Source organism: Lathyrus oleraceus, chromosome 2, assembly GCF_024323335.1.
Source record: "Lathyrus oleraceus cultivar Zhongwan6 chromosome 2, CAAS_Psat_ZW6_1.0, whole genome shotgun sequence".
Lineage (NCBI taxonomy): Eukaryota > Viridiplantae > Streptophyta > Magnoliopsida > Fabales > Fabaceae > Lathyrus > Lathyrus oleraceus.
Genome location: NC_066580.1, coordinates 375,510,419 through 375,582,507, shown reverse-complemented (window position 1 = coordinate 375,582,507; position 72,089 = coordinate 375,510,419). Strand labels below are relative to the sequence as shown.

At 39.3% G+C, this 72,089-nt stretch overlaps 1 protein-coding gene and 2 long non-coding RNA genes across 3 annotated transcripts; 1 reads left to right on the top strand and 2 right to left on the bottom strand.

Annotated features, from left to right (window-relative positions):
• Positions 1 to 37,113: 37,113 nt before the first annotated feature.
• Positions 37,114 to 41,068, bottom strand: LOC127119585 (uncharacterized). The gene is made up of 2 exons (XR_007802894.1): positions 40,922 to 41,068; positions 37,114 to 37,424 (listed from the first exon to the last, which is right to left on the bottom strand). It is a non-coding gene; the product is annotated as an uncharacterized LOC127119585 (long non-coding RNA).
• Positions 41,069 to 41,665: 597 nt separating this feature from the next.
• On the top strand, positions 41,666 to 42,228 carry LOC127119584 (uncharacterized). Its single transcript, XR_007802893.1, has 2 exons — positions 41,666 to 41,806; positions 41,894 to 42,228. It is a non-coding gene; the product is annotated as an uncharacterized LOC127119584 (long non-coding RNA).
• A 17,177-nt stretch (positions 42,229 to 59,405) lies between these two features.
• LOC127119583 (uncharacterized) lies at positions 59,406 to 63,953 on the bottom strand. The gene is made up of 2 exons (XM_051049844.1): positions 63,710 to 63,953; positions 59,406 to 61,315 (listed from the first exon to the last, which is right to left on the bottom strand). The coding sequence occupies exon 2, from the start codon at positions 61,267 to 61,269 to the stop codon at positions 59,566 to 59,568; it is 1,704 nt and encodes a 567-aa protein (XP_050905801.1). The 5' UTR covers positions 61,270 to 61,315; positions 63,710 to 63,953; the 3' UTR covers positions 59,406 to 59,565.
• Between the last annotated feature and the right edge of the window lie 8,136 nt (positions 63,954 to 72,089).

Sequence of the window (72,089 nt, the reverse complement as noted above, 5' to 3'; positions counted from 1 at the left end):
GGAGTGGTCGTCTGTTTGCACCACAGCCTTTGAGGGACAACAATGTTGAGGCTCTCGCCAAAGCAAAGGGTAAGCAAGTTGCGGTTGAGGAAGAACCCGTGCAGAAGGAGGCGCCTGAGGGGTCTTTTGAGAAGGACGTGGAGGAGTTTATGAAGATAATTAAGAAGAGTGACTACAAGATTGTAGATCAGCTGAATCAAACTCCGTCCAAAATTTCTATCCTTTCGATGTTATTGTGCTCTGAGGCACACCGTAACGCCTTGCTGAAAATGTTGAATCTGGCTTACGTGCCTCAGGAGATTTCTGTCAACCAATTGGAGGGGGTCATTGCTAATGTAAGCATGAGGCATGGTTTAGGGTTTACAGACTTGGATCCGACGTCTGAAGGTCGCAACCATAACAAGGCCCTGCATATCACTATGGAGTGTAAGGGTGCAGTGTTGTCTCATGTGCTGGTGGATACGGGATCTTCGTTGAATGTGTTGCCCAAGAAGATTCTGAGTAAGATTGATGTTGAAGGGGTTGTCCTCACTCCAAGCGATCTTATTGTTCGTGCATTTGATGGATCCAAACGGTCTGTTTTTGGTGAAGTCACGTTGCCAGTGAAGATTGGCCCGGAGGTTTTTGATATTATCTTCTATGTGATGGACATTCAGCCAGCATATAGTTGCTTATTGGGGCGTCCTTGGATACATGAGGCTGGGGCAGTTTTGTCAACTCTCCATCAGAAGCTGAAGTATGTCTGGAACGGTCAGATCGTAACCGTGCGCGGCGAGGAGGACATTCTGGTGAGTCACTTATCCTCTTTCAAGTATGTGGAGGTGGATGGCGAGATCCATGAAACTCTTTGCCAGGCGTTTGAGACTGTTGCTCTTGAGAGGGTGGCTTTTGCTGAGCAGAAGAAGCCAAGTGCCTCAATTGCATCTTACAAGTAGGCTATGGAGGTTGTCAACTCGGGAACTGCAGAAGGCTGGGGCAAGATGGTGGACCTGCCCGTCAAAGAAGACAAATTCGGTATTGGTTATCAACCTCTGCAGGCTGAGCAGGGTGAGCAGAAAGGGCCGAGTACCTTCACCAGCGCTGGGCTGATGAATCATGGTGACGTCTTTGCAGCCGGTAGTGAAGACGGAGAGAGTGACTGTGATCTAAACAACTGGGTTCGCCCGTGTGCACTAGGGGAGACGATCAACAACTGGACAACCGAAGAAGTGGTCCAAGTTACTCTTCAAACAGAGTAATTTTCTTTTGTTTTTCATTTTGCACAAAACCCTACGTTCTGCCCAAGGCGTAGTGGTTCATTGTAGGGCCTCATCATGTTTTACAATGATATCATTAATAAAGGACGTTTTGCAAACAATTTTGTGATCCCTGTCTTTCTGTTTTTGTTTTTCATTACAAAAAAATAAATATGGCAATGTTTTTGTTTTTGTGACTTTCTTGAACTCTTTTTTCTAAAAAAAAGCATTAAACATGCAGAATTGATCCTACGGACTCCACTATAAACAGTTCTGTTATGGCTCAGTGTGATTTCAATAATCCCATCTACCAAGCTGAAGAGGAGAGTGAGGAAGACTGTGAACTCCCTAAAGAACTGGTCAGATTATTGAAGCAGGAGGAAAGGGTCATCCAACCTCATCAGGAGGAGTTGGAGATTATTAATCTTGGTACTGAGGATGCCAGAAGAGAGATCAAGACTGGGGCTGCTTTGAAGGAAGATGTCAAGAGAGGGCTGATTGAGATGCTGAGAGAATATGTGGAGATATTCGCCTGGTCGTATCAAGATATGCCTGGGTTGGATACTGATATTGTGGTGCATAGGCTACCTCTCAGGGAAGATTGTCCTTCAGTCAAGCAGAAGCTTCGTAGAACTAGTCCTGATATGGCTGTTAAGATTAAGGAAGAGGTTCAGAAGCAGTTGGATGCGGGTTTTCTGTCAGTTACTACTTATCCCCCGTGGGTGGCCAACATCGTCCCCGTGCCGAAGAAGGATGGAAAAGTCAGGATGTGTGTCGATTACCGGGATTTAAACGGAGCGAGTCCGAAAGACGACTTCCCATTACCTCACATTGATGTATTGGTTGATAATACTGCTCAATCCTCGGTTTTCTCTTTCATGGATGGATTCTCTGGTTATAATCAGATTAAGATGGCGCCAGAGGACATGGAAAAGACGACGTTCATTACACCTTGGGGCACGTTCTGCTATAAGGTGATGCCATTTGGGCTGAAGAATGTCGGTGCTACCTATCAGAGGGCTATGACGACTCTCTTTCATGACATGATGCACAAAGAGATTGAAGTGTACGTGGATGATATGATTGCGAAGTCTCAGACAGAAGAGGAGCACTTGGTAAATTTGCAGAAGTTGTTTGAAAGGCTGAGAAAGTTCAAACTGAGGTTGAATCCAAACAAGTGTACGTTTGGGGTGAGATCCGGGAAGCTGTTGGGTTTCATTGTCAGTGAGAAAGGGATTGAGGTTGATCCAGCAAAAGTAAAAGCTATACAAGAAATGCCTGAACCGAAAACTGAAAAGCAGGTTCGTGGGTTTTTAGGGAGATTGAACTACATTGCACGGTTTGTATCTCACCTAACTGCCACGTGTGAACCGATATTCAAATTGCTAAGGAAAAATTAAGCAATCAGGTGGAATGATGACTGTCAGAAAGCTTTTGACAAGATAAAAGAGTATTTACAGAAACCTCCAATCCTTATACCTCCAGTTCCTGGGAGGCCTCTGATAATGTACCTTTCAGTGACTGAGAACTTGATGGGGTGTGTATTGGGACAGCATGACGAGTCTGGTCGAAAAGAGCATGCCATATACTACCTTAGCAAAAAGTTTACCGACTGTGAAATAAGATATTCGCAGCTCGAGAAAACTTGTTGTGCTTTGGCCTGGGCTGCTCGCCGACTGAGACAGTATATGTTGAACCATACTACCTTATTGATTTCTAAGATGGATCCAGTAAAATACATCTTTGAGAAGCCGGCTCTCACCGGACGTGTTGCCCGTTGGTAGATGATTCTAACTGAGTATGATATCCAGTACACGTCGCAGAAGGCCATCGAAGGTAGTATTCTGTCAGACTACCTTGCCGAACAACCGATTGATGATTATCAGCCAATGATGTTTGAATTCCCTGATGAAGACATCATGTATCTGAAGATGAATGATTGTGAAGAGCCTCTTGTCGAGGAAGGGCCGGATCCTGATGACAAGTGGACATTGATGTTTGATGGGGCTGTGAATGTGAATGGCAACGGTGTTGGGGAAGTGCTTATTAATCCTAAAGGGGCTCATATACCTTTTTCTGCCAGGCTGACTTTTGACGTAACCAACAACGAGGCCGAGTATGAAGCTTGCATCATGGGGATAGAAGAAGCCATCGATCTGAGGATCAAAACTCTGGACATATATGGAGATTCCGCTCTAGTGATTAACCAGGTCAATGGAGATTGGAATACCAATCAGCCGTATTTGATTCCTTACAGAGATTACACCAGAAGGATCCTGACTTTCTTTAAGAAAGTGAAGCTGTATCATGTTCCCCGAGATGAAAATCAGATGGCTGATGCCTTGGCTACTTTGTCGTCTATGATTAAAGTCCATTGGTGGAATCATGTGCCACATGTTGCGGTGAATCGACTCGAGAGGCCTGCGTATGTGTTTGCAGCCGAGTCTGTTGTGGATGAGAAGCCGTGGTATTATGATATCAAGAACTTCCTCAAGAGCCAGGAATATCCTGAAGGAGCGTCGAAGAATGACAAGAAAACCCTGAGAAAGCTAGCTGGAAGTTTTTATTTGAATCAGGATGATGTGTTGTACAAGAGGAACTTTGACATGGTTCTGCTCAGATGCGTGGATAGACACAAAGCAGACATGTTGATGCAAGAAGTGCACGAAGGATCTTTTGGTACCCATGCTGGTGGTCATGCAATGTCCAAGAAATTGTTGAGAGCCGGTTATTACTGGATGACTATGGAATCCGATTGTTTCAAATACGCTCGGAAATGCCATAAATGTCAGATCTATGCTGATAAGGTGCATGTATCACCAAGCCCTCTGAATGTCATGAATTCTCCCTGGCCGTTCGCGATGTGGGGCATTGATATGATTGGGAAGATTGAGCCTACTGCTTCTAATGGACATCGCTTCATCCTGGTTGCGATTGATTACTTTACCAAGTGGGTGGAAGCAGCTTCCTATGCCAATGTTACCAAGCAAGTAGTTGCCCGGTTCATTAAGAAGGAGATTATCTGTCGTTATGGGGTTCCCGAGAGAATCATCACTGACAATGGTTCGAATCTCAATAACAAGATGATGAAAGAGCTTTGTAAAGATTTCAAGATTGAACATCATAATTCTTCTCCTTATAGACCAAATATGAATGGTGTTGTAGAGGCGGCAAACAAGAATATCAAGAAGATTGTGCAGAAGATGGTTGTGACGTACAAGGATTGGCATGAGATGCTGCCTTTCGCTTTGCATGGGTACCGTACTTCAGTACGTACGTCGACCGGGGAAACCCCTTACTCCCTTGTGTATGGTATGGAAGTTGTCTTACCTATTGAAGTGGAGATTCCTTCTCTGAGAGTCTTGCTGGATGTCAAGCTTGACGAAGCTGAGTGGATTCGAACAAGGTTTAATGAGTTAAGCCTTATCGAAGAGAGGCGGTTAGCAGCTGTGTGCCATGGGCAGTTGTATCAGAGAAGGATGAAGAAAGCCTTTGATCAGAAAGTGCATCCTCGAAGCTATCAGACTAGTGATTTGGTTTTGAAGAGGATCCTTCCTCCCGGTACAGATAACAGGAGCAAATGGACTCCGAATTACGAAGGTCCATATGTTGTCAAAAAGGTTTTCTCTGGTGGAGCCTTGATGCTTACAACTATGGATGGTGAAGATTTTCCGTCCCCTGTTAACTCAGATGTAGTCAAAAAATACTTCGCATAAATTGACCCGCTGGACAAAAAGAATAAAAGAGTCCAGGCAAAAAAGGGCATCCCGGTGAACCGAAAAAAAAGAGAAAGGTTCGGGAAAAAGTTAGGGATAAAGAATGAAAAGAATATGTACACCCAGTAAGTCGAAAACCCGCAAGGGCGACTTAGGCAAAAATGGGTATCCCGGTGGATTGAAAACCCGAAAGGGCGATCCAGGCAAAAGAGGGATTAAAGCGAAGACTACAGTCTGAGTTATCTGTACTTCATCGCGCTTCATCGTCTACCATCTCGAAGGATGCGACCAATCCAATCATTCTTCTCAGAAAGCAAGGAATGTGGGAAAGATTGATGACCTGCGAGTCATAACAGAATTGGGAAATAGTGGATGCCGTGTTCACATTGCCATTAGGATAGTTTATTTTTCCTTTTGTGCGTAATTACCTCTTCCTAGGAATTGCTTCCTGATGTATTCGCCTTTTCAGGCCCATTTTCAATCAATAAAAAGTCGTTATTCAGATAAATTGCTCTCTTGTTTTTATCTTACTGTTTTGTTTGCAAAAACGTCCGAATTTTTGATAAACATTGCATATAAAAGCATGAAGGCTAGACAATAATGTGCAGAAAGATAAAACATGTGAAAATCATATTGAATGTTGAGTACACTTGGGTGTATCTTGTCCGTACAATCCCCTGGGGCGTGTATGTCTTGTTGTTTTGTAGGTTATCATCTTTGATTGTTGGCTAGAGCAGGTAAGCCATGGTTTGTTCGGAGATGTTGTCAGCATTGTCCAATAGTGTGAGAGAATGGGGATCTTCCCCAGCAGATAAAGCAAGTTCAGGACTTGTCTCCCCAGCATGGTCAAGATCAGGGATTCCATAGCAGGATTGAGGATGTTTCCCCAGCAGGCTTGGAAGTGAATATTCTCCCCAAGCAAGTCTGAAAGCTTTTGGAATTGTTCTTCCTCAGCAGTCGAGTAGCGGGTCTGAAGTTGGTTTATCCTCAGCTAGTCTGAAGACTGTTAATCCCCACCGAGTCTGAGGGTTGCCCTATTCCTCAGCGGAGGTGTCTGTGGGTAGTCTGTTCCTCAACAGTCAGGTTTGAAGTACTGTAATCCCCAACAGGGTTGAAGTTGCAGTTTCCTCGGCAGGGTTGTGAATGTTTTCCTCTAGCAGGTCTCCCCAGCGGAGTTTGCATTGATGGTTTTCCCCAGCGAGTTCCCCAAGTGGATCAGGTTTAGTGAAAATTATCCCCAGTAGAGTTTATCCTACTCATGGGTTGGTAGTTATCCCCCAGCAGAGGTGAGCATTGGTTGTTTCCCCTAGCGGAGTTCCCAAGTGGATTGAATTCAGTGGAAGTTGTCCCCGGTGGGATTTAATCTTTCTCCAGCAGCAGTGCTAGTCCCCAGCATGAGTGAGAGGTTGGTGCTATTCCCCAGCCAGGGACTCCGCAGTGGAGTTGGTTTCTCTGCCGTCCCTAGAGTATCAGATCAGCAAGGCACCCCCGGCAGTGCGTCTCCCCACAGATTTGGAGAATTTATTCATATTTGTGTACTCAGCGGAGCAATCCGTTTCCTCCCCAGAAGGAGTTTTCATCATTTTGCATCTTGCATGTAGTAATCATTGCATCCTCAAATCGCGTAGCATTTCCATTCAATATGGAGCATTACGCCATAGAAAAATTCAAACATATGCATTCATGTGTTAAACCTAATCAGACCATATCCCCAGCAGAGGAGGATCATTGTTCAACATCTGTACGGCATATTTGCTACAGTTGCTCCTGACAGCATTCAGGATTGATAATTCCCCCAGAGAGGTTTATTTCCTCACCCGCAGTGAAAGGAAAGCTTGATTCTCCCCAGTGAGGTCCCCAGCAAGTGTTTAGCCTTTCCTTGACATATGTATGTATCATCCCTGTGATACCGGTAAGTGTCATGTCTGCACCTAGGTGTATTCTTTCCTTGATGTTGGTAAACATCATCTTTCGATGTCGGTAAACATCGAGTCTCACTCCAGTCATCGGTAAGTGTCTGGTTATCCCTTTTTGATGTCGGTAAATATCATCTTTCGATGTTTGTAACATCTCTCCTTTCCTAGTCATCCGGTGATGTCTGGTCACCTCTCCGTTGGTGTCGATAAACGTTGAGTTTTTCCCATTCGTCCGTTGACGTATGGTTGTATCTCTTTCCCAGTTCATCCATTGATGTCTGGTCACCTCTCCGTTGGTGTCGATAAACGTTGAGTTTTTCCCATTCGTTCGTTGACGTGTGGTTGTATCTCTTTCTCAGTTCATCCGTTGATGTCTGGTCACCTCTCCGTTGGTGTCGATAAACGTTGAGTTTTTCCTATTCGTCCGTTGACGTCTAGTTGTATCTTTTCATTGATAAGAATTAAAATCCCCAGTAGAGTCGTTGGTAAACATCTTGTCTGGTGCCAGTTGTCAATATCTTTTTCCTCCCCAGTTGAAGATGCCATCGGTAAATGGCCTCGTTTTGCTTCGATATCGGTAAATATCGAATGCCCAGCCTAGCTGCCATCGGTAAATGGTCCTGCTGAAGTTGATATTTCGGTAAATATCAAAGGTTGTTTTGAAGCCACCATCGGTAAATGGTCTTGCTTCCTTTTATTATCAAGTTCCCAGTTGAAGCCACCATCGGTAAATGGTCCCGCTTCCTTTGGATGTTGTTTCCCAGTCGCCATAGGTAAATGGCCTCGCTGACGTTGATATCGGTAAATATCAAGTTTCCAGTAAAGCCGCCATCGGTAAATGACCTCGCTTTTCTTTGTATCATCTCCCGCAGAGTGCAAATTTCTACGGTTCTTTGGTATTCAATCCCTGTTTACCTTGAAGGTCTGACAGTCGTTGCTATCATCCATTCAGGTTCCCAGTTGATTGAATAGGGGCAGATGTAGCACCTCAAATTTTCACCTCTCATTGGTACATTCATTTCATTTTTTAGGTCATTAAGATTGCATTAGCATTGCATAGCATGTTACCTTGCATTAGTCAAGACTGGTCAGGAGATTCAACTGTGCAAGGAAGCAAGAGAATTTTTCATGAGATGAAAGCCCTATGGTGTTTCCAATGAGCTTACATGACTCAAGGATCATTTTGAAGCAGTTTGACCAAGTGTTGAAGGCTCAGAATTCATCAGTGCATGTCCAAGTCATCTGAGGCCCATAAAAGTCAACTGCAAAGTCAACTGTGGATTTGGAGGTGGGAAGTGATCAGAGATACTTCATTCATGTTCAAACAAGTCTCATTTGACATTTCAAACACTTACATTGAAGAATTTGAAGTCAAGTCAAAAATTTCCCAAAATAGAAAGTGACCCATAATTTGAAATTTCCAAAAATGGAAAGGTTTTGGACCAACTTCAACTCAATTTTACATCATCAAAGAAGCTTCAAATGATTTTTTGTCCAACATGAAAGTTGAAGATATTTCTCTCCCATTTCCAAAAAGTCCAGGATCATGGATTTATGATGTGTGGTTGAGGAGTTATGATCCAATCATGGCAAAGTGTGCTTAAAAATTCAAATGGCCATATCTTTTGATTCATAGCTCCAAAATGAGTGGTTCTTTTTGCAATATTCTCCTCTTGACCTCTAATTTCCAAATCATGCATCATATTACATAAAATCTCATCACATGATCACTTGCTATTCCATGTCTTTTTTGGAGGGAAATTGCAAAGTTCAAAAATGGTGCATTGTATGGACTTTTTACCATTGCCATTGAGTTTAAAAGATGATTTTAAGTGAGATTGATGAGGCAAAGGGTACTGTTCACGTGTAATTAGCCCATGCACCATGCATTTTGGAAATTTTGCAAAACACCTTATTTCACTTAACCAAATTAATTATAGATTAGCAAGTTGATTAAGAAGGCATATATATACTCTAATCCTAACAGAATTGAGGGTGGTTAATCATTTTTTCACATTCCAAGATCCAAAATTCTCTCTCACTCCAAATTTTTCTCTCATTCATAATTCAAATTTTTTCCAAAGAACCTTGCAATTTTACTTCATATACTTGTTGCCTAGCTTTGATTCTGTGCAAATCAAGTGTTGAATTGGTGAATTCGTGCAAGAATCAAGTGGTGGAAGTTCATGAAGTTGAAAATGGAGTTTCTGTTTTGAGCTAGATCCAGCACCTTTCAAGCTTCAATTGCTTCATCAAACTTCATTTCAAGCATTGTAGAGTAGATTTGGACCAATACAAGCTGTGGATCGTGTGAATTCAAAGGTTCTGTTCTTCAAGAGGTCATAATTCGAACCTTTTAATTTTGAAATCCATGTATATATTATTGTAGATCTCGTGTTGTAGAGAATTCTGGTGGAAAAATCAATTAGATTGGTGCATTATTGAGCTAGTTATGGATGATTCAAGTTTTGTACATAAATCTTCTTTTGCTCGATTCCACTTGATTATGATGATTCATGCTTAGTTATTCATTGATCCATGATCTCCATGAAAAATGCTTTAAAATGATATATGATTTGTGGTGTTCTGGAAAATTTTCTAGAAAAACGCATGAAGATTGTTACTGTTCATCTTCTTCCTCGTGAAGAAGATGAAGTTCATGATTTGGCAACGGTTTCATGCATTGGCCACGATTTCCTGGTTTTGTCCGTGCTGGCTTAGGGTTTCCTCGTGACTGGTCCACGCGTCTGCCTTGCTTGCGTATCCATTGGTCCACATTGTTTGACCAAGACCACATCAGCGCTGACTGGCCACCTGTATTAATGAAACGGTGCGTTTCATTTGGCCTGGCGCGCTTCATTCAAAAATCCACCGAGTTCGATCCTTGGCTGGTGCTTTTCATTCAAATGTTCAGCATTTTTTGGCATTTCCCTCCATTATTCCATGCCTTGTTCATATTTTGACTTCAAATTTTTTCCAAACTTCATAAAATCATATAAAATTGAAAATTCATCCAAATCAATCCCAATTTTTTGCTAATTGCTCCTTATTCTGTCTAGTTTTTTATGATCATGATTTCCAAAATTGTGCATGGCTGGACTTTATTTGGTGCTAGGTTATCTGATCATGTATCCATTTGAGACCTTGCCTTGCTTATCTTGTTGTGAAATGCTTGTTGCTTATCCAATGAACTTGAAATTTTGCATGTTAATTCTAGACACACTAATGGACATTTTAGCTTTGGTTTGACATTTTTCCCATGCTCCAATTCTCTTTTGTGCACATGCTAACATGGTGTGACAATTTGTGTCACACCTTTTGATGTTCAACTTGTACAATGTGATTTCCATGCCAAATGATCTCTAATGCTTCTGATTTTTTGTGTGATAGATGTTGTCGATGTCATGATTGCTCATGAATTTTTCCAAAATTATTTGAATCATTTCTGTTTTGATTGAGAATTTTCATTCATGATGGTCATTTGGATGCCTTGATTTGGTCATTGACTTCACTTGCTTGCTACATGCTCTTGATGATTGATTATGATTTGGTCCTTTTTAGGATTTGTTCTGGAGTGAATAAACATGCTTTGTGTTGAGTTTGAGGTTCTGTTTTGGATTTTTGATCCTCTTTTGACCCTAGGCTTTGACCTAGTGGTTTGGACTTACCATTTGGATTGTGAATTTCAGGTTCAATTGTACATTTCCATGATTGGAGTGGCTCCTTCATTTAAGCTTGGTCATTTGTTGTCATTTGCTAACCTTTGTGTGTTTTGTAGGCTTTGAGGATAATTCATTTGTGTTTGCCTTATGCCTTGCACCATTGTTGCTTGATTGGATTTGTCTGTTTGTGTGATATTGACTGTTGTCTATTGTCTGAGTTTGGTACTGATTGGTTGGCTGTTTACACAGGTACTTTAGTAGCTTTAACTCATTTCTTGAGTTGCTTTGCTTTGCTTGTGGTTGGCATACCACTTAGGTAAATTCCTACTCTTCATGTAGTCTGGAAGACCTACTGTTATTGGTAGGCACCTTCCTGAAGTCCTCCTTAAGAGGCAATGTTTGTGATTGTTTAATGTTGTGCCATGTACATTCAAAGACCTCCTAAGTGAAGAGGCATTGGCAGATACAAGGGATGTACAATCCATCCCCTGCTATTCAGTTGTGCCATTCATCCTGCTCACACCATTGTGTTGATGCACTTTGAATAAGAACCCAAGATCTTGTTGTGTCAGTCATGTGGAGTAGAGTCCCACATTCTGGACTCCCACACTTTCATTGTTTCAAGCTCTCTCAGGCCAGGGATAAGAGCTATGAGGTCTTACCATCATTTCCCATTTCATCTGCTTCACCCTAACTCTCAATGTTAGGGTTAAGAGCTAACAACATCCTTTTCCAGTTGGCTTGTTTGTCGAGGTTGACATGACCCCTTGACTAAAGCCTAGCCTTGTGTGAGCCAATTGTTTGCATATAGTGTGTGATACTTGTGCTTGTGATTGCTTATCTGCTGTTTAGGCTAGCTTGCTTCCTGTGCAAGTTAGGATAGAAACCTCAACATAGGGATCGTATGCATGACAACTTCTAGGCTCGAGTCGTAGTCTCCCTAGTAGTCTGTTATCTCCCTTTGTCTCTGGTTAGGTTAGAAGTTCTTTCCCTGTTTAGGGGAACTACGTAGCCCTGATCCTCATACCAGATGAGGTACGTAGGCAGGAGATTAAGCTGATCTCTCCGGGCAATCTTTTCTTTTTTGTGTGTGTTTGTTCTCCCTTTCTGGTAGGAGTCTGATGTAAGTCCAGTGATTGGCATTCGGTTTCCTGTGTGGGGGTGTTTGGAGTCTGACATAAGTCCAGCGATTGGCAGTTGGTTTCCTGCGTGTGCTTGTTGGTTCGGAGTCTGATGTAAGTCCAGTGATTGGCATTCGGTTTCCATGTTTGCCTGTTTTGTGTGGAGTCTGACGTAAGTCCAGCGATTGGCAGTCGGTTTCCTGTTTGTGTTTTGTTTGGAGTGCGTTAGCCGAGCTACGAGTGCTCTGATTCTTTCTCTGGTCAGAGAAGATACGTATGCATAGGATGCGACATCCTAGCGAGCACGTTTCCCCTATTCCCGAACTACGTCGACTCTGATGTCTGTGCCTGACAGACTACGTAGGCCCAGGATGCGATATCCTGCCGAGTCCCGTTTCTTCCGTCTTTTCTGTGTTTTCTTCCAGCCTTGTGCAGTTTGTGAGCAGTTTCTAGCAACCTTCTTTCTATCCTATCGAGCGTGGATCCCGTCGAGTACGACGGATGCGTAGGGGTGCTAATACCTTCCCTTCGCATAACCGACTCCCGTACCCATCCATCTCTGGTCGTGAGACCATTCCTTTCCAGGTTTACTTCGAGCGTTTCTTTTCCCTCCTTTGGGATAAATAATGCTCGGTGGCGGCTGTTTATTGTAATTTTAAGTGTCGGGTTTTTGTTATCGTATCCACAGGGATTGTGAGGTATCACCGCCTTTCGACAGTTGTTTTAATTCTTAGCTTAAGGTAACAATGGGGTTTTGGTATTTGTCACGGTATCTTGCATAAAAGTGTAATAAAATGCGGTAAAAGTTTTGGTTTGAATATTTGAGAAATATTGCCAAAGTTAGGGTTCGACGATCACTTTGCATGTATATGTTCGATCAACAAAACTTATAAACTCCTTTAGATGATAAACTATTTCACAAAGTCCTCCCAATGTGTTTATCTCTAACACACATTGTGAGTTTTCCCATTTTGATCCATTGTTTATCTCTAACACAATCTATCAAAATGACAACTTTTTGGTTCAACCTTATGGTGAACAAAATCATTCATTACTATCTCTAGCTAACAAACAAGATTGGATGAAAACCTAGGTTAAGAGTTGGTAAACATCTCTCGATCATAAACCAACACAAAGAGTTTTCAATAAGAACAAAGTTTTCACCATATATTCACCATTAAAGAGTTTACAAATGAAGATCCTTACATTTACACACAAAGCTAATGATCATCTACATCTAACCTTGACAAAATGAAGGACTTAGCTACTCATTTTCATGGTAGCTTGGTCAACAAGTTTCGGAAGAAGGTTGATCAACATCCGAGTCGAATAATCGAGATTGGATGGGAATCCACCTTCTTTTTGTGAAAGATGGTTAAGAGATGAAGAGAAATGGTTTCTAGGTCACAAAAGATCTCTAGAGAAAAAGCTGGAAAATATCTAAAAAAGTACAAAAGTATGGAAAAATCAGGTATGGCTCCAAAAAGTAGCCCTTGCTACTTATAGAGCTGCTACTGGGCTGTCATGCTCGCTAGGCAAGCAGAATGGCTCGCCTAGCGAGCCCCTAAATGAGGCACCTGCACCCAAAGAAATAGCCTTTGCCAGACTGACATGTTCGCTAGGCGAACAAAACCTTCGCCTAGCGAAGCCCACGCTTCAACCTTCGCTCCAGCGAGGTTGAGAGGTTTTGCTACTGGAATGCTCGCTGGGAGCTCGCTAATGGCTCGCCTAGCGAGTGAATGCTGGCTGCGCTTTTCACCAAGTCTGGACGTGTTCGCCACACACCTCGCTGGAAGCTCGCCTAGCGAGTGTGGTGATGTTTGCCACTGTAAAATACTGGAGCTTTTCGCTGGGCTCTCGCTGGACGCTCGCCTAGCGAGTCCTTCGCCACAGCCATCGCCTAGCGAGCAAGCTGATGAATGCTTGTTTTATTTGATCCCTTTGCCAAATTTCTTGTGTCTTCATTTTCTATTATTTCATGCCTACTTCCTGCACAATAACACACAAATCAAAGGTACCAAGATAGTTTATCATTGTATTGCATTTCATCTAAAACAAAGGTGGTTTCGAACACTTTAGCAAGGAAATGGAGTGAAAGATACCCATATTTGATAGCTCAAATAAGCACTTTTGGGTATCTAACAGCGGCTCTGTTGTTTCGTTTTCCCGCCGGTTTTTCGCGTAATGCGACAGTGTACAACTCACTAATTTAAACCACAACTCTCTAATTCCTTAGATGAATTCGAAGTAAAACTAGGTGATCTACATGCGTTAATTCTCTAGCCATAACTTATAATTACCTATTCCTAGTTAATAATTAAATGTGAACAATTGCTCTATATCTGATCAGTAGACTTACGGTCAATATCCATACTCATCTAGTTTCACTTTGTATGTGAAATTCGGGTACATAGATATCAGATGTCGTATGCGATGTCACAACACTAATATCAGGACTTCACACAACAATAATAGTAAGCAGATAACGGATGTCGTATACGATATCACGACACCAGGTTCAGGACATGTCACACCATAAATAATTACAGTGTAAAAAACATGAAGAAAATAACACAGGTCAATTGTTAACCCAGTTCGCTGCAACGTCACCTACATCTGGGGGAATCCAATCTAGGAAGTAAATGCACTATAATATTATTAGTTTGAAGTTCTAAACAACCTCTGGTTTTATAAACTTCTCACTTAATCCATACACTTGGAATTTCTATCTAAGACTCTCCTAGATATGAGACCCCTCTCACTTTCCTTCAATCACACACAATGATAATTACTTTAATCAAATAATAGAGGACACTCTTCCAAAACATATAATCCATTTTTGCTTTAAATCTTATGAGTGATTAACAATTACAACTCAAAGACACATCCTAGCTCTAATATCAATAAGATATAAGAGTGGCTCACAAATAACAAAGAACACTAAAACCCTAATTTTCCAATGCTCAAGTGTAGCTCTCTCTTATGTATTTTAGGTTTAGTAACGTCCTCTTTAAATAGTCTTTCGTAAGCATGGGCTTCGAGCTAAAAAAACAGCAGATCAAAACAAACCAAATCAAATTAAATTTGATGTCTCCTGAAATGTTTTGACATCCATTCTGCAAAATATATGATCAAATTAAATATGATGTCTCCTTAAATTTTTTGAGATCCATTCTGCAGAATCCAATCAAATGCTTCCTTAAATGTTTCAACATCCAGTCTACACAATCTTCTGCAAAATCAAATCAAATGTTTCCTTAAATCTTTCGACGTCCATTATGCACAATCTTCTGCAGAATCAAATCAAATTTGATCTAATGTTTCCTTAAAATGTCTCAACATCCCTTTTTTATTAAACAAGTGCCTAGTTGGAAACGAAGCAAGAGTTCCTAAAATAAACCTTCTTGGACAGTCAGATATGATAGTTGAATATTCAGAGAATCTTCAGATATCTCATAATAAAATAAGTCTTCCAATAAGTAAAACAAAACCAGCAAACATGTCTGATCAACATGTAACGACATCTTGCTCAACATATTTATGTGATACATGTTTTAACAAAATTGCTGCCATACAAACCTAACACTCCCCCCTTTGGAAATTTTTGGCTAAAACAACCTTTGCATCATATAGCTGGAAAAAAGATAAAACAACAACAATAATCACAAGCACAAAAACCAAACAACCAAACACTTGGTATAATACCAAGACATATCAGAGGCATAAACAATAGAAATAAGTAGTAGGAACCCAGCCTTACAGAAAACACATAGAGAGAAATAAACTCTCACACTCCATGCCTCCTTCAGAAATAAAATGTCAAGACATTTTGTCTGACATCACAGCAAGTGCACAACAGCCTAAGCACAAACAAAATTCTATGAAACAGAATGTCAAGATATTCTTTCTGAGATCACAACAAGTACACAACAACCTAAGCACAAAGAAAATTCTCTGAAACAAAATGTCAAGACATTATGTCTGACATCACAGCAAGTACACAACACCCTAAGTACAAACATTTCAAACTCCCCCTGAATGTCATGATCAGTAACACAAAAATAACGCCCCTTGTCACACAAGAAACATACTCCCCCTCAAAGAAACATCCTTCACACAGAGATAAAAAAAATCAAGAGTACAACTAGCACAACTAACACAACTCTACACTACCTACTCCCTCTTTTTAGCTAGAATATGACAAACCAAGCAGACATTCATCAATGGTAACAAAACAATAGAGTAAATCAGTAGAAGAACATGTGAGTTAGAGGTATAGACCATGGCACACAGAGGTGCAATATTCAGAGAAAAGGCCCACAAAAAAACATACAAAAACAAACAACTCAGTTGTCAGCAGAAGCATCTGATTCATTCCTTGTTGGCTCAATGTTTGACTCAATGTCTTCCATATTTTCGGAAGCATCAGTCTGCTGAGATGATGTTCCAACATATTCAGCGACATTAATCCCTTTTACAATAATTGAATCATTAACCACAACATTAATGGATTCCATCATGCCATTGGTTCAGGAATTAAATACCATGTAAGCTCTTTTATTTGTAGAGTAACTAAGAGACATCCCTTTGAGATTCAGATGTCCAAGCTTCTGGTGCCACAACTTGACTTCATCTTCCTTGGACATTATGCATGTGGAAGAAAAAGTAGTTTCTTGTGGTATCCATATGTCTTTATGCCTAATTCCTCTCATCAGAACATCATTCTTCTCACTTTTAACCAAACATTCTAACTTAGTGAAATTGACTTTTAAACCTTGATCATATGACTGACTAATGCTGATGAGATTTGCAGTTAGTCCTTTCACAAGCAGAATATCATCTAGTCTAGGAAGACCAGTGCAACATATCTTTCGTATACCCTTGGTTTCACCTTTGGCTCCATCACCAAATGTGACAAAACTAGAGGAATAATAATTAATTTCCAACAAATACTTCTTGACCCCTGTCATGTGTCTTGAACAACCAATGTCAAACTACCAGTCTTGTCTAAATGAAGCTTTAAGAGAATTATGGGTTATAAGACTATATACAACAATCTTAGGTTTCCACTCCTTTCTAGTTTTAATCATTACATGATTAGCCCTAGGGTATGTTGGATGTTTTAGATAACCATACAGTATGTAGCCGAAAGGCTTTATATGTCCATATTTACCACATTAGAGACATTTCCAACGCAAACATTTGAATTTAGTTTGAGTTTCCTGATGTCTGAAAGGATGTTGTAACATTTTTTCGGATATCATGGGCTCATACTTCCTTTATGGAGGAATAGATTTTGTCACAGGGGTTTTTCCTTGTTTATTTTGATATTGGTAATTAAAACCTATCCCTTTTAAGTTTTCAGCCCCTTTTCCAACTTGATGAATTTCATCTAGCATATCATATCCATTGTTCAACATTCTTATGGATTTGGTCATGTTTTCAAGTTTAGAAGACAATAGAGTTACCTCATTTTCAAGATCATTGACAGTAGATAAAGGTTTCTCTTTTTCAGCCTGTAGTTGAGCTATGCTTCTCTTCCGCCCTTCTCCTGTCTTACACACCTCTTCATTTCTAACACAAAGCTCTTTGTAGGAAGCAACCAATTTTTCATAAAGAGACATCCTCATCACAATAATCTTCATCAGTTTCATATCTACCATTGAAAGTTGTAACATGCTTAGCAGTTTCATCATCAGTTTCACCTTCAGAATCATCAAACCAAGAAATAGATAAGCCCTTGTTTTGTTTCTTGAGATACATGAGACATTCTGATCTAACGTGACCAAAACCATCACATTCATGACACTAAATACCTTTTCCTTGATTGGGGTTTTCTTTTGTTCTTGGTTTTCTATGAGGATCATTGTTCTTACTGATGTCGAATGAGATGTTCTTGACATTTGGTCTTGACTTCCTATCCATTCCCTTCGACACCTTGTTGAATTGTCTCCTAAGCAATACAATAGCATTAGACATTCCCTCATCAGTATCCATATCACATTGGGCCTCTTCATTTTTAGTGTTGGATACAAAATCTATGCTCCTGCTCTTCTTTTCATATCCACCACTGATAGCCAATTCAAAATTTTGAAGTAACCCAATAAGCTCATCCACTCTCATGTTGCAAATGTCTTGGACTTCTTCAATAGTCATGACCTTCATGTCAAATTTCTTAGGTAGGGACCTAGAATTTTTCTAACCAACTTTTCTTCTAACATCTTCTCTCCCAAGGCATTAGATGAATTTTCTATTTCAAGAACATTCATGTGAAAATCACGAATACTCTCATCACCTTTCATCTTTAGACTCTCAAATCTTGTAGTGAGAAGCTGAAGTCTAGACATCTTCACTTTAGATGTGCCTTCATGGGTGGTTTTAAGAATTTTCCATGCATCTTTGGCCATAGTACAGGTGTTTATTAACCTGAATATGTTTTTGTCAACTCCATTGAATAGAGCATTCAAAGCTTTGGAGTTTCCAATAGCCAGTTTATCTTCTTCCTTAGACCAGTCATCTTCAGGCTTCAAGTAAGTAGTAGCCTTCCCATCTTTGTCCTTCACAATAGGAAGTTCCCAGCCTTTGATGATGGCTTTCTAAGTCTTATTATCCATAGATTTTAGGAATTCCACCATACGTTCCTGCCAATAGTCATAGTTTGTGTCATCTAAGATGGGTGGTCTGTTAATAAATCCTCCTTCCATGGTACCAGAAAGTATGTCCTTGGAGCTCACCCAAAATAGAATAGGATGCCTACTCTAATGCCAATTGAAATTCTGGTATGTATATACTAGATGTCGAATGTGATGTCATGACACTAGTATCATGACTTCACACAATAATAATAGTAAGCAGATAGCATATGTCGTATACGACGTCACGACACTAAGTTCAGGGCATGTCATACCAAAAATAATTACTGTGTAAAACGTAGGAAGAAAATAACATAGGTCAATTGTTAACCCAGTTCGGTGCAACGTCTCCTGCATCTGGGGGCATCCAAGCCAAGAAGGAAATCCACAATAATAATATTAGTTTTAAGTTCTAAACAACCTCTGGTTTTACAAACTTATCACCTAATCTCTACCCTTGGAATTTTTATCTAAGACTCTCCTAGATATCAGAACCCTTTCACTTCCCTTCAATCATGCACAACAATAATGACTTTAATCAAATAATATAAGACACTATTCCAAAACATGTAATCCACTCTTGCTTAAAAGCTTATGAGTGATTAACAATTACAACTCAAAGATAGAGTTTAACTCTAATATCAACGAGATATAAGAGTGGCTCACAAATAACAAAGAACACAAAAACCCTAATTTTCCAATGCTCAAGTGTATCTCTCTCTTCTGTATTTTAGGTTTAGTAAAGTTCTATTTAAGTAGCCTTTGGTAAGCATGGGCTTCGAGATAAAAAAACAGCAGATCAAAACAAACCAAAGTTGATCAAGTCAAATTTGATGTCTCCTGAAATATTTTGACATCCATTCTGCAGAATATCTGATAAAATCAAATCTGATGTCTACTTAAATGTTTTGACATCCATTCTGTATAATCAAATATGATGTCTCCTGAAATATTTTGACATTCATTCTGTAAAATCAAATTTGATGTCTCCTTAAATGTTTTGACATTCATTCTGCATAATCAAATCAAACGTTTCCTTAAATGTTTCGACATACAGTCTGCACGATCTTCTGCAGAATCAAATAAAATGTTTCCTTAAATGTTTCGACATATATTCTGTATAATATTCTATAGAATCAAATCAAATTTGATCTAATGTTTCCTTAAAATATCTTAACATCCCTTTTTATTAAACAAGTGCACAGTTGGAAAGAAAATAAGAGTTCCTAGAATAAACCTTCTTGGACAGTCAGATATGATAGCTGAATATTAAGAGAATCTTCAGATATCTCATAATAAAATAAGTATTTCAAGAAGTAAAACAAAAACTGCAAAGATGTTTGATCAACATGTCATGACATCTTGCTAAACATCTTGTTGTGATACATGTTTTAACAAAATTATTGTCAATCATAAAAGCACGGACCTAACAGTGTGCTCGTCAACATACAAAGAACATTAAGAACAAAAGCAATTGAATAAAATTTATATAATCAAAGCATTAAAATAACATTAAATAATCATATGATCTAACAGAGTAAAATTAAGTTCATCTCCAAAGACCTAATCAAGAGAAATCTAGCTACTTATAATTAAAGAATGAAATACCATGAATGGATATGAAGAGTACATGAAAATCAATGGAGAAACATGTCTCCAATGGCTCCAAATCTCTCCAAATTAGTGCTTGATAATCACTTGTTGTCACTTTCTCATATCAAAATCAAAACCCTCTCAAAAGTAATGTCTTTTTCTATTCAAACAGCTAAAAACGTGTCTGGCACGCATCTCATCGTGACCATTATTTACCTTATTGTGATCGTGATGCTTAAAACGACTAAAAGTGTTTTTGACACGAATATCATTGTAAGCACAATGAGAAGTATCATGATCATTATACTTTTCCATGACATCCACGATGAAGGCATCACGATCGCATAACTCCAAGGGCTTTCATGCTTTTTCCTTGCTTTTTATTCATAATTTTTCTAAGTCCCCAATATTTCTTCCCTTGGCTATTTTACTCACTTATTCATCCTTTAGCTCATATTTTACTTGGAAGTTCACCGATTTCATGTAAAATACACGTAAATATTATGCAATGATAGAGTGTCATTAGATATGAAGTTGATGGATATTAATACATATGGTGTCAATACGAGCTCTTATCGGCATTTAAAGGACTTATTGGATCAACATGGTCAATGGAATGTATATTTTTAAAGCATTTGTTTCCACAAAACATGGTAACTAAAATTATAACTATTCTCCCTCTTGATGGTAATAGCAGAAAAGATATTTGTTATTGGTCAAGCGATAAAAATGACGAGTATATTGTTTCATCAAGTTATAAATTAATGTGTAATTTTCGTAGGTAAAATGGAGAGGATAGTTGGAGGTTGATATGGAAGCTTAAATTCTCTGAACAAATAAAGTCTTTTATTTGGTTGGTGTATCATGGTAGGATAATGACAAATCAGAGGAAAATAAAATGCAACTAGGAGGACCTTTTTGTAGTCACTATGGAACATAGGTGGAATCCATTATACATGTCTTACGTGAATGTCCTTTGACTTTTTCTATTTAGACTAATGTGGTTAAGTTGGATATGAATGACTCTTTTTTCCACTTGCAATATTAAAGAGTGGGTAGATACTAATTTGCGTGTGGATTTTGGTATTACTGGAGATCCTTCATGGTCAGAACTTTGGGGAACCTCTTTGCATAACCTCTTGACATGCACTTTAGATGTGGAGGAATAAGGAACAACATGATGAGACTTTTTTAGACCTAGATTTCTCTAGCGGCATGTTACTAAAGTTGCTCATGAGTATTTTTTATAGCAGAACTGCATGGTAGTGAGATGGATTTGACTCAAGAGGCTAGCAAATAAGATGGACTCCTCCTCTGGGTTGGGTGAGATTTAACATGGATGAAGCTTATAAGAACATATTTAAAGCTGGATGTAATGGTATTTTAAGAGGTTGTGCGAGCGAGTGGCTCGCGGTCTTCGCAAGATATTTGAATTATTGTAGTGCATATATTGCTAAACTTTAGGGTGTGCTAGAGATTAACAAAAGAGCTTGAGTTTTGAGCTATTGAGATTCATATAGATTTTGAAGTGCTTGTTCAAAATATTTTGGATTCTGAACAGAGTAGTATAATTGAAATGTGATTCGTACAATATATTTAACAGTTGTTCAAACTAGATTGGAAGGTGAGGGTTTGTCATATTTACTGTGAGTCGAATACTTGTGCAAAATGCACTTGTCAACATGAGGTGGGATATAAATTCTAATTTGATGCTTTATGAGTGTGTTCGTATTTAAATTTATCTTCTTTTATTAATTGATTGTATTGAAGTTTCTACTTCTAAATTAATTGTTATGTAATTTTTTTAAACTTCGGCCCTCTTTACTTAAAAAAAAAACTCCTGCAAATATAAAATAATGTATTATGATATAGCTATTCAATTTTTAATAAAAAAAATACTAATAGGCATAATTGATGTAGTGATTTTTGATTTTTTGATTTTTTGTTTTAATAAGAACATGAGATAGTAGTGATTTTATTACGGTTGTTTTGACAGTTACTCATAGGCATAATTGATGTGACGTGGATTTCCATCGCACATATTTCAGTAGAAACTAATTACAGAAAAGCTTCGCATATTGGTTGCTTTCACTTTCACCCACTTTTATTACCAAATGTATTAAAATGATTTTTATTACCCAATCCTTTATTTTAAATTTTTTTCTCTCCTAAAAACAAATCTAAAATTACCAAAAGTGATGGAGTCCAAAATCACTAAATTGATTCCCAATATATGCGCCACTTACCACAACACCATTTTTTCTTACTACATCATTTTTCACGTTCTTCCACATCCTTCTTCTTACCTACTACTTCAACTCAATTGTATTTCTGAATCGTAACAAACGTTTTAAACTTTTCTTTCTTCTACTCAATTGTTATTGTTAAGAGTTTTTAATCAGTTACAAATGTCAAAATAGGTTAAATAAGTCGTAGAAAAGTGCTTATGGAGTTGGGGTAACGATTACACATTTGCAGTAATCGACTACTACGGTTAGTTAACTTCAAATTGTTTCAGTTGTAATCGATTACAGATTTTGTGTATCCAGTTGCAAGCTCGAGCTTTTAATTTTTCTGTTATTTGACTTATGTAAATTATGTCCCATTCATTATTTAATACTTGTATATATGTCTTGGAGGCATCCTCATAAATAGATAATGAAAATATTATCACCCTCAATTATCTCTCTTTGAATTTCTCTCTCCCTCTCTACACTCTAATTTCTACATCATTAAGAAATCTTGTGGTTCCAAGTTCTAATGTTTCGCATCAAGAGCCTAGTTCTGATCCACAAACACCTAGTGTGCAACATGAATTATCTCTTCAACGAAAGAATCCATGCAAACCTACTCATCCTTGATGCGAAGAATTACGACAAATGGTGCAAACAAATGAAAGTGTTGTTTGACTACTAAGATGTTTTGAAGTGATCAAGAACGGGGTGAATCCCCTTGTCCAAGGTGCAACGGATGCACAACAAGCAACACATAAGGAAGAGAAGAAGAAAGATTTCAAGGCGTTGTTTTTGATCCCTCAATGTGTGGATGGTGACAACTTTGAAAAAGTTGGTGATTACGAATCGTCAAAGCAAACATGGGAAATCTTAGATAAGGCATACATAAGGGCTGACAAGGCGAAGGTGGTGAGGTTACAAACTCACAAGCGTCAACTTGAATTGATTAAAATGAAAAAAAGGAGATAATCAACGAATTCAAAACAAGAATCACTTGATTAGTGAATCAAGTGAAGGCATGTGGATAAGCAATCATGGAGTAGTATGTTGTCGCGGAAATCTTGTGTTCCTTAGCACCGAGATTTGACAACATGGTTATAGCAATTGTGGAATTGAAATATCTTGTGACGATGAGCAAAGAGGAGTTGTAAAGCTCTCTTAAGGCTCGTGAGCAAAGGATGGAGGAGAGAAATAATGTTAAGGGAAAGGCGTAGATCGCTTTGCAAGCTCGCTTCAACGAGAAGGACAAGATATCGAAAGGAAAATGGCTCATGAAGAGTAAATAGAATTTTCAGAATTTTTCTTAGTAATGATCATATAAGGCAAATGAAGCAGTAGCAGGCTGCAGGACAACAACATCAATTTTGGGAATGCTGCAAAAACAAGTTGTAACTGGTTACATGAAAGCGTTAACCGGTTCCATGCAGAAGAAAATGTCATGGTGACTATGAGAGAAGGAGTCCAGTGCAATGAAGAATGGTATTTGGACTCAGGTTGTTTTACTCATATGACAGTGAGGAAGAATTGGTTTGTCAAAATCAATTGTGCCATGAAGAACAAAGTGAAGTTCGTGGATGACACCACTCTAGCGGCCGATGGGATCAGTGATGTTTTGATCATGAGAAGGGATGATGGACATCCCTTGATCAAAGATGTATTTTACACTCTTAGAATCAAATGTAACCTTTTAAGTATTGGTCAATAGCTTGAGAAGGGTTACAAGATTCACATGGAAAATAAGGGGTTGAGAATTATGGATGCAAACAAGGTTTTGGTCCTTAAAGCTCATTTGGCTTCCAATAGAACCTTCAAGATTGAGATGAAGATTATGGAGAATAAATGTCTTGCTATAGCAGTAACTCGAGAAGAGTGGATATGGCATTATCGTCTTGGGCATCTCAATTTCCAAGATCTCAAAGAATTGCAAAAGAACGGAATGGTAATAGGGTTGTCATTGATCAATATACCGGCTGAAATTTGTGAAGAATGTGTGCAATCGAAACAATATAAGGGTAAATTCAACAAGGATATATGTTGTACAACCAAGAATCACCTTGAGGTGGTGTATTCATATGTGTGTGGACCGATGCAAGTAGATTCCATTGGTGGCAATAGATAGTTTTTCACATTTATCAACGATCAAAGTAGAAAGCTATGGACATACCTAATCAAGAGAAAGGATGTGGTATTTGAAGTATTTAAGAAGTTCAAGTCCATGGTTGAGAGACATATCATTCACAAGCTCAAAGTGCTCAAAATGGATGGTGGAGGCGAATATGTCTCAAAAGACTTTGAAAGGTTTTGTGTTCAAGAAAGGATAAAACATGAGATTGTGCCACCTTATACACCGCAACAAAATGGTGTTTCCAAAAGGAAGAATTGATCGATCATGAACATGGTGAGAAGTTGTTAAAGGGGAAGAACTTGCCAAAAGAGTTATGTAGTGAGAAGCATGCTAAAAAGGAAGAACTTGCCAAAAAATGTTATGGGGAAAAGAAGTATCCATAACTGCCCATTTGTTGAATAGGTTCCCAACAAATAAGCTTGAAAAGGTAACACTAGAGGAAGCATGGTCGGGACTAAAACTGAATCTGAACCATTTGAAAGTTTTTGGTTTCGTGACGTATCAACATGATCTGGGGTAGCTTAGAAAAAAGTTGGATGATAAGGAAGAGTTGATGATACAAGTTGTTTGATGCATCAAATAAGAGGGTTGTGATTATTCAAGACGTCATTGTTGACGAAATCAAGGAGGAACAGCAACCTGTAACTCATTATGTAAAAGTTGTAACTGATTACAGCTTTGAAAATTCATATTCTACATATACACGAAGTGCATAAACGCCCATTTTTGAAGCCTGAATTGAAGAGAATGTGAGAAGATCAACAAGACAAAAAGGTTTTACTCAAAGAATCTAAGGTTATGAGTTGTTCCAAGATAATGAAGTCAATGATGATGGTGATTTCATTCATTTTGCACTTATGGCGGAATCTGAACCCGTTAAAACAAAAAGGTTTTAAGTGATCCAAAATGGGTTTGTCCTATGAAGGAGGAGCTTGAATCTATTGAGAATAAAAATACTTGAGAGTTGGTTGATCTACAGAATGGAAATAAGCCAATTGGTGTGAGATAGGTGTTCAAAGTGAAGGAAAATCACAAGAGTGAAATAATCAAACATAAGGTTTGATTAGTTGCAAAGGGATTGTTGCAAAGAAAAGGAATAGACTTTGAAGAGGTATTTGCTCCGATTGCTAGGATTGAAACCATTAGGCTAGTTGTTGGTATTGCGAATAACAACAATTGGCTCATCTACCAAATGGACGTCAAATCAGCATTTTTGAACAGACCACTTGAAGAAGAGGTGTATGTAAAATAATCCCCTTGGTTTAGTTGTGAGAAACCAAGAGCTAAAGTTCTACAAGTTTAAGAAAGTGTTATACAGTTTGAAGCAAGTTCCAAGAGCTTAGAACAAGAGAATAAGTGGTTTCCTAAAGAAGGTTGACTTCAAGAAATGTGTATACGAGCATGACGTGTATGTGAAGACAAATATAAGTGAATGGGTTATTATCCTTTGTCTATATGTAGATGATTTGTTGATAACGGATAACAACCAGAAGTGTATTTCTAAGTTCAAGAGTGAACTTATGAAAGAATCTGAGATGACTGACCTTGGCCTCATGACATACTTCCTTGACATTTAGTTCCACAAGTCCAAAAGGGGACTGCTCATATACCAAAGAAGGTATGCACTTGAGATATTAAAGAGGTTTAAAATAGAGCATTGTAATATTTCCATTACTTCGGCTGAATCGGGGCTATTATTGTCGAAGAATGCGGGTAAGAAAGATGTTGATCCAACTCAGTATAGGAGGCTGATTAGATCCTTGTGTTATTTGTATAATACGCGACCAGACTTAGTGTTTATTATCGGTATTATGAGTAGATTCATGGGGAGACTGAAGATGTCTCACTTGGTAGCAGTCAAGAGGATCCCAAAATATGTCAAAGGGTCTATTGGCTACAAAATTCTCTTTCCTGCAGCGGATACAACAAAAAATGAAATTTGCTCGAAAGTATACAGCTGGATACATCTTTATGTTTGGAGGAACATTAATCTCATGGTGTTCGAAGAAGGACCAATAGTTACACTCTCATCTTGTGAGGCCGAGTATATTTCCACTTTGTTATGTGTGTTTCAAGTTGTGTAGCTAGTGAATCTATTAAAGAAGTTGGGCATCAATGAGGGTGAGGTTGTTACGCTCCTGGTTGATAATGTTTCTGCGATTAATCTTGCTAAGAACCAAATTACACATGGGAGGAGCAAGCACATTGAGTTGAAGTTTCACTACTTAAGGGAGCTTGTTAGTGAAGGAAAGTTAAGATTGGAATATTGTAGAAGTGAATACGAAGCGGCTGATTTGTTGACTAAGGGAGTCACAAATGATGTGTTCAAGGGGTTGAAGATCAACATGTGCATGGAAGACTAGGAGCACTTGAATTAAGGTTATGTGTTAAAAGTTTTTTAGTGATTCAAGTGATGTAACTGGTTAACACGAGGGGTGTAACCAGCTACAGGTGTCAAAATAAGTCAAATAAGAAGCAGAAAAATGCTTCTAGAGTTGGTGTAACTGGTTACGCATTCGCAGTAACCGGTTATCACTGTTAGTTAATTTTCAGTTTGTTTCAATGGTAATCGGCTACAGATTTTGTGTAACCGGTTACAAACTCGAATTTTTTATTTTTCTGTTATTTGGCTTATATAAATTGTGTTTCAATCATTGTGTAATACTCGTATATATGCCTTGGAGGCATCCTCATCAATAACTAATAAAAATATTTCCACCCTCAATTATCTCTCTCTCAATTCCTCTCCCTCTCTCCACACTTTAATTTCTCCATCATTCACCAATCTCGTGGTTCCAAATTCTAAACGTTATCACTTTTTTCCTTTCATAGATGTATAATTCAATTCTAGTTCTTCACAATTTTTTTAATAATGATCTTCATAATATTTTATGTCTATACTTTTGATATCTTTTTTAAATTTTTTGGTGATTAGACGTATACTTGGCAAAGTCAGCATTGCAAATTGCTCACATGGCAACCCACATGCCAATTTTGACCATTTTATATTTTTAATATTAGTTAAGTATATAGCAACGGTAAATATGCCGCTAAATTCGTTGCTAAGATGAACATCATACTTAAATACATAAATAGTAGGTAAATCAAACCTTTAATGTTTTTCATCTTAAAGAGATGTTTGTAATGACTTAGATTTAGATTTTTTTTTCAAAATTTTTTACAATCAAGTTTATCACTTTATAAGAATCTCTCCCATAAAAATTATAGTTTTTTTGACGTGAAACGAATTAATATAAAATATTTAACCGAGCTAAGATCAAGAATCATTGTGGAAATTTTCACTGACCGGTATTCAAGGACCAAAAGAAAACTTTTTCTTGAATGGAAAAACTCACGAATCAAATGAAGACTTTTTTTAAATAAGGATCCTCATAATATTTTCGTCCACACTTTTGGTACCTCCCGTTAAATTCCCTTAAAAGAAGCTTATGTGACATGTCATGTAGAAGTTTTTGGTAATTGAGTGTATACTTTGCAAAGTCAGCATGACAAATATGTTGACAAGGCATGCCACATGGAAATTTTGACCATTTTATATTTTTATTAGCTAAGTATATAGTGACAGTAAATATGTCGTTAAGTTTGTCGCAAACATGAAAATCATACTTAATTCCATAAATGATAGATAATTTGTAGTTAATCCGGAACTAAATAGTAGCAAACTCAATCTCTTAAACCTTTAATGGTTTTCATCATAAAGAGATGTTTGTATTAACCTAGACTTAGATTTTTTTTTATAATTTTTTACATTCAATTCTATCACTTTATAAGAAACTTTCCCATTAAAATTAGAGTATTTTTGACGTGAGATGAATTAAATATAGATATTTTAAGCGTCAATTTTTCAAGAAGTAAGACAATTAAAATTTAGGCCTATGGTTGAACTTTGAGCTAATATTTTGTAGGGATTTCCCACATAACACATAGAAAGAATCTACAAAGTTTTGTTGAATTTCTAGCAAGCCTTGACTTAGTTTTATTTTTCAATCAAAACACATATAAATGAATATGTTTCATGTGGCAAAAACAACATAAACATAGACCTATGCATCCCATTTTAATCTTTTTTTAAAATTAACTTATATGACAAAAAATAAAGATGAATTACAAAGTTTTCTAGCATTGCAGTGATGCCTTAAACTATTGTGATTTTTCGAGTGTTAAGTGTTCAAAATGCGGAAACACAACAGAAAAAATAGGCCTACACATCACATTTTTATCTAACTTTTTGCACGAGTTTCTATGGCAAAAATAGAGAGGATATGTGTGGCATTTCGGGAATATCTTAATTTATTTTGATTTATTTCCTCGTAAAAACAATTCATTTATATGTGTTTTAATCAGAAAATAAAAATAAATAAAGGTTTATTAGAAATGTCCAAAAAAAATCACAGATCCTTGCTATGTGTTATGTAGGAAATCCGTGCAAAATATTAACTCAAAATTCAATCGTAGGTCAAAGTTTTCAATGTTTCTATTTTATGGAAAATTGGAGCTTAAAAATCCATATTTTATTCATCCCACATCAAAAAAATTCATTTTTTTTTGGGAGAAATTCTTATAAAGTGATAAAGGGTGGTTGTTTCAACTTTAAAAAAATGAATTTTTTTCTTTATATTTTTAGAAATAAGTTTTATAAAATTGTTTTTCAAAATATTACAAATTTTTTTATATTCGATTTTTTAAATTGAAAGACTAATTTTGACATCCTATAACATAAACATATACGATTGAAGATCAAAACATAGTCGATATCGCAATTTTTTTAAAATGTTGTATCTCAAAAATGTTTTTTAAGAAAAGCTACTTGAAATATCTTCAAAATTAAGTGATTTTTTTAAAATTTTGATATTTACAAAAAGTTTCAATAAAAATGATGGGATATTTAAAATAATATTTTAAAAATAACTATTCAAATCAAATTTTCATTTGAAGCATTTATGAAAAGTTTTTTTGTAAATTATTTTTACACAAAATCACTATAAAAATTATTTTTAAAAAAATACCAAAACAAGCCGTCTCAATCTTGCATGCAATTTTTTTTGAAAAAATATAAATCTATGTCATCTTACGCATCTCTTTAGGATGTAAATTTTTTTTAAAGATTTAAGAGACTAAGTTTGCTGCTAATTAGCTACACATTAACTATCATTTCTAAGTTTAACTATGATGTTCATCTTGGCAAAAAAAATGTATCGTCGCTATATATTTAATTAATATGTAAAATATAAAATGGTCAAAATTTCCACGTTGTGTGTCATTTCTGCATATTTGACACGTTGATATTGTCATGTGAATGCTCAGTCACCAAAAACTTTCACATGGCAAATCAATGGTAGGGACCAAAAATTTGAATGAAAAATATAATGAAAATCATTATTCTAAAGAATATTTTTTGTGCAGCTAAAGTTGAATTATAGTATATTTTTTAGGACCCCTAATATATTTAACCCTTTAATTTTTTATAAGAAATAAGATTAATTATAATATCTAAAATATTTTTTTTTCGTTTTAATGTATTTACATTATTTTTAAAAATAAATTATTAAAAATATGTATAACTAATACACGAAAACTTCTTATAGCTACTTTTATCTTTAAATATAAGACTTTTTCAAAAAAAAAATTAGAAGATCTTCTTCAAATTTAAAAATATATTAATTATTTCTTTACCCACGTATCTTTAAGTATATATTTATGGAAAAAAGTAAGAAGACAATTTTCCATTTAGATTGAAGCTTCCAAAGGAAAATAGTAGTATTAGTAAATGTCCGTATTGCAATAAGAGAATATTTTCAAGTGAAATTTGATTACATCATCTCCTAGAGACATACTCTATATACTCTATATTTTCAACTTGAAAAGAGGTCACAGTATTCAAGTTTGTTGAGAATGCACTAAGAAGGTTATGGATATTTTCAATTGGAGATGCATGCTTAATGTCAGATGCATGGGTTGACATTTGATATAAAAGTGTTTTAAGATAATGAATTCATGCATCAACAAGTACATATGTCCTTTGAGATAGGTATATATGTTCTGTATTAAATTCTGATTTAATTGAAATTTTGGTTCTTTTATTTTCACTTTTTTTAATTTTGATCATTTATTTTAAAATTCGATTTATTAGTCTCTCTATTTCAATTTTTTTTGAATTTTAGTCCTTCAATTCATTTGAGTGTCATTTTTAATGATGTGGCGGCTGCATTGATGATGGGGCATGGCTTAAGTGGTAAAATTGATTTTTCACATCATTTATAATTCATTTTTATTATAATAATAATAGAAAAAAATTATTATATTTAAAAATAAAATTTTAAAAAATAATAAAATTACATTAAGATTCTAAATTATTTATTTTTTAATTTAATGAAATAACTTTTTAAATTATACTACCTTATTTTATTTTGTAGAATCATATATTTATAATTTAAAAGATATTATTTAGAGAGTGATGGGTTTCAAACCCCCGAACTCTTGTGTGAAAAAAGACTTACTAACAATTTTGCAACCTCAACTCAATTGAATTGACACATTCATTTAATAAACATTCTAATATTAGAAGAGCTTACGCATTCTTAGAAACATTATTAGTTGTATTGGATATGCTATGCCAACATGAACAACTGAATATTGTAGTTCATATTGGATTGTCTCTTTGGATTAGCTGTATTTAACAAAACAACAACATGAAGAAGTGTCCAAGTATTCATGATTGGTCTAACTTGCTTAAACTGTAAAAAGGACACATGTTGGGCACAATCCTCCAGCATGCTGGTACGATATCTGGGCCTTACTCAACAAGCGCCAGAATGCTGCATTTTGGATGAATATTTTGAGAAGGATCTGTTGTATTTTTTCTCTAATTGACTTAGCAATATGACTAGGTGACTTGTTTTGACAATTGGATGAAGATTGATTCAGATTTAAATGAAGTTTTAATTTAAATTTAAATTTAAATTAAAACAAATCATATCTTGTTGGAGAGATTCAAGGAACAAATCAAATATCCAACAAATTCTACATTAATTCTAGACAAATTTAAATATATTACCAAAGTAGAAATACACAGAGTTATTATGCTATATATGGAGCTCAAAACCAACATTGGAAGTCAATCATGTATTCTCATTGAAGATCTTAGAGTACTAAGTTTTGTATCGAGCATTCCACGCTAATGCCCCAATAGGATTAGTGTAGAATCTTTATGTACACCTCTATGTTTCAGTAACTTGGCATATAAAGTTTGTCTAGTTGTGTTGTAAAATTCAACACCATTCATATTGTTGATTGATGTTGGTCACTAGGGTTTAGTGATTGTTATCCCCTATCAGGGGTTGTGTGATAGAGAAGAAAGTGAGTAACTTCTTATGTTTAGGGGGAGGCTCTAAATAGAAAGTCATTAGCAAGTGTTAGGAAGAGACATTGAATAATATAGGGTTTGTTGTTATTTGTAAGACTAATTGTACTAAACTATTAATAGTGAATTTCCTTTCTTATGTTGTGGACTCAACCCTCCAGACGTAGGCGTGGTTTCACCAAACTGGGTTACCAACTTTCTGTGTTATTTAATATTTTTAAGCTTCATCAACTTGTATAACGCACATTGTGATATTGTGTTGTTTCTGGTGTAACTTGTCAAACTTGTTGGTGAAGTATCATGTTCGATGATGACACTCCTTCATTGCATGAATTCGGTCAAAGAAACTGATCAAACTAAGTTAAAGATGATCAAAAATAAAGAACAGAGACCAAAGAAAGAGGAAAAAATAGCTAAGTATGAATAAGTAAAGACTTAGTGAAAATCAGGTGAAAAGGGGAGCAAAAACGTACAACTACTGAAATAATCATGCGTAGCATCCTGCGCGTGATAGGGAAGTAAAAGTTACATTGCGCGATACAGTTCACCATGCACACGATAATCCATTTTCTGGGCTTTTCTGGCGCGTTCTAGTCCATTCTGAAGGTTTTTTAAGGGAAATGTTGGTACTTTTCGAGGGTGACGAATTTCTACACCAGAAGTACGAGTTTATAGCACCAGAAGTGATTTTTGAGAGCATTTTGAGCCATTGGAGGCAAATCCTTCAAGGGATCTCTTACAAAAACATACTTAATTTGATTTTGGTATTATAATTTAAATTATGAGTAGTTAATTCTCTCTAGCTTAGGTTGTGTTTGATGAACTTATTTTGATAATATTGGGACATATGTTTGATTTGATATTTAATGAGTAATTTAATCTATAATTCTATTCAATCGCACCTTGTTCTTAATGCTTTTTATGTGAGATACTCTTTAAATATTCTTTTGGACACATAGGGAATACTGACCATTAGTCTATATGTTGGACCTAGGGCAATTGTTGTGCTTACGCTGGTTGAATGGGATAGGAGACCCTGAGTAGTGGCTTAGGAATTAACACTCTTTTGCAATGTCTAATCCTGCTTATGCTGGTGGACTAGGGATAGGAAACTCCGAGTAGTGATTAGTGAGCTATATTTCAAGGGATTGGTTATATCAATTTTTTTAATTCACTGTGGGATTATAGTGACAACATCATTCATGTAATGCATCGAACATCAACAACAGAGAAATGGGGGATTATATACGCAACTTGATTGTTTTCTTCTTATTGTCAAACAAATTTATTTTCTTTTCACATTTGAACCTGAACCCACCCCCCCCCCCCCCCAATTTACTCTTTTATACGCATTGCAAAAATTTGTCTTGTTAAATAGCAATCCCTATGGATTCAATCTTATTTTATTGTCGCTACACAAAAAAATACAGAGTCGCCATCGGTTTTTATTTATTCCAAAGGAAAGGGAAAATATCAAGAAAACCCAAAGAATGGTCATCGCAACCACGAACAGGTTTGGAAGTCGGTTATGCAAGGGGAAGGTATTATCACCCCTCACATCCATGGTGCTCCATGGAAACCATCTAGGATGTTTGCGCTTACGTGTGTATTGTTTATCGAATGTTTGCTTGCCAAAGGTTTGCGGAGTGGAGGTAGATTTTAAATTAGTGTGCTCGCCAAGGATTGGGTCCTCGTGCCTACGTATGCCCACTTGTTGAAGTGAGAAATCATAGCCCCGTAGTTCGTGGGTTCAAAATTTTTGTGTGCTTTGTTGATTTTATTACCTTGAAGAAGGGTTTTCATGGTGTCTCCCTAAGGCTCAAACAAAAGGTTTGAATGCGTTGAATTGTTTTTAGGTTTTTGAGAGAAGTGTTATTGATTTCGGATTGTACTAAAGACTATGGATAAAGGTGAATACCTATAACTACCAAGCCAAACGTCTTGTGTTCGAAGCATTCAGAATGAGTGTAGGAAAGCTCCAGTCTCATATCTTCTTTACCATTTAAGGCTCGTGGCGTACAATCCTAATCGTATTCATTATGTTTTTGAATTTTATTTAGAAAAAGCCACTTGACATTTAATCAAGGGTTTGCTTATTGAGTTTGATTTGAAAAATACCGTTTGACGTTGGATCAAGGGTTTGTTTATTGACGATGAAATGGTGAACGTTCCTAATGCCTAAGGAGTAGCTAATCAAGCAATAAAAGGAAGCAAGTAAAAGCATACATTGGAAAGGGGATGGGGGTACATGTAAAGTACAAGGGAGTGCGGAAATAAAATCATTCAAGTGAAAGTCAATTCTAAAATTTAAACTCTATCTAAACATGAAATAGAACCAAAATTAATCACGCAAGAAATAACAGCTGACAATGAATATATGACAATCTATGTTAATCGACCAATTAGATGACATTCAGGCACATGGATTTAAAAGTTCGAGGTACGGATTGAGGATAACATTGGTTGCTTTCCACATAGGGATCTCACTGGGTATGATCTAAGGCTTTTAGATAGGAACCCCATAGTCATTGATTCATTTGGTTGTTTGGCGCTTACGGCAAAAGCTTGTCGATCGTCAACTCCCTCAAATGAGCCTTTTCTGGGTGAGATCTTCGTACTGACCCACACGAGAAAAGCTTCTAGACGACATTCAGGCACATGGATTCAAAAGTTCGAGGTACGGATGAAGGATAACACTGATTGCTTTCGACATAGGGATCTCACTGGGTATGATCTAAGGCTTTTAGATAGGAACCCCATAGTCATTGATTCATTTGGCGCTTACGGCAAAAGCTTGTCGGTCGTCAACTCCCTCAAATGAGCCTTTTCTGGGTGAGGTCTTCGTACCGACCCATGTAACACCCCTTTTTCTACCCCAAATTATTTAGCATATAATCAGAGTAAATAATTACGCATATAAAGAAAAGGGCGCCACATCGACGTTTTCGAAACTTAAAACTTTTCAAAAACCAACAATACACCTGGTCATTCAAAATAACACATTTCACTCATCATGAATATTCAAGCAATATGCGTTCGCAGCGGAAAATAAAGAATACTCATGTATTTCATAGAATGATCCATGTCCCATACCATGGTCACTACTTCAAATTAAATAAAACGATTTATGACATAAAGCATATCAAAATAAGATACGAGTGCAACATCGCTAATCTACCCAGTGTTACATGACCAGAGTATTGACTCATTACCAATTCAAACTAAATACAGAAACTCTTCAGCTAATCTTGAGTGAGCTACCGTCCACCTACTCCAGCAATACTACTCTGTAGGATCTGCACGATACCCATGTAAAGGTAACATTCAAACAGAAAGGGTGAGAATTTCAAATCATTATGAAATAGCATAATAAGGCACAATGAATTAAAACACAATTTAAGAATTCATCACACTTGGTATAATTATATCAATGATATTAACAGAAAATCATTCCACATAAATTCAAATGTACATCACACTCACATCAATGATCACATAACTATAGACGACTCAATGCAAGACAATGTGACTCTATGCATGTGGTACCGCAATGTGAACTCAAAGTTTCACCGCTTTCCGATTCAATATCTAGAATCCAAGCCACGCTTCAGATCCGGACAAGACCAAAGCCTACGTCTGTTTCCAATGAAGGATCACCGCTTAATACTACGCCTAATCCCAATCAAGGATTAACGTCTGCTACGTCTATTTCCAATTAAGGATCACCGCTTAATACTACGCCTGATTCCAATCAAGAATCAACGTCTGCTACGTCTGTTTCCAATAAAGGATCACCACTTGACCATGCTATGAATGAATGCACACATACCAACACATATGCAATTAAGACCTCCTATACCGTCTTAACATCCCACATATCACCATAACTCACAATTGGTACATATACACATTCATAATCATAAACCTTTCACAATTCAATAATGGCATACATACACATTCAAGCAATATATTATTCACCAATATAGGCCAATCATCAAATATGTACACATAATTCCATTCCAAAACGTACACAATATTTAAATATCAATTTTTCACTTTTCAAACAGTGTTAACCTGTTAACACATGTGGTTAACCTGTTAACGCAAGACAGAATACAAATTTGACAGTATTTCAACAGTGTTAACCAGTTAATGCCCTGGGTTAACCTGTTAACGCAAGACAGAATACAAATTTAACAGTTTTTCAACAGTGTTAACCGGTTAACGCCCTAGGTTAACCTGTTAACGCAAGACAGAATGCAATTCTAACAGTATTTCAACAGTGTTAACCTGTTAACGCATTTGGTTAACCTGTTAACGCAAGACAGAAGTTAATTTTTTTAATTATCATAACAGTGTTAACCGGTTAACGCTCTGGGTTAACCGGTTAACGCAAAATAGAAAGCTGTTCCTGCGCTAACAACGAACAGAATGCAGAATTACCCGCATTTTTCACCGTTGGAGGACTTCCGGACCTCCGATTTTGATTCCGTAAAAAGCTACACGTTCAGAAAATTACGACTCATCCAAATATAGATTCATTCACAGTTTTAACATAATTTATTCATCACAATTCAAGGGTATTTATCAAAACCTAATAATTCCAATTCATGCCAATTAAGGATTTCAACCTAAATCATGTTCCTACCCATTGACCCAATCATACTAACCCATAATAGTAAGGATTTCCCCCCTTACCTTGTCAATCTGATGGAACCCTTATCTCCTCTCGCTTTTCCTCTCCTCTTTCTCTATTGCCTTCAGTACTCAAGTGAATTATGATTCTCACTCCCTTCACTCTTACTATTTATAATGGTATTCTAGTTGGGCTTAAATCATCTAATTTAATCACTAGGCTCAATAATACCTAATATTTAAATACCTCTATTTAAATTTAAATAATTAATCACTCACTATGCACACTAAGTTAATTAATAATTTGATTATGTCTCATATCAACTGAATAATTAATTCCCACACTAATTAAGTTAATTAATCTATTATTATACTACCTCACAACCGCTTAATTACTCAACACTCCAAATAATTAAATATAATATAATAAAATAATATAATAATTAATTCCTAAAAATTGGGCTGTTACAACTCTCCCCCACTTAAAAGATTTTCGTCCTTGAAAATTCCTCAAACGAACCACTCCGGATACGATTCCCTCATCTTATCCTCGAGTTCCCAACCTGTCAATGGAAAATAAAACAAGCACCGACAGTGTTCTCACACACATGTCACGTCACATACTAGGGAACAAACATAACTAAACAACCTGGCCGGACGGACCGACCTGCTACTAATGTAACACATTAGTGACTATTGACCAACTGGTCGACCATGCTCTGATACCACTAATGTAACACCCCTTTTTCTACCCCAAATTATTTAGCATATAATCAGAGTAAATAATTACACATATAAAGAAAAGGGCGTCACATCGACGTTTTCGAAACTTAAAACTTTTCAAAAACCAACAATACACCTGGTCATTCAAAATAACACATTTCACTCATCATGAATATTCAAGCAATATGCGTTCGCAGCGGAAAATAAAGAATACTCATGTATTTCATAGAATGATCCATGTCCCATACCATGGTCACTACTTCAAATTAAATAAAACGATTTATGACATAAAGCATATCAAAATAAGATACGAGTGCAACATCGCTAATCTACCCAGTGTTACATGACCAGAGCATTGACTCATTACCAAATCAAACTAAATACAGAAACTCTTCAGCTAATCTTGAGCGAGCTACCGTCCACCTACTCCAGCAATACTACTCTGTAGGATCTGCACGATACCCATGTAAAGGTAACATTCAAACAGAAAGGGTGAGAATTCCAAATCATTATGAAATAGCATAATAAGGCACAATGAATTAAAACACAATTTAAGAATTCATCACACTTGGTATAATTATATCAATGATATTAACAGAAAATCATTCCACATAAATTCAAATGTACATCACACTCACATCAATGATCACATAACTATAGACGACTCAATGCAAGACAATGTGACTCTATGCATGTGGTACCGCAATGTGAACTCAAAGTTTCACCGCTTTCCGATTCAATATCTAGAATCCAAGCCACGCTTCAGATCCGGACAAGACCAAAGCCTACGTCTGTTTCCAATGAAGGATCACCGCTTAATACTACGCCTGATTCCAATCAAGAATCAACGTCTGCTACGTCTGTTTCCAATAAAGGATCACCGCTTGACCATGCTATGAATGAATGCACACATACCAACACATATGCAATTAAGACCTCCTATACCATCTTAACATCCCACATATCACCATAACTCACAATTGGTACATATACACATTCATAATCATAAACCTTCCACAATTCAATAATGGCATACATACACATTCAAGCAATATATTATTCACCAATATAGGTCAATCATCAAATATGTACACATAATTCCATTCCAAAACGTACACAATATTTAAATATCAATTTTTCACTTTTCAAACAGTGTTAACCTGTTAACAGATGTGGTTAACCTGTTAACGCAAGACAGAATACAAATTTGACAGTATTTCAACAGTGTTAACCGGTTAACGCCCTGGGTTAACCTGTTAACGCAAGACAGAATACAAATTTAACAGTTTTTCAACAGTGTTAACCGGTTAACGCCCTGGGTTAACCTGTTAACGCCCTGGGTTAACCTGTTAACGCAAGATAGAATGCAATTCTAACAGTATTTCAACAGTGTTAACCTGTTAACGCATTTGGTTAACCTGTTAACGCAAGACAGAAATTAATTTTTTTAATTATCATAACAGTGTTAACCGGTTAACGCCCTGGGTTAACCGGTTAACGCAAAATAGAAAGTTGTTCCTGTGCTAACAACGAACAGAATGCAGAATTACCCGCATTTTTCACCGTTGGAGGACTTCCGGACCTCCGATTTCGATTCCGTAAAAAGCTACACGTTCAGAAAATTACGACTCATCCAAATATAGATTCATTCACAGTTTTAACATAATTTATTCATCACAATTCAAGGGTATTTATCAAAACCTAATAATTCCAATTCATGCCAATTAAGGATTTCAACCTAAATCATGTTCCTACCCATTGACCCAATCATACTAACCCATAATAGTAAGGATTTCCCTCCTTACCTTGTCAATCTGATGGAACCCTTATCTGCTCTCGCTTTTCCTCTCCTCTTTCTCTATTGCCTTCAGTACTCAAGTGAATTATGATTCTCACTCCCTTCACTCTTACTATTTATAATGGTATTCTAGTTGGGCTTAAATCATCTAATTTAATCACTAGGCCCAATAATACCTAATATTTAAATACCTTTATTTAAATTTAAATAATTAATCACTCACTATGCACACTAAGTTAATTAATAATTCGATTATGTCTCATATCAACTGAATAATTAATTCCCACACTAATTAAGTTAATTAATCTATTATTATACTACCTCACAACCGCTTAATTACTCAACACTCCAAATAATTAAATATAATATAATAAAATAATATAATAATTAATTCCTAAAAATTGGGCTGTTACAACCCACACGAGAAAAGCTTCTCGGGGACCCGCACTACGCGACCATCGACATCGGGTTCTAGACAAGGGTCTCAAAGTCACGGACCTCCTTGACTGTTTGCCGCTTACGGCAAAAGCTTGTTGGTCGGCAACTCCATCAAGAAAATCTACTTTGAGTGAGATCTTCGTACCAACCCACGCAAGAAAAACTTCTCGGGGACCCGTACTACGTGACCATCAATCTTAATTGGCCGAAGGTTTAATGTTCTACAAAGGTCCTTAGAGTCATGGATCCTAATAAAAACATTGGTCGCTTACGTCAAAAGCTTGACGGTCGTCAACGTCTCCAAAAGAATCTACTCTAAGCGAGGTTCTCATATCGACCCTTACGAGAAAAGCTTCTCGGTGGCCCATATTACTCAACCTCTCCTATCTCAAGTTTTCACTCTAGACTCGGGTAGAGAGTCTTTCCCACAAGGTTTTTTGCAATCGTAGTACCATCCATTTGGTATCATAAGATCATGGAACCACATGTTAGATTACAAAATTTAATGCGAAAGGCAATAAATAAAACAAGCAATCAAAAGATAAACATACACACATGTGAGGAAACAACCTAGATTAGGCTTGACTTGCATAGGGAAATGTCCCCATCAGAGTCCCCAGCTGTCTCTACGCGAAAAATACAGAGTCGCCTTCGGTTTTTATTTATTACAAAGGAAAGGGAAAATATCGAGAAAACCCAAAGAATGGTTATCGCAACCACGAACAGGTTCGGAAATCAGTTATGTAAGGAGAAGGTATTAGCACCTCTCACATCCATGGTACTCCATGGGAACCATCTAGGATGTTTGCGCTTACATGTGTATTGTTTATCGAATGTTTGCTTGCCAAAGGTTTGCGGAGTGGAGGTAGAGATTTTAAATTAGTGTGCTCGTCAAGGATTGGGTCCTCGTTTATTGATCAAGGGTTTCTTTATTGACGATGAAATGGTGAACGTTCTTAATGCTTAAGGAGTAGCTAATCAAGCAATAAAAGAAAGCAAGTAAAAGCATACATCAGAAAGGGGAGGGGGGTACATGTAATGTACAAGGGAGTGCGGAAATAAAATCATTTAAGTGAAAGTCAATTCTAAAATTTAAACTCTATCTAAACATGAAATAGAATCAAAATTAATCACGCAAGAAATAACAGCTGACAATGAATATACGACAATCTATGTTAATCGACCAATTAGAAAATTCTAGAAGTCCTAAAACTAGGGGAACATGCAAGATTAACCTATTTCTAAGTCTAGGGGTAAAATTGTCATTTTACAATTATGGATTAATTTTCTATACATGAAAATGACAATTAAATTCTACTATATTCTAAACTAAATTTAATATTTCTAATTATCTTTTTTCTAATTTCTAAGATTTCTAATTCTAAAACTATTTACTTTTAATATTTCTAAAAAAATCTATTACACTAATCTAAACATTTTCTAAATATTTTTCCTAATTAAAATTCTATAACTAAGTAAATCTAAAATTCTAATTACTCAATATTTCTAATCATATTTCTAATTAACAACGTATAACTAATTAACTCTAACATTCTAAAATCAAACTAATTAATCCATTTACACTAATTAAACTAATCAACCTAAATTAACTTGACTAGTTCTAATTAAACGACAAAAAATCAGTCAAATCATAATTACTTTAATCCTAATATCTGATTAAAAGAATTTAACAATAAAACTTGAAAACAAACCGGAATTGGGCCTTGGAATTAGGGGGTGTAGGCCCAGCTGGAGGTGTGTGGCTAATGGAAATAGTGTGGATACTTGCTTGGGCCGAAGGCCCAAAATTTCAATGCTCTTCCCCCAAACCCGAATTCATGTGACCAACCCACCCTCACTCTTGCAACCAAAAGCCAAGTATGATGCTCCGAAATTTTTGCTCATGACAGAACATGCAAAAATGTTCATCCTCTCATAAAATCTCAGGTTCCACACTTCGTTCAACCCCGCGCACATAAACGTGAACAAACAAAAAATCACGCACGCAATCCTCTCATGAAGAATTCAAGAACAAGCTTCGAATCCATGTTCACAACTCGACGAATTCGTGCGCTGCGCGAGGTTGGAGTCAGATTCGTGCGCGTTGTTTGGAGATGAAAATGAATACCTTCGATTCCCGCCGTTGTTGATTGAGATGAAGAGAAGTTGTTGTTGATGTGCGAGGAAGAATCCGAATCCGTTCGAAACGCTGTTGCGTTGGAGGATGATGAATCCGTTTGAACCGAATCGTGGGCGGCGGCGATGTATCGCGAGCTTACACGAACCTCGTTGAAGATTCTTGGTGGATGCTGTTACAAAAGTTTTTTTCAGAGATGGTTTTCAGACAGTAGAAATTGAAGTTTGAGTTCTTCGAATTGAAGAGATTGATCGTGGATCCGTTGGAGGAGACGATCGACGCGACGGCGACGTCCCCGGATACGGCTCTCCAGTATGTTCTCGAACGTTCTTCTTCTTCAATTCGCGCTCATCTTCTTCTCTTTCCGTTACGATTCTGTTGTGAAGCCTTTTCTGTTAGGATCCCTCTTTATTTATAGTGAGGAGGGAATGAAGATTTTTGATGAGCTCTTTTTGATTTGGTTAGAAGTTTTTTCATTTCTGTTATGGATTTCTTTTTCGGTTGTGATTCCGTTAATTTTTCGTTAACTAATTTCTGTTTGGTGCAGTTTATTGGCTTGCTGCGCATTTTGAGTTTTCTGCTGGTGTAGCTGCAGCTGGAATTTGTTGCTTTTGGTGCTCAGCTGTTGTTGGTGCGTGTGGCAGTCGTTTTGGGTTATGTCGGCGTTGTCTTTGGATTGTACCAGCTTGTGTAACGCGCTTTTGGAAGTAGCTTTTTTAGCTATGGCCGGTTGCCGTTCGTGCTGCTGTTGGATGTTGCAGCAGCTTTTGGATGTCGTTGGCTTTGCTTGCGTTTCGAGCTGTTGTTTCGCTTTTGCCTATTGTAGCTTACCGTGTTTTAGTAGCTTCTCAAATTGCTTTTCAATTTAAATTATATTCTCAATTCATGTGTTTTGGTGCAGTCTGCTTGGATGCATCACCTGCTTTATATTTATGTATTATTATTTCTTTCTTTTTTATGAAAAATGGATAATGGGATAAAAACTGGAATTGGTTAAAATTGAATCATGGGCTGATTGGATAATGGTTTGGATATTTAAAATGGATTAAATTGGTTTGGATCATTGTGGTTTGGAAATTGCATATGTATTTGGTTAATTGGATAACGATTTTATGAGATAAAAAAATTGGATATGAAATGGATTTTGGCTAATGGATATGGATTTTGGATTTTGGATTTGATTTTTTGAATTGGATAAAGAAAATGGGTTTAATGGGTATAGTGGATTGGATAATGGATTTGAAAATGGATTTAATGTGGATGAAATGGATAAAGTGATTTAGAATTAAGGTGGATTAAAAATGGATTATGGATAAATGGTTCACTAATAAAATCAAGAAATTTTAATAATAAAAGAAATATCAAAATTAATTTGTAATTAAAACAATGTTTTCTAAAAATTAATCTGATAAAGAAAATGATGCAATGGTTATGAAATCAAACTAATTCTCAAAAGTCGATATGAATCTCAAGAATCAAGTTTGAATGAAATCAAATTTGAACCTTTAAAATTCATTCAAAACTTCACGAATTAATTCAAAATTGATGGAATGATTGCGGATCACATGACTAAGGATTTAGAGGTTGGTGGTTGACCAAAAAGTCAACCACGGGTAAAAAAATGCGTATTTTCTCATGGACAAACGAATATGGATCACAACATCTTGAACCAACGACTTATGTTAATGTCGTGAATCAATTCAGGTGAACATCGACCAAACAACCGTTCATACACAAGATCCTCAAATAGCATGAATCAGGATTTCAATCCATATGATATGCAATGCCACAAACTTCAATCCAACTCCGATTTTATCAACCACAAACCCTGAATCCATGATACCTGTCAGCAGATGTTAATCACGAATGAATGAATGAATGCACATGAATGAGCATGAATGAGGTCAGGCGGTCTGTCGCATCCTGCGAAAAAAACAACCGGCGAGCCTAAAAATAAAAACACACAGAGCCGCCACTAAACGTTATTTATCCCAAGATAGGGAAAGGAAACACTCAGAGAAACCTGGAAAGACATGGTCTCGCGACCAGAGAGAAAAGGTTCGGGAGTCGGTTACGCGAGGGGAAGGTATTAGCACCCCTCACGTCCTAGGTACTCCTAGGGATCCACGTCCTAGAATAAAGAAAAGGTTGCTAAACATACATCACACACACACGCGGGGAACGCAGGTGGGGTTAAGAGAAACGGGCTCGATAAGGCGTCGCACCTTATGCCTACATATCTTGTCTGGAACAAGAATCAGAGCCACTGTAGTTCGGCTTACGCACGCCAAACAACACAAAACAATCAAACAAGCAAGGGTGGCAAACATGGAGCCCGACAACCACTTGATGGAATTATGTCGGCATCCGAACCAAAACACACTCAAAAGGGCAAACGTGGAGCCCGACTGCCAATCACTGGGCTTACGTCGGCATCCGAACCCAAACACACAGTCAGATAACAAGTAAACACACGCAAAAAAGAAAAAGGTTGCCCGGAGTGGTCTCGCACGACCACCTGCCTACATACCTCGTCTGGAACGAGGATCAGGGCGATGTAGTTCCCCTGAAAGGGACTAAATTGCTAACCAGAAACCGAGGGGAAAACACGACACTAGGGAGCTGAGACTCGAGCCTAATGTTGTCATGCAAAGTCACCCTAAGTTCGGTTTTCTATCCTACTTGCATAAGCAAACTAACCTAACCAGGAAAGAAGCTAGCACACAAGCATACAATCATATATCATCAAATGAGAACAGGTATCTCAAACAAGCATGTCAATCAGATATCCACATAACACGCACTATAGCCAAACAAGGGGCTCAATCAATCAGGTTTGACTGCCTAAGCAATCGTCTGTACAGGCTGTGTTTGCTCTTAACCTTGCCATTACGAGGCTAAGGTGAAGCAGATGATAGGATGAAGTGAGGATCAGACCTCACAGCTCTTATCCCTAACCAGGGAGAGCTGACAAATGAGCATGGGTCCAGAATAGGGGAACCCTTCTATACTCGATGACTCAGACACAATGTGCACTGCACAGGATCTTGGGCTTTTGATCTCAATGCTACAACCATGTAATGGGAGCAAGGAGAAGACTCAACTGAATAGTGGGGGGTAGGCTGCATACCCCTACCTTCCACCAATTGCCTTATTTAAAGGACTTTCACCTGCTTGGGCTTAAAAATAAACAACCACAATCATTGCCTCTTAAGGAGGACTTCAGACATTTATTTGCCCGGCCCGGTAACAGCCGGGTCTCCAGACTACATGAAGTAAGAAGGTTATACCTCTATGCAAGTTGCTTAAGCAAAGCAAAGCAAAGCAATAGTTCACAAGGAACTGAGCAACTAAAGTACCTGGAAACAATCAAACTCAGTCAGTACTCAAGCAGACAAACCATAAACAACAAACAGTTAACCAGTTTAAACAAACTATGCACAACACAAGGCAAGCTCAAGGCTTAAGCCCAAGCTTCAACACCTACAAAACAATGCTATGTTAATATACAAACATCAACAACATCAATTAAAATTGATTTGCATCATTCTCCATGTGCCTTATGCTTTTGATCCTGAAAAACCAAGCAAATATTAGCAACTAGACCACTAGGCCAAGCCTAGGGTCCAAAAGCAACAAAAAAGTTAAAACAGCAAGGCATTCATCAACCAACATCAAATTATCATCAAACACAAGCAAACATCATTGGTCTCATGTTTATATCATCCATCATGTTCAATTCATGCACAAAACAATCCATATGAGGTCAAATGAACCACCAAGCATACAAACAGAAGTATTGCATTCAAATCCCTATCAAAATAAATCCAAAAATTCTCAAATTAAATACACCTAAACAGGGGTCAATCAAGGTCTACCATGTCAAATTTGAGCTTAATTGGGCAAATGAAACCATGTCAATGAAAATCCACAAAAACAGACACAATTACATGCTTCAATTCACACCATCAATGCATACATCCAATTCAAAAATTCATATCTCATTGAAAACAAAAAAGAAATGGATGAGACCAAAACAGGGAGGTCACACAATGTGTCTAGTTCATGCATATCAAATTTCATGGCCATACAATACAATATGAGGATTTCCCAATCAATCTACCAACATGTATCACATGAGCTTGCAATTTCAATCACCAGAAATGAAAAATCATGATCAATTAGAAAAGGCAGTGAAAAATTCTACAAAAATTCATACAACATCCTAACATATCAACAATTCACCATGCCAAATTTCATTCAATTCTAACATGCATAGGTTATCCAATTAAATTCAACAAGTTGACATCAAGAGGTGTGACACAAATTGTCACACCTAAGTTCCAGAATTTGCTGCTCTCTAACCAGGTATCAAAAATTCATGAAATTTACATATAAATAATCCTCAATGAGTCAAGAACCACCACAAAAATTTTCAGCCATTTATTTTATGATATGAGTATTTCATGATCAAATTGCCAAAATGTATCAAAATGTGACATACATTAGAAAAGCCTATGCCAAATAAAATATTTGCCAAGCACAACTTTGACCAATAGGTAAAAAAAAACCTACACTCAAAGACAAAGTCAACACAATTTTTTTTGCATTTTTTTGATTTTTCTACAATTTTCTATGAATTTTTTAAGGTTGAAATGATTTTTAATAATTCACTTAGAATATACATTAATTAATTAGATGTGTTAATGGCAGTATTTGTAATTACGTGAACAGTGCCCAAAACGCACAACATTACTAAACATGCTGTCACGCGCCAATTGGTGAAATCCGGAGGGAAACACCTTTCAAACTGCCAGGCGAATAACAGAAGATCTAACAGCATTTTTCCAGATTTTTCAAACACTCTTGGCCATGTTCTTCGCGCTCATCCAAGTCCAGAATACGACATGAACTTTTCATCACCAAATCAAGCAAATCGCACATCATTCTCTTCCTCTCTCAATGCACATTACTAATATGCTAACTATTTCCTCTAACATTCGCCATATCTCACGAATCGGATGGTTAAAGGTTAGACAACAAAACTAAAAATCCCAATATCTCACTTAATAGTGAACCAAACCAAAAAATACAAGTTGCACGTTGATCTATCATGAACAATCTACAAAAGCCATGCCTTAATTCACTCAAAGGAAGAATTCGAAATACTCACCTTGTGAAGGAGCAGTGATGAATTAGCGCGCCTCTTGATGAATTTATTCAAAACAGTTCAAGGAGAAGGTTTGGAAAAGTGAATTCAACTTGTAGTTTGATCCCTCACAGCCCCACGCATGAACAATCTCAATTCACCATTAATGCATCGCACTTGGACAGTTGTGAATCTTGAGGATTTGGAAGTTGCTTTGTCAAAACAGTAGAAGAAGAAGTTGAATGAAGATTGGATCAACAAGAATTTCCGAATTTCATCAAGAATTGGAAGAGTTTTTGTGGTTTTTGTGTGATGTGTTCTTGAATGTTCTTGAGAAAATGTGAGAGAATTGGAGAGTTTTTAGATCTGAATTTTGGTGAAATGAAATTCTGTTATGTTTAACATGTGATTAAGCTTATATATGTGAGCTTAATCCATGCTTAAGTGTGTGATTAACCAAATTAGCATTGTTAGTGTAATTGGTTATTTCAAGTGAGGGGTAAAAATGTAATTCCACTATGACAGCTCATGCCACCTGTTAACAGCTCATGCAACCTCTAAATATCATATGTGAACCATTGCAACTTGTCCCATGCTCATTGGTGTTGTATTTCTCAAATTCACATATGTGTGGTAATTGTCCAATTTTCCCCATTTCACTTTTCAAGCCAAATCTAAATTTAAAAGGCCTAGGCATGAAATGAATATTCAAACACACTCCAAATGCCATTCCTGAGGTGTTGGAAAAAGTCCCATTCAAAAATTCCAATTATTTTGACATTTGGACAATTTTGCCCCTGGTCCAATTCAGCTGTCCAGTTGAAAAGTGACTTTTTGCCTTGGCCATTTTTGGGAAAATCCAATGATGCACCCTCAAAGTACATGTCAAATGGAGTTTGTGCATATAAAGAACTTGCAATTTGGACAAACCATGTGGAAGTTATGGCCTCCTGATTACGGTCTTTTCTGAAATTCAATGAGCCATATCTTGCAAACCACACATTGGATTTTCAAGTTCTTGGACTTTTTGGAAAGGTGAGAACAAGATCTACATCTGTCATGTTGAACAATTTTTCATTTGAAGCTTCCTTGGACTTCTATTTTTGAGGTCAAAAACTTTCCATTTTTGGAAACTTCAGCTACAAGTCACTTTCCATTTTTGGCAGTTTTTGTCCTGACTTGATTTTCTTCCTTCTTAAGCTTTGAGATGTCATTCAACACTTGTTCCAACATGAATGAAGTGTATCCAACTCATTTCCACCTCCAAATCCATCAGATCATGTACAGTTGACCACAGTTGACTTTTCATCTGATAGATGAATCTGGCAATGCATAGATCAAATTGAACCCCAATCTCCAACTGAAATGGCTCAAGGGTGAAACCCTAGCCTCAATAATCACCATATAATCACAAAATGAACCTCATAACCATCAGAAACCTCATCTCCTGATCCAGCCCTGATTGGCCCAATACAACTGATTAGGGTTGACCTGTGGTCAAAACCCTAATCTCAAGGAACCTTCTTCAATCTCCTGATGACATCCAACCATGATGATGATGATGTATCATTGCAATAAAGATGAAGACCAATATCCTTGGGAATCATGAAACCCTAATCTCAGCCCCATCCTTAGATGGCCATGATCAGTCAGTAAAACCCTGGCTTGCACCTTCTGACTTCCTATCTCCTGATCAAGACTTGGGAGAATGGCTTGCATAATGTAACCACATGATATGCAACATGAAATGCCTAATGTCCTAAAATGAAATGCAAATATGTTAATGCTAGTCCCAAGAGAGGAGGGCAAATTTTGAGGTGTTACAGCTGCCCCTATTCAATCCACTGTGAACCTGTCGATATGAATAGCCTCGGCTTTCAGATGATCAGGATGAAGAGTGATTGAATACCAAGAAACAGACGAACAATTTGCACTCTGATGGGATATAATTAACAACGCCCATCAGCATCGGCGAAGAAACAAACTCTGAACGTCGACCTGGATACCAAAATAAATGGTAACACAGGGATAACCATGGTCTGATCACCACTTATCCGCTCGGGATTATTATTCTTTCTTCTTTTTATGCTTTTCTTGAACCCCGAAAATTTTCTCTGCGCAAACGATCCTCAGATCTCTGCATTTGAACCCCGGAAAATGCCTCAGCATCTCTTTTTGCCAACATAATGAACCCCGATCTCCAATTTGAACCCCAGTCGCCTGACGATAACTCGCGATCGCCAATATGAACCCCGTTCTCCAGAAAATGTCGCAACATCTCCTTTTCTCCGCTTGAACCCCGTCTCCAGAAAATGTATCCACATTTCCTTTTCTCCATTTGAACCCCAGAAAATGCCTCAGCATCTCCTTTTCTCCAATCTCTCGTGATAATTCCGCTGGCAACGTCGGAAATAACACTCAACCACTCTGAGGGCGACATGTCAGAGGGTAAACCTTCACAAAGGAAGGTAGCATGTGTATCTCTTCCTCAGAAGACACCTATAACAACCTCCATTGGCCTCAGCCTGAGTCTACGGTGACACATGAACAGAAGATAATCCTGCGGACCTCATCCTGGATATAATCTTCAACTCCCATCCCCATTTGAACCCCAGAAAATGCCTCAGCATATACTCTTCTCTGATTGAACCCCGATCTCCAGAAAATGTCGCAACATCTCCTTTTCTCCATTTGAACCCCGGAAAATGCCTCAACATTTCTTTTCTCCATTTGAACCCCAGAAAATACCTCAGTATCTCCTATCTCCTGTGATAATTCCGCTGGCAATGTCGGAAATAACACCAAACCACTCTGAGGGCGACATGTCAGAGGGTAAACCTTCACAAAGGAAGGTAGCCTATGTATCTCTTCCTCAGAAGACACCTATAACGACCTCCATTGGCCTCAACCAGAGTCTAAGGTGACACATGAACAGAAGACGCTCCTAAGGACCTCATCCCGGATACAATCTTCAACTCCAATCTCCATTTGAACCCCAGAAAATACCTCAGTATCTCCTTTTCTCCGTTTGAACCCCGATCTCCAGAAAATGTCGCAACATCTCCTTTTCTCCATTTGAACCCCGGAAAATACCTCAGTATCTCCTTTTCTCCGTTTGAACCCCGATCTCCAGAAAATGTCGCAACATCTCCTTTTCTCCATTTGAACCCCGGAATCGCGCTGATCGCGTAACGTCTTCTGATATCATTTCCATCTCTGTCCGACGGAAACATTTCCTCCAATATCGCACTACTGGGGAACACTGCTGAACTGACGTCATGATGCTAAACTCCTCAGAGTAACATCTTCACCCTCTATCTCGCACGACAGGAACCTCCTCCAGTATCGCACTACCGGGGAACTACCTTTGATCAAATCATGAGGCTAAACTCCTCGGAGTAACACCTTCGCTGTCTGGCAAAAACCACTTCTCAAACAGTAACCACGGCTTGAGACTAGCTTATGCTCGCAATGATGCATGATTGATTTTTTCTGCGTAATGCTCCATAGTTATGGAAATGCTACGCGATTATTTATTTTTCTATGCAATATGCTATGCTTATTTTTCATGATGAATGCATAAAAAGGTATCCCCCTCAAGGGACTCTTCTGGGGAGCATGAGACACTCTGCTGAGGAACTCGTCACCGCTCCAATTCCAACCTGCTGGGGAATAAAACTGCTGCTGGGAAAAGGCAACCCTTGCTGGGGAAGAACCTCCTTTGCACCCAATCCGCTCGAGAAACTGCTGGGGATAAGCACCACCAACACTCTGTGGGGATACAACAATCTTGACTTGCTGGGGATATCAATCCTGATTCCGCTTCGGGAAAACCCTCACAGATACCTGCTGACTCCGCTGGGGAAACACTCACAGAGACTCTGCTAGGGGAATAGCAACCTCCAGGCTCAACTGGGGAAGCACTAAACCATCACCTGCTGGAGATAACCATCTTGACCCTGCTAGGGAACCGCATACTACTCCGCTGGGGATTACCCATGCAATCCATAGGTAGCATCAACTCAGCTGGGGATGCAGAAATTCGTCCACTATGGGAACCCGTTCAATCCACTGGTGGGATGAACACTGTTGGAGATATATTTCTTTGAAAAAGACCCGCTCCACTCGGGGAACTACTGGAGATATATTTCTTTGAAAAAGACCCGCTCCACTCGGGGAATAGCAACCTTCTGGCCTGGCTGCTGAGGAAACACCGTCTTAACCTGCCGGATAACCATCCTGACTCGGCTGGAGAAATCACAGACCTTGGATCTGCAGGGGAGTTGGCCCTCTGATTCTGCTCGGGGACCTAGCTGGGAAATGAGAACAGTTGGTACAGAACACCCGTCAACTCGTCGATCCTTGGCATCCACCTCCCAATCTCGTATCGGCTTTCCGCTTTTGAGAATTCCCAGACTCATATGGACCTTTTCTGCTCCATCATCTTATATTCCAAGTCGCTCCGCGCTCGACGAGAGATGTACTCCTGGAATTAATACAGAAATTCGATTTTCCGACTTTGAAGAGTCTTCTTGGTTAATTTCAAGGGTCGTCGGACGTCTCTCGTCGTCCTCTACCGTTCTCTAACTTGCTTTGCCCCTGATCGGGCTCTGCGGGGAATTACATACTTTCCAATCTTTTCGACTTTGAAGAGTCTTCTTGATTACCATCAAGGATCGTCGTACGCCGCAACGTCTTCGTCATTCTTTCATTCATTAGTTCCTGAGCGAACTCTCTGGGGATCTGTTTTCAAAAGCTTCCACACCACAACCTGCAAGTGAGTGAAGAATATCTAACAGTACCTGCAAAACAGACCGTCAGATAAAACCGTGCCCCAGGCGTGTCAAGATTTCAACACTTGGGTCATTCAACCTTCCGAATAAGATTTCAAGCTTTCAATCTTATAAACATGCATTGGAAGGGAACCTGTATGTTTTAAAATGCAAAGTTCTTTATCAAAATAATCGGATGTTCTTGCAATCAAAGCGGTAATGAAAAACAAAAACAAAATTATTTGACTGAATATGCATTTTATTGATCGGAAAAGTGTGGCTCAAATGAGCAATACAAAGGGAAGCAATTCCTGAAAAGAGGTAATTGCGCTCAAAAGGAAAAATCTATCCTAATGGCAATGTGAAACCCGTAATCTCATCGAGTTCCAACTCGGTTACACCCCATATGTCCTCAGACTCTCCGTGCTTTCTGCCTTCTGAACAAGACGTTTCTGACTGATCCCTACCGGGTATTATCCATGATGCTTTAACCAAAGCGCAAACGATCATGCTAGACGCAGTTGTTCGTTTCAATCCCTCTTTTGCCTGGACCGCCCTTTCAGGTTTTCAGTCCACCGGGATACCCTTTTTTGCCCAAGTCGCCTTTTCAGGTTTTCGACTTGCCGGGTGTACAATTTTTCATTTATATCCCTAATTTTTGCCCGAACCTTTCTTTCTGTTTTTTGGTTCGCCGGGATGCCCATTTTTGCCTGGACTATTTTGTTCTTTTCGTCCAGCGGGTCAATTTATACGAAGTATTTTTTAACTGCGTCCGCATTCACAGGGGATGGAAAATCCTCGCCATCCATGGTCGTTAACAACAAGGCTCCACCAGAGAAAACCTTCTTGACCACGAATGGACCTTCATAATTCGGTGTCCATTTGCCCCTTCGATCGTTTTGAGGAGGAAGGATCCTTTTCAGCACCATATCACCCACGTGATACACCCGAGGTCGCACCTTCTTGTCAAAAGCACGCTTCATCCTCTGCTGGTACAACTGCCCATGACAGATGGCTGCTAGCCTCTTTTCCTCTATCAGGCTCAACTCTTCGTACCGGGTCCTTACCCATTCAGCCTCTTGCAATTTCACGTCCATCAGGACTCTCAAAGAGGGAATCTGAACCTCGACAGGTAGTACAGCCTCCATCCCATATACCAACGAGAACGGAGTTGCCCCAGTAGATGTGCGTACCGACGTTCGATACCCATGCAATGCGAACGGCAACATCTCATGCCAATCCTTGTAGGTTACCACCATTTTCTGCACAATCTTCTTTATATTCTTGTTGGCTGCCTCAACCGCCCCATTCATCTTCGGACGATAGGGAGAAGAATTGTGATGCTCAATCTTGAATTCCCGACACAGCTCTGCCATCATCTTATTATTCAAGTTAGAACCATTATCAGTAATGATTCTCTCGGGAACCCCATATCGGCAAATGATGTCTCTCTTGAGAAATCTGGCCACAACCTGCTTCGTCACGTTCGTATAAGAGGCTGCTTCTACCCACTTAGTGAAGTAATCAATAGCCACTAATATGAACCGGTGCCCGTTCGAAGCCGTAGGCTCTATCTTTCCAATCATATCAATGCCCCACATAGCAAACGGCCACGGAGACGACATTAAGCTCAATGGATTTGGAGGCACGTGCACCTTATCAGCATAAATCTGGCATTTACGACACTTCCGCACGAAATTAAAACATTGGGCCTCCATTGTCATCCAATAATAACCTGCTCTCAGCAGCTTCTTTACCATGGCATTCCCACTGGCATGGGTACCGAACGATCCCTCATGAACCTCTTTCATCAATTGGCTTGCTTCTGCATCATCAACACATCTGAGCAAGACCCAATCAAAATTTCTCTTATATAAAACCCCATCCTTATTCAGGTAGAATACCATGGCCAACCTCCGCAGAGTCTTTCTATCTTTCTTAGATGCTCCCTCAGGATACTCTTGCGTCTCAAGATAGCGCTTGATATCGTAATACCACGGCTTCTCATCATCAGGCGCTGTATCAACAGCAAACACATAAGCCGGTCTATCCAGACGTCCCACTTCAACACTGGGGAACTGATTCCACCTCTGCACCTTGATCAAGGCAGCCAGAGTAGCCAAAGCATCTGCCAAAGGGTTCTCCTCTCTGGGCACGTGATGCATCTTCACCTTGGTGAAAAACGTCAACAATCTTCTCGTATAATCTCGGTACGGAACCAAATGAGATTGATGCGTATACCATTTTCCGTTAACCTGATTTATCACCAGAGCTGAATCTCCATATATCACAAGGTTCTTGATTCTCAAATCAATCGCCTCTTCGATACCCAATATGCAAGCTTCGTATTCAGCTACGTTGTTGGTGCACTCAAATGTTAGCCGGGCAGCAAAAGGAATATGAGATCCTTTCGGCGTAACCAAAACAGCACCAACACCGCTTCCATTCACGTTAACGGCCCCATCAAACATCAAAATCCATTCGGATTCAGGGTCAGGCCCCTCCTCCGGGATTGGTTCCTCGCAATCTTTCGATTTGAGAAACATGATGTCCTCATCAGGGAATTCAAACTTCATTGGTTGATAATCATCAATAGGCTGCTGGGCGAGGTAATCAGACAATACACTCCCCTTGATCGCTTTCTGAGAGGTGTACTGAATATCATATTCTGTCAAAATCATTTGCCACCTCGCAACCCGTCCGGTCAATGCTGGCTTTTCAAAAATGTACTTGATTGGATCCATCTTGGAAATCAACAAAGTGGTATGAACCAACATGTACTGCCTTAGTCGGCGAGCAGCCCAGACCAAAGCACAGCAAGTTTTCTCGAGCAGTGAATATCTTGTTTCACAGTCGGTAAACTTTTTGCTAAGGTAGTATATGGCATGCTCTTTTCGACCAGACTCGTCATGCTGCCCCAATACACACCCCATAGACCCCTCGAGGACTGTCATGTACAGAATTAACGGTCTTCCCTCCACAGGAGGCATCAGAATCGGAGGCTCCTGCAAATACTCTTTGATCTTTTCAAATGCCGCTTGGCAATCATCATTCCACCTGACCGTTTGGTCTTTTCTCAACAATTTAAAGATTGGTTCACACGTGGCTGTTAGATGAGATATGAACCGTGAAATGTAGTTCAATCTACCCAAGAAACCACGAACCTCTTTCTCCGTTCTCGGTTCAGGCATTTCTTTTATCGCTTTTACTTTTGCAGGATCAACCTCGATTCCTTTCTCACTTACAATGAACCCCAGCAATTTACCGGACCGCACTCCGAACGTGCACTTGTTCGGATTCAACCTCAGTCTGAACTGTCTCAACCGGTCAAACAGCTTGGCCAGATCTACCAAATGCCCCTCTTCTGTTTGGGACTTTGCTATCATGTCATCAACATAGCATTCAATTTCATGATGAATCATATCATGAAACAAAGTCACCATGGCTCTCTGATAAGTAGCACCGGCGTTTTTGAGACCGAATGGCATCACCTTGTAACAAAAGGTGCCCCACGGTGTAATGAACGTTGTTTTCTCCATATCATCTGGCGACATTTTGATTTGATTATAGCCAGAAAAGCCATCCATGAAGGAAAACACCGAGAATTGAGCAGTATTATCTACCAACACGTCAATGTGTGGTAGTGGAAAATCATCTTTCGGACTAGCTCTATTCAGATCTCGGTAGTCCACACACATTCTTACCTTCCCATCTTTCTTCGGGACTGGCACAATGTTCGCAACCCATGGCGGATAGTTAGTGACAGCAAGGAAACCAGCATCCCACTGCTTCTGCACTTCTTCCTTAATCTTCATCGCCATATCAGGTCGAGTTCTGCGCAACTTCTGCTTCACTGGAGGACAATCTGTTCTCAACGGTAGCTTGTGCACAACAATATCGGTATCCAACCCTGGCATATCTTGATAAGACCAGGCAAAGATGTCGACATACTCTTTCAGCAACGCCACCATTCGGCTCTTGACACTCTCCTCCAAAGCAGCCCCGATTTTCACCTCCTTCTTAACCTCATCGGTACCCAGATTTACAACCTCAATCTGTTCCTCATGCGGCTGAATGACCTTCTCCTCTTGTTTTAACAACCTGGCCAATTCCCCTGGTAGTTCACAATCTTCTTCGTCTTCTTCTTCAGCAAGATAGATCGGATTGTCGAAGTCATACAAGGGTGTAACAGGATTGTTATCAATGAGATCCGGAGAGGAATCGCATCTGCATGAATGTTGATTCATGCATTGCTTTAGAACCGGTGTGAAAAATTGAAAAGGAAAAATGAAAACATTGCCATTTTTATTTGTTTTTAATTTTTAAACTGCAAAAATAAATGAAAAACAGGGAACACCGCTTTTAACTGAAAAACATCCTTTTATTAATGATGCAAAATTCTGCAAATTTAAACATGAGGTGGCCCTTACAATGGACCATTACGTGTCGGGCAACACGCATGGTCTGCATGCAAATAAGAAAGAAAACAAGAAAAATATTACTCTTCGAGGAGAGTGACCCGGATGATTTCTTCGGCCTTCCAGTTGTGGATTTCCATCCCTGGTTCGCACGGCGTTATCCACCGGTCCATGTCACAGTCGCTGTCAGTATCTTCACCCATCATGCAGATGTGGTCCGGATCCAGCATTCCGGCACTCGTGAAAGTTACAGACGTACGACCCCCTCTTCCTCGTCCCAAGCCTCGGCCCGGTTGATATCCAACCCCAAAACGGTCTTTTTTCTCAGGGACCTCCATTATTCTGCCCCAGCCTGGAGCCTCTCCACTTTTGACTACCTCAGCAGCCTGCTTATAAGAAGCGATGGACGGTTTCTCTTCCTCTTGCTTGGCGAACAGGGCATTCTCCACCTTAACAGTTTCAAATGACTGGCTAGGCGTCTCCCATATTTCGCCGTCCATCTCAACATATTTGAAAGAAGACAGGTGGCTGACAAAGATGTCCTCCTCTCCACAAACAGTAACGACCTGGCCTCCCCAAACATATTTCAGCTTTTGGTGCAAAGTCGACGTAACTGCTACCGCAGCATGAATCCATGGGCGACCCAACAAGCAACTGTAAGCTGGTTGGATGTCCATAACATAGAAGGTTGACTTAAACACCTCCGGGCCAATCTTTACTGGTAACTCCACCTCTCCAAACACGGCCCGTTTTGACCCATCAAAAGCACGCACTATCAAATCAGTCGGGGTCAAAATCAGCCCATCACAGTTTAGCTTCGCTAGGGCTTTCTTAGGCAACACATTCAAAGAGGAGCCGGTATCAACCAGCACATGCGAAAGCACGGCTCCTTTACATTCCATTGCGATGTGCAAAGCCCGGTTATGATTCCTGCCGTCCACTGTCAGATCCATATCCGTGAAACCCAGCCCATGGCTGGCATGAACATTAGATACCACGGTCTCCAGTTGGTTAATTGTGATCTCCTGAGGAACATAAGCTTTCTTCAATATTTTCAACAAAGCCTCCCTATGACCCTCAGAACTCAACAGCAGTGACAGAATTGAGATTTTTGAAGGAGTCTGCTGCAAGTGATCCACCAACTTGTACTCCGACTTCTTAATTATCCTTAGAAACTCTTCAGCTTCATCATCAAGATTGATATCCGACCCCGCAGGCGCCGGTGTCATCACAGGAGTATTTCCATTCTCTGCCACAGCCTTCCCTTTCGCCCTGGCTAAAGCCTCGGCCTTTTCTTTTTTTTCTTTTTCTTCCTCTCCCCTCCTCAAAGCGTCGGGAGCAAACAACCTACCGCTGCGAGTGAAACCGCTGGGACCGGCATTATCCACCTTTAGCACGGTGGTTTCACTAGCAATCTGCTCCTCCATCCTCTCCCCATTACAGTAAACTTCCCCGCCATAATGCCATGGCACGGCATCATCTTTGTCATAAGGATCGGCCCAGGTACCGTGATGGTAACTGGAGCCTCCTCCACCAGGTTAGACAAATCAACCGGTCATAGAAAATGGTTATGGTGGAGACCTCCTCCTTCTTCCCTTCAGACTTCTCGATCACAATCTCCCCATCGTCCATCAGCCCCTGGACATGCTTCCTCAGAAGCTCACAACCATTTGCAGAAATAGTGCACTCAGCACACTCACACCCGCAGCCCGGGTAAACCCCATTTCTTAACAACTGCCTCTTGACCTCAGCCAAAGGCGTCTTCAGCTGATCAACATCAAATAGCCCAACTCGACTTCCCTCAGAAATTGCATTCACCCCCCTTTGACCATGCGCAGGCATGGGATTGGCATTGACATTGGGAGATGGAGCAAAATTAATGGCTTTGGAATCCACCAGGTCTTGAACTGTGTGCTTAAAAGCTTTACAGTTCTCAATGTTGTGCCCAGGCGCACCTGAGTGGAATTCACATTTCGCAGTCTCATCATAACTGGCTGGCCTCTGATCAGGTCTCAAAGGTGCCAGAGTTCTAGTTTGCACAAGGCCCAAATCCATCAACTTTTTGAACAAAAAGGCATAGGTCACCGGAGGCCTATCGAATTGTCTGTCCTGCGCTCTGCCCCGGACTTGATAACCAGCCCTTTGTGGTCTCTGTTGAAAGGGTTGTTGTCTCTGTTGCTGTTGCTGTTGCGGTTGTGCTGAATGAGACTCAGCAGGAATTGTTACCGCAGCGGTATGCTGGAAGTAACGTTCCCTACCGGGTCCGCGCTGCGTGTACACTGCGCTGGTGTCTCCTTCCTTCTTTCTCTGCCCACCATTATTGCCGAATGGTTTCTTCGTACCAGAAGAAGAAGAAGACGCACCCTGAATTTTGCCCAGCTTTAACCAACTCTCTATCCTTTCCCCCGCCACCACAATGTCGGAGAAGTTGGTGACAGGACATCCTACCATCCTCTCAGCAAATGGCCCCTGCAGGGTCCCCATAAACAAATCAGACATCTCCCGATCTACCAACGGAGGTTGAACTCTGGCAGCCAACTCTCTCCACCTTTGCGCATACTCTTTAAAGCCCTCATTATGTTTCTGAGACATACCCTGCAGCTGGGTACGACTCGGAGCCATATCTGCATTAAACTGGTACTGCTTAAAGAAAGCATCTCCCAAATCTTGCCAGCTTTTGATATCGGACGATCTCAACTTGGTGTACCATTCCAAGGAGCCTCCAGACAGGCTGTCCTGGAAAAAGTACATCCACAGTTTTTGATCCGCGGTGTATGCTGAGATTTTGCGGACAAATGCCTGGAGATGAGTTTCCGGGCAAGAACTGCCATTGTATTTGTCGAATGCGGGCGCCTTGAATTTCTGAGGGATTACAATCCCCTCCACCAGCCCCATGTTGGACATATTTACCACCCCAGGCGTGGCATAGCTCTCCAGCACTTTGATTTTCTCAGCCAGCAGCTGGATTTCCTTATTCTGAGGAGGAATGTCGTAAGGCACAAAAGGCTCATTTCGCATAGAGAACTGGTCAGCCTCTCTATCTTCCTCCTGATCTTCGTCAAACCCATAAAACGGAGGCACAAAGTTGTCTTTCATATTCTGACTAGGCCCAGGTTGACCAGCAGCACCAGCATTATTCACCAGACCAACTGTTGTCCTCTTTCCACCATCACGAGATCCCTGCCCCTGGTTGGAGACTCCATCCAGGTTGACCCCACTGTTCTGAGCAGAAACCCGCTCGAGTTTCTCAACTTTATCTGCGAGAGCCTTCTGACCAATGGCAAAACCTTGCATTATATTGATCAGTTCGGTCATTTTCTCCTTCAATTCCAGCATATCAGCACTGGGAAGCTCCATGAGTCTGGGAGTGTTTCTTCTTGTGTAATATCTGTGAGGGCGAGTTGAGTGCAGGGGTACTACTCTTCGAGCGCGAGCAATGATTCCTGGTTACAAACAAACACGTTAGTAATAGTCACCTGCAAAATAAAACACAAGTTATCATGATTATGCATGTATGCAGTGCATATCCATATGAAGGACACTCTGTCTCTCGACCCTGGCATCATCGAGACAAATAATAATCCGGCATCAATATTCTGATTAGCAGTGTTTGATTTTGTCGTGCAGATCGGAGATATGTGATTTAGCATGATACCCCCAACCATGTGTGTGCTCGTGAGAGTGCATACAGCAAAGCAAATAAAGCTTGAAAACCAATCATTGAATGAAAATCGCCATCACATAACCAAAAGAGTGCACAATCAGTGCAATAGTCATACATCAGATCAAATATCAAATACAATCCTCCAAAATAGGAAAGAAATACAAGCAAATGAATTCCGTCAACAAGCCTGACGGTAATTCAACACAAATGAAAGATCTATCTGGATGAGGGTCCCACAGGTGGCCCCATCTCGCCTTCCATCCTTGCGAACTCTACGGCGAACCTGAGCTCGGTGTTCTCCTGCTGTAGTCTTCCAACTTCCTTCTGATGAATCTTCATCTGTCTGAAGTAGTGGTCTCTCTCTGCCATGTAATGATCTCTCTCGGCCCTGATCTTTGCTTTCTCCGCCTCCCACTCTGCAGCGAGGACTCTGGCTCTCTCATCCCTCTGATCCCTGACTAGGATTTGCCTCCTCTTCTCATCTTCTATCACCTTTGATGCTCTGAACAGCTTCTCCTTAGTGATATCATGCTCCTTTGCTGAAGATGCCAAAGCCTGACTAACCTTCCCATAGTAGGCGGTATCCATCTCGAAGCGCTTTGCATTCAGGGCATGCCGCTTGTCTTGATCTTCCATCTTTGCTTTGAGCTCCTGATTGGCTCTCTGAACCCGAGCAACATTCATCTCCAATTCCGTCTTCTCTGCAAGCAGCTGATCTCGTTCCCGCTTCATCTCTAAGAACTCATCCATACTGACAGTAGAAGGAGTCTCCTCAACCAACGGATACCACGGATCGACCATAGGAAACGGTAGACAAGTAAGCTCCACTCTCTTTCTGAGCCAATCATCGAATGGAGGAAAAGATCTGTTGTTAGCCCTACCCCAAGAAGCCTTGCCTTTCCTTTGAATACTGCGCCATGCATCGGATATCTGCTTCACCCTATCCTGATTACCCTCAACCGGGAAGTACACAGATTCCTGAACATCACTCTTGTATGGTGGAAGCTCCATAGCGAATCCCATCTGCCTCTTAAGAAGTGTCGGGTTATAATTAATGCAACCCTGCACCCCTATAAGTGGCACATTGGGAAAACCCCTGCAACTGCAAATAAAATCTTGGCCAACCCCGCTGCTGTGAGTCCAATCTATGTCCTTAGCCCTCAAACCCATCAGTTTGGTCGCCCAATTAACATTCTGACCCAGAAGAACAAAAGCACCCTTGGATGGCAAGTAACCCATAAACCACTTGACCAATAACTGCGCACAGCATCGAATCAGACCCCCACGCCTCTTCTCATTCCGGTTATGAACCGAATAATAGACATCTCCAATCAATGTAGGGATAGGATTCCTTCGAATAAACAAGCGGATGGCATTGATATCCACAAAGTTCTTCTGGTTCGGAAACAGAATGATCCCATAAATGCTCGCCGCAACCAGAGCACAGACAGCTTCCCAATTCCCCAATTCTGACTGCTCTTTAGCCTTAGCCTCTAGGAAACTCAGATGAAAACCAGGCAACTTACCCTTCTCCTTCAGATTACCCTTCACAACCTCTGGACTCAGATAGAAGGCACGAGAAATCCCACCAATATCAGGTTCTTCCTTAGTAACACGGAAAGGAACCTGATCCCTGATCTGGATATTCAAAATATCAGCATAATCTTCCAACATCGGCCCTAGCACGTAATCTGGGAAGACGAAACACCTCAGCTCAGGATCGTAAAACTGAAGTAGAGTATGGATGGCACTCCTGTCTCTATCCATGAGCCTGAAAACTGTCTTCAGAATACCCCCATACACCTCACGAAACAACCCCACATGGTCAGGAGTGATCAACGCTATCATATCCTTCAGCACACTGATATCCGGGTCAAAGAAACTGTAAGCAACATCATCCTTCAAGCCGGGTCTTCTCATCTCTGAATAGAAAGTCTCTCAGCCAAGATCTCGATCCAAAGGGTCCCTGCATATGGGTAAACATGTGTTAGATGTAATTAATGCAAGATGCAATGATGCTGATGAATGAATGCAATGCGTTGCCATCCTCCAAGCCATCTGGTCATCTGCACTGAATCTGGGCTCTGAACTGATCATAACCATCTGAGGAATACACAATCACAATTCTGACCCACGGGTTCCGAAATAAACGGAAGACAGATACATCATCATCACCACTGGTCTCTGATCAGACACACCATCACCATCTGAATCGGCCCAGGGAATCCGAAATAAACGGGTCCCCACTGATAAATATCTCGGCCCGGGGAATCCGAAATAAACGGATCCCCACTGATAAATCACAGACAGCACTCCGGCGTCACGGCAACAAATAACCATAAATCCGACTCATAAATATGTCTCTGAATCACAGCTCAAAAGGTCACCATCTGATTATGCCTCTGAACAAATCAACCTCCCCTCACAGGTTAATTCTAAACAGGTCATCCTAAGGCGGATAATAGTCTCGACAATCGGGCGGAGATACTCAATGGGTTTGCCCTTGCGGGTGTGCCATTGTAGCTCCCTTAAGATCGTCTAAACCAAAGATCCGGGAAATGATCGGTCATCAGAGTCAACAGCCCAAAAGAGATAACCCAACCAAAGTGGAGAACCCCACTGGAAGAGCACTTCTCAGATGAACCTCGTCCGACTTGTGGTATGTCACGTCGCAACAATATGCCCAACCGACACATGAGCGACGTGAGACCACGCTAATCCTAGGTGTATACTCGGGCCTGGGTTTTAGCCCCACTCAGAACACCCACCCCAAACAACAGAACCACCTGCAAAGAGGACGGCAACAACATGATAGTATGATGCATGCAGACATTAATGCAAATATATACACATTGGTTAGAATAATAAATGCAATAAATCACACAACAAGCAACCCAAACCAATCCTAAAATGCTAGGAAGGACTCGCTTAGGGACGATGGACCAGCATAGGTCTACATCGGGGTCCCCAGCAGAGTCGCCAGCTGTCGCATCCTGCGAAAAAAACAACCGGCGAGCCTAAAAATAAAAACACACAGAGCCGCCACTAAACGTTATTTATCCCAAGATAGGGAAAGGAAACACTCAGAGAAACCTGGAAAGACATGGTCTCGCGACCAGAGAGAAAAGGTTCGGGAGTCGGTTACGCGAGGGGAAGGTATTAGCACCCCTCACGTCCTAGGTACTCCTAGGGATCCACGTCCTAGAATAAAGAAAAGGTTGCTAAACATACATCACACACACACGCGGGGAACGCAGGTGGGGTTAAGAGAAACGGGCTCGATAAGGCGTCGCACCTTATGCCTACATATCTTGTCTGGAACAAGAATCAGAGCCACTGTAGTTCGGCTTACGCACGCCAAACAACACAAAACAATCAAACAAGCAAGGGTGGCAAACATGGAGCCCGACAACCACTTGATGGAATTATGTCGGCATCCGAACCAAAACACACTCAAAAGGGCAAACGTGGAGCCCGACTGCCAATCACTGGGCTTACGTCGGCATCCGAACCCAAACACACAGTCAGATAACAAGTAAACACACGCAAAAAAGAAAAAGGTTGCCCGGAGTGGTCTCGCACGACCACCTGCCTACATACCTCGTCTGGAACGAGGATCAGGGCGATGTAGTTCCCCTGAAAGGGACTAAATTGCTAACCAGAAACCGAGGGGAAAACACGACACTAGGGAGCTGAGACTCGAGCCTAATGTTGTCATGCAAAGTCACCCTAAGTTCGGTTTTCTATCCTACTTGCATAAGCAAACTAACCTAACCAGGAAAGAAGCTAGCACACAAGCATACAATCATATATCATCAAATGAGAACAGGTATCTCAAACAAGCATGTCAATCAGATATCCACATAACACGCACTATAGCCAAACAAGGGGCTCAATCAATCAGGTTTGACTGCCTAAGCAATCGTCTGTACAGGCTGTGTTTGCTCTTAACCTTGCCATTACGAGGCTAAGGTGAAGCAGATGATAGGATGAAGTGAGGATCAGACCTCACAGCTCTTATCCCTAACCAGGGAGAGCTGACAAATGAGCATGGGTCCAGAATAGGGGAACCCTTCTATACTCGATGACTCAGACACAATGTGCACTGCACAGGATCTTGGGCTTTTGATCTCAATGCTACAACCATGTAATGGGAGCAAGGAGAAGACTCAACTGAATAGTGGGGGGTAGGCTGCATACCCCTACCTTCCACCAATTGCCTTATTTAAAGGACTTTCACCTGCTTGGGCTTAAAAATAAACAACCACAATCATTGCCTCTTAAGGAGGACTTCAGACATTTATTTGCCCGGCCCGGTAACAGCCGGGTCTCCAGACTACATGAAGTAAGAAGGTTATACCTCTATGCAAGTTGCTTAAGCAAAGCAAAGCAAAGCAATAGTTCACAAGGAACTGAGCAACTAAAGTACCTGGAAACAATCAAACTCAGTCAGTACTCAAGCAGACAAACCATAAACAACAAACAGTTAACCAGTTTAAACAAACTATGCACAACACAAGGCAAGCTCAAGGCTTAAGCCCAAGCTTCAACACCTACAAAACAATGCTATGTTAATATACAAACATCAACAACATCAATTAAAATTGATTTGCATCATTCTCCATGTGCCTTATGCTTTTGATCCTGAAAAACCAAGCAAATATTAGCAACTAGACCACTAGGCCAAGCCTAGGGTCCAAAAGCAACAAAAAAGTTAAAACAGCAAGGCATTCATCAACCAACATCAAATTATCATCAAACACAAGCAAACATCATTGGTCTCATGTTTATATCATCCATCATGTTCAATTCATGCACAAAACAATCCATATGAGGTCAAATGAACCACCAAGCATACAAACAGAAGTATTGCATTCAAATCCCTATCAAAATAAATCCAAAAATTCTCAAATTAAATACACCTAAACAGGGGTCAATCAAGGTCTACCATGTCAAATTTGAGCTTAATTGGGCAAATGAAACCATGTCAATGAAAATCCACAAAAACAGACACAATTACATGCTTCAATTCACACCATCAATGCATACATCCAATTCAAAAATTCATATCTCATTGAAAACAAAAAAGAAATGGATGAGACCAAAACAGGGAGGTCACACAATGTGTCTAGTTCATGCATATCAAATTTCATGGCCATACAATACAATATGAGGATTTCCCAATCAATCTACCAACATGTATCACATGAGCTTGCAATTTCAATCACCAGAAATGAAAAATCATGATCAATTAGAAAAGGCAGTGAAAAATTCTACAAAAATTCATACAACATCCTAACATATCAACAATTCACCATGCCAAATTTCATTCAATTCTAACATGCATAGGTTATCCAATTAAATTCAACAAGTTGACATCAAGAGGTGTGACACAAATTGTCACACCTAAGTTCCAGAATTTGCTGCTTTCTAACCAGGTATCAAAAATTCATGAAATTTACATATAAATAATCCTCAATGAGTCAAGAACCACCACAAAAATTTTCAGCCATTTATTTTATGATATGAGTATTTCATGATCAAATTGCCAAAATGTATCAAAATGTGACATACATTAGAAAAGCCTATGCCAAATAAAATATTTGCCAAGCACAACTTTGACCAATAGGTCAAAAAAAACCTACACTCAAAGACAAAGTCAACACAATTTTTTTTGCATTTTTTTGATTTTTCTACAATTTTCTATGAATTTTTTAAGGTTGAAATGATTTTTAATAATTCACTTAGAATATACATTAATTAATTAGATGTGTTAATGGCAGTATTTGTAATTACGTGAACAGTGCCCAAAACGCACAGCATTACTAAACATGCTGTCACGCGCCAATTGGTGAAATCCGGAGGGAAACACCTTTCAAACTGCCAGGCGAATAACAGAAGATCTAACAGCATTTTTCCAGATTTTTCAAACACTCTTGGCCATGTTCTTCGCGCTCATCCAAGTCCAGAATACGACATGAACTTTTCATCACCAAATCAAGCAAATCGCACATCATTCTCTTCCTCTCTCAATGCACATTACTAATATGCTAACTATTTCCTCTAACATTCGCCATATCTCACGAATCGGATGGTTAAAGGTTAGACAACAAAACTAAAAATCCCAATATCTCACTTAATAGTGAACCAAACCAAAAAATACAAGTTGCACGTTGATCTATCATGAACAATCTACAAAAGCCATGCCTTAATTCACTCAAAGGAAGAATTCGAAATACTCACCTTGTGAAGGAGCAGTGATGAATTAGCGCGCCTCTTGATGAATTTATTCAAAACAGTTCAAGGAGAAGGTTTGGAAAAGTGAATTCAACTTGTAGTTTGATCCCTCACAGCCCCACGCATGAACAATCTCAATTCACCATTAATGCATCGCACTTGGACAGTTGTGAATCTTGAGGATTTGGAAGTTGCTTTGTCAAAACAGTAGAAGAAGAAGTTGAATGAAGATTGGATCAACAAGAATTTCCGAATTTCATCAAGAATTGGAAGAGTTTTTGTGGTTTTTGTGTGATGTGTTCTTGAATGTTCTTGAGAAAATGTGAGAGAATTGGAGAGTTTTTAGATCTGAATTTTGGTGAAATGAAATTCTGTTATGTTTAACATGTGATTAAGCTTATATATGTGAGCTTAATCCATGCTTAAGTGTGTGATTAACCAAATTAGCATTGTTAGTGTAATTGGTTATTTCAAGTGAGGGGTAAAAATGTAATTCCACTATGACAGCTCATGCCACCTGTTAACAGCTCATGCAACCTCTAAATATCATATGTGAACCATTGCAACTTGTCCCATGCTCATTGGTGTTGTATTTCTCAAATTCACATATGTGTGGTAATTGTCCAATTTTCCCCATTTCACTTTTCAAGCCAAATCTAAATTTAAAAGGCCTAGGCATGAAATGAATATTCAAACACACTCCAAATGCCATTCCTGAGGTGTTGGAAAAAGTCCCATTCAAAAATTCCAATTATTTTGACATTTGGACAATTTTGCCCCTGGTCCAATTCAGCTGTCCAGTTGAAAAGTGACTTTTTGCCTTGGCCATTTTTGGGAAAATCCAATGATGCACCCTCAAAGTACATGTCAAATGGAGTTTGTGCATATAAAGAACTTGCAATTTGGACAAACCATGTGGAAGTTATGGCCTCCTGATTACGGTCTTTTCTGAAATTCAATGAGCCATATCTTGCAAACCACACATTGGATTTTCAAGTTCTTGGACTTTTTGGAAAGGTGAGAACAAGATCTACATCTGTCATGTTGAACAATTTTTCATTTGAAGCTTCCTTGGACTTCTGTTTTTGAGGTCAAAAACTTTCCATTTTTGGAAACTTCAGCTACAAGTCACTTTCCATTTTTGGCAGTTTTTGTCCTGACTTGATTTTCTTCCTTCTTAAGCTTTGAGATGTCATTCAACACTTGTTCCAACATGAATGAAGTGTATCCAACTCATTTCCACCTCCAAATCCATCAGATCATGTACAGTTGACCACAGTTGACTTTTCATCTGATAGATGAATCTGGCAATGCATAGATCAAATTGAACCCCAATCTCCAACTGAAATGGCTCAAGGGTGAAACCCTAGCCTCAATAATCACCATATAATCACAAAATGAACCTCATAACCATCTGGCACGTCGCGCGAAAAACCGGCGGGAAAAGAAAGAACAACAGAGCCGCCACCGTGCGTTATTTATCCCAAAAGAGGGAAAGGAAACGCTCAGAGTAAACCTGGAAAAGAACATGGTCTCGCGACCAAAGAGAATGGGTTCGGGAGTCGGTTATGCGAAGGGAAGGTATTAGCACCCCTACGCATCCGTAGTACTCTACGGGATCCACGCACAAAAGGAAGGAAAATTGGTTGCTAAACACTGCTCAAATATTCACACACACTGGCTGAAAGAAACGAAAGAGACTGACTGAAACTGGACTCGGCAGGATATCGTATCCTGGGCCTACTTAGTCTATCAGGCATAGACATCAGAGTCGAAGTAGTTCGGACTGGGGAAACGACACATGCTCGCCAGGATATCGCATCCTATGCATACGTATCTTCTCGGACGAGAGAAGAATCAGAGCATTCGTAGCTCGGCTGACACGCACACAAACAAAACAAAACACAGGCAAACATGGAGCCCGACTGCCAATCACTGGACTTATGTCAGCATCCGAACCTAAACACACGCAAAAAGGCAAACGTGGAGCCCAAATGCCAATCACTGGACTTACATTGACATCCGAACCTAAACGACACAACAGATAGATAGGGAGTCTGGGACTCAGCCTACAACTGTCAAACACACAAACAGACAGACAGCAAATGCTAAGGAGTACGAGGACTCGAGCCTAGCAAAGGTCAGACGACACACACAAAAAGAAAGAAAAGGCGCCCGGAGAGATCAGCTCAATCTCCTGCCTACATACTTCATCTGGTGTGAAGATCAGGGCGATGTAGTTCCCCTACGCAGGGATAAAGGATCTAGCCTAACCAGATAACAGAGGGAGACACAACTAGGGAGACTACGACTCGAGCCTAGATGTTATCATGCAAATTCATCCCTAAGTTAAGGTTTCTAGCTAAATGGCACAAGGGCCAACCTATCCTAAGTATGGCTCACACAGGAAGCAAGCCACACACACTTAACTTGCACAGGAAGCAAGCCAAGCAAAACCTAACTTGCACAGGAAGCAAGTCTAAACTAATCCTAACTTGCACAGGAAGCAAGTCAAACTATCCTAACTTGCACAGGAAGCAAGTCAAACAAACCTAACTTGCACAGGAAGCAAGTCAAACAATCCTACAAGCACAGATAGCACACGCTATACACAAACAAGTGGCTCAAACAAGGGTTAGGTTTTAGTCAAGGGGTCATATCAACCTCAACAAACAAACCTCTGGAACTGGGTGAATGTTGCTCTTAACCTTGCCATTGAGGGGCTAAGGTGAAGCAGATGAAAGGATGAAGTGAGGATGAGACCTCACAGCTCTTATCCCTGGCCAGGGAGAGCTCAAGACAAGAATGTGTGGGTTCAGAAAGTGGGAACCCTTCTACACATCTGAAACCGACTCAACTGTACAGTTGTACAAGATCTTGGGTTTGTATCTGAAATGCATCAACACAGTGGTGTGAGCAAAGCAGATGACACACTGAATAGTGGGGGATAGATTGCATATCCCTACCTTCCACCAATTGCCTCATTGAGGTCTTTGACTCTATGCAAGGGCAAAGTTAAACATCCACAAACATTGCCTCTTAAGGAGGGCTTCAGACAGTTGCCTGGCCAAGTAACAGGCCAGGTCTTCCAGACTACATGAAGTAAAAGAGACATACCTCAATGCAAATTGCTTATACAAGCAAAGCAAAGCAAAAAGTTCACAAAGAACTAAGCAACTAAAGCACCTGAAACAGTCAAGCAGATGTTAGTATGCAACTTCAAACAAAACAAACAGAAACAGACAACAACTGTCCATTAGAGGCACATGGATGTGCAAGGCACAAGGCTTAGGGCATGTGAGCCAAGCCACCTACAAAACAAAGAGGTTAGACAATGATACTTGAGTAAGCTCAATCAAAAGAATCGGTCTCAATGGCCATTTGATGGTCAACCTGAAAACACAAGCTCAAAGGTGAGTAACAGGACCACTAGGGCAAGCCTAGGGTCAAAAATGAATGAGAAAGTCCAAACAGCAAGGGGTAAGTATCCAAAATCATGTTCAAACAATTAGGAAACAAAACCAATTGGGTTCACATTCATATCAATCATCATCATCATTTCATGAACAAATTAGGTCAAAGTGTGACAAACAGAAGCTCACAGAAGTCAACAGAAAGACTTGCATCAAAAGCAATCTAAACATTTTCCAAAAATCACCAAATAAATCATGATCAACCCTAACACATAGCATGGTAAGCATGTCAAATTTCATCCCATTTGGACAAGTGGAAGGCAGACAATGAAAATCAGAAAGTCAATGCAATTTTGAACATGCTTAAGGAAGTCAACCAAACATGCATCAACTTAGAAAAATCATAAGTCAAGAATGGTGTATGATAAATGAATGGGATCAAAACCATGGCAAAGATGAGGATGTCTAGTTATCTCATGTAAAATTTCATGTCCCTCTAGTGAAGTATGAGAATTTCACAAATGAAATGGGAACATGTGTCACACAAAGTCAACAAATGACAAAGCAGGAAAGGAAAATCTCAAACAAATGGAAAATAGTTCAATTAAATCCAAGAAAATTCACAAGTCAACTAGACATACAAGAGTAAGTTCATGCAAAATTTGGGGTCATTTGGATGTAAGGAAGCATGGTAATGAAAATCATGAAGTTGGACATCAATGGTGTGACACAAGTTGTCACACCCTAATTCAAAAAATCATATCTCACAAACCACAAATGATAAATTCACAAACTTTATACCAAAATCACCATGAATGTGTCTAGTTTAAGCACAAAAAATTTGGGAACCATTGGGTACATTCTCATCATTTCACAATTGATTTGGCAAGGTGTACAAAATTTGGTCACATGTCACAAACCCTAGCAACATTTAAAAACCAACCATCCAAAAATTCTGGAACAATAATGATAAAAAAGTAGAAATCATGATGAACACAACACAAAAAATCCCATTGAATTTGGATCAAAAATGAGCAAGTTATGAATTTTGGAAGGTTGGTTATAAAATGTGAAATAAATGAAGCAAGAATGGCATTTTTGTAATATTTGAATCCACTTAACAAAACACAGTCGTTTTGGGCAGTAAATGGAATGTTTTGATTGGCTGGAGGGGAATGGCACAGTACACGTGAGGAAAGAAGAAAAACTGGAAAATGGCTTTGGGGTTTACTGTAGCAGCATCATCTCCAAATTCGAATTTCTTAATTTCTCCCCAAAAATGTCAATTGAGCATACCATTGTAATCATCAAACATCATACAACAACAATCCAAACCCTATTTTCATTAATTTGAACTACACAACAAGAAATCACAGGAAACATTTTCAAACGTCAAACTTTATCTCATCATATCTTCATAGACAAGCAATCATTTTCAAAAAGGAAAGCATCATGGTACTCAGCATTGAAAGACCTATTCAAAACATGTAATAATTTGGAAAATAATGGAGCTCGAAAATTTACCAAAACTGAACAGGGCAATGTTGAATGTGATGTTGGAGGTGCTTTTAATGATGCTAGATGATCCCTTTAGCTCCTTTGATGCTCCAGGAATGTAATGCCATTGAGAGTTTGCCTTAAAACCTCCTCAACTGTTCTTGCCAATTCAAGTTGCAAGTGTGAAAACGTGAGATTTGGATATGATGATTCAGTGGTTACAGATGTGATTTTCTGCCTACAGTAGCTTCTACATGTTGTATGGAAGGTGTTTGAATGGATGGTTTGCAAGGGACTTGGGGAAAATATGATTTTTGAAAATTTGGATTTTGGAGTAGAAAGTGAATTTTTGCAATGGTGAGTTTGTTCTATTGGTTTGTTAGCAGTTTTTTGAAAGAAGGCCAAGGATGTGTATGTGCATCAATGAAATTTTCTGGTTTGGTTGGTGGCTACTAGTGGTGTAATATGATGAAGATGATAGTGAAAAGGCAAATGGCTAGGTTTTATTTGAGATTGTATGCTGCTAGCAGTTGGTTTGTGTTGGTAAGGTTCTTTGGAGTTTGGCCAAGTGAAGTTCAAATGCAAGTAGCCAAGTGTGATTTGGGAGGGTGTGACTGGTTTTTCATGGCCAGGTTAGTTTGTTTGGAAACTTGGTCAGAAACTGCAAAGTAGCAGGTGAGTTGGAGAGAGTGTGAGAGGTTGGTTTTTCATGGCGAGAATATTTGAGATGCAAAACAAGGGTGTAATGCAGGGTCTTGGGGCTGCTTTGTTTTAGGCAGAAGAAATGGGATGCCTAGGCCAAGGCAAGGGCAGTTAGCAGGTATTTTGAGGAATGGCCAAGGGTTTTCTGGTTGGAAATTCAGTGAAGGTTCTTTTTGTGGTATGCTAGGTTTGAATTACTTGGAAACTTGGGCAGAAAATGCAAAGTGCCCAGATGAGTTTCAATGAACCAGCTCTGTCAGGTGGTTGTGGTAGCTTTGGACAGAGAATGCAAGGCAAGGGCAAAGTTCAGCCATGATTTTTTTGCTGCAGTATGGTGGTATGCTGCCACTGTCTTTTGTTGACAGGAAAATGGGAATGGCCAATGTGCTGTTCTATGTGATTTTGCCAGATTTTGTTCTCAGAAAAATGCAAGGCAAGGTTTGGTGCTGCTGGGAGTTTGGACAGATGAATCTTGGCCAAGAATGCAGTGTTTTTCTTTAGAGAAAAGGAAAGTCTGTTGGCCTTGTCATTTTTGTGGCTGCTGTAGCAGGGTTTTGATTTTTAACAATTGCCAAGGTTTTTGTTTCTTCTTCTGCTGCAGGGTGTTGTAACAGGTTTTCTTTTTTTTTTTTGAGGAAAAATGGCCAATGGTGTGTGGTCTGTAGCTGCTTTTTTGTGACAGTACCAGCCAAGCCCTTGTCTTGTGTGGCAATATGACAGAAAATTGGGGGGAAAATTCTGCTGTGAGAGTACAAGTTATGGTTGTGGAAGCATGGATGGATGGTTGCTTTGTACTCATTTTCCAAATCTTAAGCAAGTGAGGCATGGCTATATGTACAATTGGTTATTTGGCTGCATAATGAGGCTCTAATGACAGAAGAAATGCTGCAT

What these genes read in the sequence shown, in the direction of transcription:
- LOC127119583 (XM_051049844.1), bottom strand. Translation starts at nt 61,269, where the DNA reads ATGAGAAGACCCGGCTTGAAGGATGATGTTGCTTACAGTTTCTTTGAC.